The 71,662-nt window shown below is 43.1% G+C and overlaps 3 protein-coding genes across 6 annotated transcripts; 1 reads left to right on the forward strand and 2 right to left on the reverse strand.

The window, feature by feature from the left end:
• Window positions 1-6,065: 6,065 nt before the first annotated feature.
• Window positions 6,066-7,495, reverse strand: wu:fb55g09 (uncharacterized). Its single transcript, XM_020484027.2, has one exon. It carries the CDS (start codon window positions 7,057-7,059, stop codon window positions 6,361-6,363), a length of 699 nt encoding a protein of 232 aa, XP_020339616.1. The 5' UTR covers window positions 7,060-7,495; the 3' UTR covers window positions 6,066-6,360.
• A 2,574-nt stretch (window positions 7,496-10,069) lies between these two features.
• Window positions 10,070-45,968, forward strand: nisch (nischarin). Of its 4 annotated transcripts, XM_031825821.1 has the most exons (21): window positions 10,072-10,471; window positions 11,516-11,599; window positions 11,784-11,966; window positions 12,594-12,642; window positions 12,928-13,091; window positions 13,222-13,317; window positions 14,818-14,913; window positions 14,999-15,151; window positions 15,541-15,609; window positions 15,988-16,173; window positions 16,470-16,598; window positions 20,909-21,025; window positions 22,012-22,132; window positions 24,376-24,500; window positions 29,017-29,087; window positions 29,701-31,254; window positions 31,477-31,660; window positions 35,754-35,904; window positions 38,782-38,910; window positions 39,835-39,996; window positions 40,629-45,968. In XM_031825821.1, exons 1-21 carry the CDS (start codon window positions 10,391-10,393, stop codon window positions 41,714-41,716), a joined length of 4,992 nt encoding a protein of 1,663 aa, XP_031681681.1. In that variant the 5' UTR covers window positions 10,072-10,390; the 3' UTR covers window positions 41,717-45,968. The 4 variants fall into 4 exon arrangements, with proteins under 4 accessions (XP_031681682.1, XP_031681683.1, XP_031681684.1 ...); XM_031825822.1 differs by lacking the exons at window positions 29,017-29,087; window positions 29,701-31,254; window positions 31,477-31,660; ... (2 more) ...; window positions 39,835-39,996; window positions 40,629-45,968 and having other exon boundaries at window positions 10,070-10,471; window positions 22,012-22,140; window positions 24,376-24,486; XM_031825823.1 differs by lacking the exons at window positions 22,012-22,132; window positions 29,017-29,087; window positions 29,701-31,254; ... (3 more) ...; window positions 39,835-39,996; window positions 40,629-45,968 and having other exon boundaries at window positions 10,071-10,471; window positions 24,376-24,486.
• A 12,641-nt stretch (window positions 45,969-58,609) lies between these two features.
• Window positions 58,610-70,192, reverse strand: LOC116374248 (uncharacterized). Its single transcript, XM_031825825.1, has 2 exons — window positions 69,939-70,192; window positions 58,610-61,665 (listed from the first exon to the last, which is right to left on the reverse strand). The coding sequence occupies exon 2, from the start codon at window positions 61,605-61,607 to the stop codon at window positions 60,666-60,668; it is 942 nt and encodes a 313-aa protein (XP_031681685.1). The 5' UTR covers window positions 61,608-61,665; window positions 69,939-70,192; the 3' UTR covers window positions 58,610-60,665.
• Window positions 70,193-71,662: the final 1,470 nt, after the last annotated feature.

The following is a 71,662-nucleotide window of genomic DNA, read 5'->3' on the forward strand; positions in this document are numbered from 1 at the left end:
CCTCTCCTGTTCCACTCCCTCCATGCCTCTTCCCTCTCCTGTTCCCCTCCCTCCATGCCTCTTCCCTCTCTGTTCCCCTCCCTCCCTCCATGCCTCTCCCTCCTGTTCCCTCCCTCCCTCCATGCCTCTTCCCTCTCCGTTCCCCTCCTCCCTCCATGCCTCTTCCTTCCCGTTCCTCCCTCCCTCCATGCCTCTTCCCTCTCCCGTTCCCCTCCCTCCCTCCATGCTCTTCCCTCTCTGTTCCCCTCCCTCCATGCCTCTTCCCTCTCCTGTTCCCCTCCCTCCATGCCTCTTCCCTCTCATGTTCCCCTTCCCTCCATGCCTCTTCCCTCTCCTGTTCCCCTCCCTCCCTCCCTCCATGCCTCTTCCCTCTCCTGTTCCCCTCCCTCCCTCCATGCCTCTTCCCTCTCCTGTTCCCCTCCCTCCCTCCATGCCTCCTTCCCCTCTCCTGTTCCCCTCCCTCCCTCCATGCCTCTTCCCTCTCCTGTTACCCTCCCTCCCTCCATGCCTCTTCCCTCTCCTGTTCCCCTCCCTCCATGCCTCTTCCCTCTCCTGTTCCCCTCCCTCCATGCCTCTTCCCTCCCTGTTCCCCTCCCTCCATGCCTCTTCCCTCTCCTGTTCCCCTCCCTCCCTCCATGCCTCTTCCCTCTCCTGTTCCCCTCCCTCCCTCCATGCCTCTTCCCTCTCCTGTTCCCCTCCATGCCTCTTCCCTCTCCTGTTTCCCCTCCCTCCCTCCATGCCTCTTCCCTCTCCTGTTCCCCCTCCATGCCTCTTCCCTCTCCTGTTCCCCCCCCCCTCCCTCCATGTTGCTGCTTGCCTCCATGTTATCACAAAGAGAAGTTAGCTCTTTTAGCTAACAGTTAGCTAACATTAGTTATATTAAGGTAAAGTACACTATTTAAGGAGAAGTTAGCTCTTTAGTCATATTGAGGTAAAGTACACTATTTAAGGAGAAGTTAGCTAGTTAGTTAGCAAGTATTGTGTGCTGGCCAGCGGGACGATTAGTTGTAACTGTACAATATTTGTTACATTGTACTTACTAGAATAGTTATAGTGTATTAAGGACTTATGTGAAGGGTATACTAAAACTAAATAACACAACATTTCCCCATGGAAACGGTTATCAGTTTATCTCTTAGTGTCACATGACAATAGGCCATACAGGAACTCATATGGTAACTTGATCATCAGAGACTTTTGTGAGAAAAACGAGTCAGGTCATTATGCAACAGATGGAGCCGTTGAATTGGTGAGCCTGAAATGCTGCCCTGGTTGTTTTTATCCTGGATTGTCAATATGGCTGCTTCTCTCTCTCTATCTCTCTCTCTCTCTCTCTATTCATTGAATTGATTTATAAGGTATAAACGACACGTACAGCCAATAAAATGTTATGTAGCTCTCTCTCTCTCTCTCTCTGTCTCTCTCTCTCTCTGTCTCTCTCTCTGTCTCTCTCTCTCTGTCTCTCTCTCTCTGTCTCTCTCTCTCTCTCTCTCTCTCTCTCTGTCTCTGTCTCTCTCTCTCTCTCTCTCTCTCTCTCACACTCTCTCTCTCTCTCACACTCTCTCTCTCTCTGTCTCTCTGTCTCTCTCTCTCTCTCTCTGTCTCTCTCTCTCTCTCTCTCTCTGTCTCTCTCTCTCTCTCTCTGTCTCTCTCTCTCTCACACTCTCTCTCTCTCTGTCTCTCTGTCTCTCTCTCTCTCTCTCTCTCTCTCTGTCTCTCTCTCTCTCTCTGTCTCTCTCTCTCTCTCTCTCTGTCTCTCTCTCTCTCACATTCTCTGCCAAGAAGAAACCTGTTTGTAGTTCTCCTGGAATTTGGCAGTGGCTTGAAATGGAAAATATATTCATTGAATTGATTTATAAGGTATAAACGACACGTACAGCCAATAAAATGTTATGTAGCTACTTGAATATGGAATATACTCTGAGTGCACAAAACATTAGGAACACCTGATCTTTTCATGACATCGACTGACCAGGGTGAAAGCTATGATCCCTTATTGATGTCACTTGTTAAATCCACAAGGTATTCCTAATATTTTGTACACTCAGTGTATTATTTCACGTGTACATCTTTCTGGTAAAGATGATCGACTTAAAAAGCTAAAGCCAACTGAATCCCCCTGACCGTGAGGTCGGCTAAATGACTGAAATAGAGCTAAAGCCAACTGAATCCCCCTGACCGTGAGGTCGACTAAATGACTGAAATAGAGCTAAAGCCAACTGAATCCCCCTGACCGTGAGGTCGGCTAAATGACTGAAATAGAAAGAAATGAACCAGTCTAATCATATCACTTGGAAAAGCAAGTGAATTAAGGATATCCTCATTGCAAACAAACATGAACGGTACATGTGTCAACAACCTATATTTAATTTGGAGACCTTGTGTGTGTGGTGTGTGTGTAATGTGTAATGTGTGTGTGTGGTGTGGTGTGTGTGTGTGTAATGTGAGTGTGGTGTGTGTGTGTGTAATGTGTGTGTAACAGTAGGTTATCAAGCTATTAAGCCAGTCAGAGTAAAGGGAACCACCTCCCTGTGTAATGTGTGTGTGTGTGTGTGTGTAATGTGTGTGTGTGTGTAACGTGTAATATGTGTGTGTGTGTGTGTGTGTGTAATGTGTGTGTGTGTGTGTGTGTGTGTAATGTGTGTGTGTGTGTAACGTGTAATATGTGTGTGTGTGTGTGTGTGTGTGTGTGTGTGTGTGTGTGTGTAATGTGTGTGTGTGTGTGTGTGGTGTGTGTGTGTAATGTGTGTGTAATGTGTGTGTAACAGTGAAGCCAGTCAGAGTGAAGGTAACCACCTCCCTGTGCAGATACAGATAAGCCTTCCCTGCTCACCTACTCCAGCTTTCAGGGTTACTAGTCTGAGTCCCAAATTCCACCCTATGCTCTATATAGTGCACTACTACCACAGAGCCCTGGTCAAAAGTAGTGCACTATAAAGGGAATAGGGTGCCATGTGTCTGAGTCCCAAATTCCACCCTATACTCTATATAGTGCACTACTACCACAGAGCCCTGGTCAAAAGTAGTGCACTATAAAGGGAATAGGGTGCCATTTGGGACGCCGACTATGAACACAATACATCTTTCAGTTCAGTTGGCTAAAACTGTAAACTCAGCCCTTCATGTGTCTCACAAAAACATCCTCCAGGCGGAGGGTTGGAGTGAGCCCCCACTCCACGCTATCCCCTCTACTCAATTCAATTCAAGGGGCTGTTTTGGCATGGGAAACATATGTTAACATTGCCAAAGCAAGCGAAATAGATAATAAACAATAAAAAATGAACAGTAAACATTTACACTCACATAAGTTCCAAAAGAATAAAGACATTTCAAATGTCATATTATGTCTATATACGGTGTTGTAACGTAGTAAATATAGTTAATAAAATACAAAATAGGAAATAAATAAACATACTCTCCGCTCTCCTCCTCCTCCCCCCTCTACTTCTCTCTACGTCCTCTCCTCCTCCCCCCCTCTACTTCTCTCTACGTCCTCTCCTCCTCCTCCCCCCTCTACTTCTCTCTACGTCCTCTCCTCCTCCCCCCTCTACTTCTCTCTACGTCCTCTCCTCCTCCTCCCCCCTCTACTTCTCTCTACGTCCTCTCCTCCTCCCCCCTCTACTTCTCTCTATGTCCTCTCCTCCTCCTCCCCCCTCTACTTCTCTCTACGTCCTCTCCTCCTCCTCTCCTAGGCTCTTCTCTCACCTCCCCCTCCTCCTGCCCCCCCCCTCTCTACTCATTCAATTCAAAGGGCTTTATTGGCATGGGAAACATGTGTTTACATTGCCAAAGCAAAGTGAAATAGGTCACAAATCTTGCTGCTCTGATGGCACACTGGTATTTCATCCAATAGATATGGGAGTTTATCAAAATTGGATTTGTTTTTTCAAATGATTTGTGGGTCTGTGTAATCTGAGGGAAATGTGTTTCTAATATGGCCATACATACTCTCAATCTCCTCCACCCACACCTCATTCTCCCACATACTCCCTCTCTCCTCTCACTTATACTCCTCCCTCCTTTTCTCTCCTCTCTCCTCTTTCCTCCTCCCTCCTTCCTCCCCTCTCCCTCTCCGTCCTAATACTCCAGGCCAGCTCCAGGGCCAGGCAGGGAGACCAGAACAATGCTCCTTTCAGCCGTCTCTTTACTAAGTCTAGCCCACTGAGGTTCACTGGGCCTGAATACATTTATAACTTAGCTACAATAGTAGAGCCAGTGCCGTGTCTGTATCACTGCAGTCAGTGGAGTAGATAATAACTTTAACTCAGGAACGAGGTTACATTCCTGGAACACCTCACTCTAAAAACAGCTAGGAGGCTAACGTTAGCTAGGCTAGGGGTTAGGGCTCCCGAGTGGCGCAGCGGTCTAAGGCACTGCATCTCAGTGCTAGAGGCATCACTACCGACCTTGGTTTGATTCCAGGCTGTATCACAACCTGGCGGCGCACAATTGGCCCAGCGTCTTCCAGGCTAGGGTAGGCCGTCATTTTAAATAAGAATTTATTTTTAACTGACTTGCCTAGTTAAATAAAGGTTAAATAAATAAAAAATTACGTTTAGGAGTTTAAAGGGTTAAGGTTAGGGGAAAGGTTAGCTAACATGCTAAGTAGTTGAAAAGTTGCTAATTAGCTCAAATGCTAACGTTGTCCATGATGAGTTTCAAACTCGCCGAACCATGAAAAACAGCCCGAGACCATTATTCCTCCTCCACCAAACTTTACAGTTGGCACTATTGCATTCAGGCACGCAGCATTCTCCCGGCATTCGCCAAACCCAGATTCGCCACACCCAGATTCGCCCAGATGGTGAAGCATGATTCATCACCAGAGAGCGCGTTTCCACTGCTACAGAGTCTAATGGCGGCGATCTTTACACCACTCCAGCCGACGCTTGGCATTGCGCATGATGACCTTAGGCTTGTGTGCGGCTGCTCGGTCATGTAAACCCATTTCATGAAGCTCCCGATGAACAGTTCTTGTGCTGACGTTGCTTCCAGAGGCAGTTTGGAATTTGGTAGCGAGTGTTGCAACCAAGGACAGACGATTTTTCCGGCCTGCGTGCTTCAGCACTCGCTGGTCCCGTTCTGTGAGCTTGTGTTGCCTACCACTTTACGGCTGAGCCGTTGTTGCTCCTAGACGTTTAGCTGCTCCTAGACAATAGCTGCACTTACAGTTGACCGGGACAGCTCTTGTAGGGCAGAAATTGTACGACCTGACTTGTTGGAAAGGTGGCATCTTATGTTGAAAGTCACTGAGCTATTGGCTATTCTACTGCCAATGTTTGTCTATGGAGATTGCATGGCGGTGTGCTCGATTTAATACACCTGTCAGCAACGGGTGTGGCTGATATAGCCGAATCCACTAATTTGAAGGGTTGTCCACGTACTTTTGTAGTGCATTTACCAACCTCTGTGGTTCTCATACTATGTGGTTAGTTCTACCAACACATAGATTTATATTTACCAACCTCTGTGGTTCTCATACTATGTGGTTAGTTCTACCAACACATAGACTTATATTTACCAACCTCTTGTGGTTAGTTCTACCAACACATAGACTTATATTTACCAACCTCTGTGGTTCTATTTGTTACCGTTCCTCTCTATCTCGAGTGCTTATTACAGTGTACTGGATTTGAACAATGTAGTCGTCACACACACAAGAGAACCATGACAAACACATTAAATATAGTACTCAGCTATGATGATATATTTATGAGAGTGATCCGATTCCAGTATCATGTTGTTCTATACAGTCTGTCAGCAATAATCTGTCCTCTACATTTCAATGGCTTCCGCCCACCCACCTTCTTTGTTGCTGCATTTACATTCTAGAACACATCAATCCTGTTTTCTTTTAATGTAGTGATTAAATAATCCTTACCATCCTCACAAAATAGTTCGGTTCTAACCTAAAATGGTAGCCTACTTACATACTGACATATATTCTTCTGCTGGAAATAAATGTAAAAAAATATATTTCGAAAATAAATATTATCCTAACGATACTGTTGCTTATTTGACTATACAACAGTGTAATTATCAAAACAAAAGTAGATTGAAACAGATTTTTAATAAGAAGCAGTTATTTATTGTTCGAAGCGTTTTTCAATAATGCAATGACAGCATCAAGCAATGGTGTAGAATAATCCAACGAGCACGGATGTGATTGGTTCGTGGGTCTCACTCCTACCCATTTAACCACTCCCCCAACACAGCATTTGTCAATAACACCATAAACAGACAGTATCAGAAAACAATCATATATTGTAACAGTAACCAATATCTGTTGAAATTGAGGTATGTTTTCTCTCCTACATCTAATGTAAACAGAAATACATTACATTTAGATACCAGGTCCTTTTACATGTCTATCGGTGGTTCGGTCCCACTGAATGTGTCACAAAAGTCATTGAAGTCTTTCTGCATGAAATCTTCACTCTGCATCACGTCGTTATCTGACGGGAAATACTGCATACTGTTACTCTCCTGCTCCTCTTGGTACAAATCCCCGAAATTGAAGAATGGGAACTGCTGGCACTTGGCCAGTTGTCGAGGGAAGAACCGTGCTGCCGTTGTTGTGAGATCTGGACTGTCGAGGAGAGCGCCCCTTGCGTTCTCTAGCACGCCTAGATACGAGTCCATGTCTGTGAAATCAGTTTCGCAGTCAGACCCACTGTCTGTGCCGATGGAGTCCGAACGCATATGCATCATCTGGTATTTTTCGTGCATCAGGAATTGGTTGGTGTTCCTCGGAGCTCTCATTCCTGGCGCTCTGTTGCCTTTGATGTTGACAGGACGCAGTGACGTCATCGTACGAGGTGGTCGGTTCTGTTTGTAGAACTGGCTGGGGTGGTGAGGATGATGATGTCCATGCACCCTTCCTCTCTTCCCCCGATACCCTTGCTGTCTCCTCCCGTTCTTGGACCAACTAAGCTTGCTGTTGTCCCCTCTCCTTGCCTGCTGCCCATCCTTCTGTTGGTCTTTGCAGGCAGGTCGGTCACTGTAGACCCGCCACTGGCACATCATGGCCTTCCCATACATCTCTTCTTCGAAAAGCATTAGAAACGCAGCTTAAGTGCTTTCTCTGAGCTTTACATTCTCTTTTCCGCTGCTGTCAGCGGCTAGGTAACAAAGAAATTGTAATTTCTCTGTATGAGGTTTCGTATACTTTCGTGGCTCACCACACGAAAACCCCTAAAAGTCTACCTTTTTACAATCTTCTTCGTTTTTTTCTTGACCACTGGCTTTAGAGAGTACATAGCCTGGTAGCTTGACCTGCTCGGGGCTACAGCTGCGCTATCTAGCCTGTCACACCCCTTTTCTCTCGTCAAATAGTACACTTTTTTTTTTAAATATATACAAATACGACTATAGAAGATAAACAAATAAGTTTCGAGTTTCAGGTGTATTTCTTGCTTATTTTTAATTGATAGCTAACTAGTGACCCTGTTGTTCTTGTTGTCTATCTCTTTTTCATCTGAAGTGACAGTTGCAAATGGTACTGGAAAATGCGCTTGAGCGGTTTATATAGAAATGGAACATTCGACTGTTGGCTGAACACGCGGGGGTGTTCCACATTTCACTGTCCAAAACATTAAATACATCTAACAAATAGATATCCAGAAACCTGTGTATTTCTGAAAATGTATTTATTTTATGTGTAAATAGCAAACAACAATCAAAACGACTAGCTAATCTAGCTGGAATTATGTAAACCTTTCAGACGGTAATAGACTAGTCCAATTATTTTTGTGACGTTTAGGGTGCATCGTTACATTGGACTTAATCCCGTTGCTCACGTACTGCACGAAGAAGTTTGGTGTTGACACCAGTCTAGCCAGTTTACAGAATAAAGAAACCCTCGATCCACTCACTGACTGTTACATTTTCTTCTGTCAAATGGACACTGATATAGTCTTATAGGCTCGTAACTTGCCCAGTTAAAGGTTAAATAAAATCACAATAAATAATAGCAGAGCAATTGTTCTGGAAACAACAGGCATACCCACCAAAACACAAAAAGTGCAAACACACTAAATGTGAATTGTAGCCTATGTTTCTCAAATATTGTTGTTTACAATACCAATATTGCTAGTGATATTCATAAAAACATTGACATAAAAACAATATTTGTTCCACTTTTTTATAGAGATATTTTCACAGACCCCGGATTCAATATCCCTGTAAACTATGGGTCTATGCCATAGAGAATGATACAGAAGCATCTCTATATATTTCCTATTATGGTGTCTGTGAGAGCATGGGCAGCGCCATTGAGGCATTCTCCATTTTGAAGTAGTCAATTTTCTTCTTGACGATTGGCTGATCCCTCTAAATGACCCGGTTGGACATGACTCCAACAGGGTCACCAGGAGGGATCAGCCAATGATGTTGGAAGTTGCCCACATTAAAATGGTGGAAGCCCTCAAAGGCGCTGCCCATGCTAATACAGCCTTTTGGCCACTAGAGGCCTCTATCATTCTCTATGGGCTATATAGCGTACACAAACAAACTGAAAACATGCATCATAAGATAAGGCACCACCCTCCCCACGTTCGCTTGAGGGGCTCAGTGAAAAACAAATAGCCCTGTAAATCAGATCTAATTCAATCGTATTTGTCACATGCGCGGAATATAACTGGTGTTGACTTTTTCGTGAAATGCTTGCTTAAGCCCTTCCCAACAATGCAGTTTAGAAATAAAAGAATAAGAAGAGAAGTAAAATAAAAAATACACAAGAGTGGAGCTTATATACAGGGAGTACCAATACCAGATCAATGTGGAGCTATATACAGGGAGTACCAATACCAGATCAATGTGGAGCTATATACAGGGAGTACCAATACCAGATCAATGTGGAGCTATATACAGGGAGTACCAATACCAGATCAATGTGGAGCTATATACAGGGAGTACCAATACCAGATCAATGTGGAGCTATATACAGGGAGTACCAGTACCAGATCAATGTGGAGCTATATACAGGGAGTACCAATACCAGATCAATGTGGAGCTATATACAGGGAGTACCAATACCAGATCAATGTGGAGCTATATACAGGGAGTACCAGTACCAGATCAATGTGGAGCTATATACAGGGAGTACCAATACCAGATCAATGTGGAGCTATATACAGGGAGTACCAATACCAGATCAATGTGGAGCTATATACAGGGAGTACCAGTACCAGATCAATGTGGAGCTATATACAGGGAGTACCAGTACCAGATCAATGTGGAGCTATATACAGGGAGTACCAGATCAATGTGGAGCTATATACAGGGAGTACCAGTACCAGATCAATGTGGAGCTATATACAGGGAGTACCAGTACCAGATCAATGTGGAGCTATATACAGGGAGTACCAATACCAGATCAATGTGGAGCTATATACAGGGAGTACCAATACCAGATCAATGTGGAGCTATATACAGGGAGTACCAATACCAGATCAATGTGGAGCTATATACAGGGAGTACCAATACCAGATCAATGTGGAGCTATATACAGGGAGTACCAGTACCAGATCAATGTGGAGCTATATACAGGGAGTACCAGTACCAGATCAATGTGGAGCTATATACAGGGAGTACCAATACCAGATCAATGTGGAGCTATATACAGGGAGTACCAATACCAGATCAATGTGGAGCTATATACAGGGAGTACCAGTACCAGATCAATGTGGAGCTATATACAGGGAGTACCAGTACCAGATCAATGTGGAGCTATATACAGGGAGTACCAATACCAGATCAATGTGCAGAGGTTTAGGTATTTGACCTAGATATGTACATGAAGGCAGGGTAGGCATCGGTATAGATAATAATGAGCGTAAAATAAAGAAACCACATGGACAGACAGCTATTAATCAATTATCTCCGATTAATCAGAGATAATGTAGTGCACCGTGTCAGCATTTTGTCATGCGGTGTCTATCATCAAGTTAAATTATTATATAAAACGCTTGTCCATTTTAGTGATTACTGTCACTGGTCGAGAGTCTTGACGACCCACAGACAAGAGTTATTTTTAGATTCAGATAAACCTATTGCTGGATAAATAGGTTAATCTATTCTTTACGCAGCATTGGGCTGAGTACTAAAATCATGTACTGGTACCAAGACAGCCAGTCAGGTCAAAGATTTAGAAGTAGGCTATTAGGGAAAGGACAACGCCTCTAGATCTGTTTAGCGAACGGTCTCTCCTTTTTGGCTTTGAATAGTTTTCCGGGATTTAACCAGACCGCAGCTGTCTGTCACAACAAAGATGGAGGAGAACGCTAGCTAGATAGCACTGTACATCCACCGAGGACCTTAAAGCTAAAACAACATTGGACCAGTTTCTCTACTGATTATATATATATTTTTTGATATCGTGATTTTCAAGATGGATACTGCCGTATTTCCCGAGGATGTCGTTGTAAAAAAGGTTTCCATCGTTGGATCGGAGCTCGTAGAGAATTACACTGTACGTTCATGTAGCTAGCTATTAGCAATCTAGCTATTAGCAATCTTGTTATTAGAAATCTAGTTAGCGTTATCAATCTATTAGCAATCTAGTTAGCCAGTTATCAATCTAGTTATTATTAATCTAGTTAGCTAGGTATTAGCAATCTATTTAGCTAGGTATTAGCAATCTAGTTAGCTAGGTATTAGCAATCTAGTTAGCTAGGTATTAGCAATCTAGTTAGCTAGCTAGTAAGTACGTATAGCTTCCTGTTTTAATGTCACGTAGAAGCAATCATATAACTCAAGCAAATCACTAACATATCTAGCTAAATTAATCCCAAGATTTTATAACTGCACGCGTGCTACAGTTTAAAATCATGATGCTAATTGACATGTATGTGTACATATTAAATGACAAATCCTTTTCAATCTACGTGACGTCTCTCGAAGCTAGCTAGCTAACTAGCTATAGCTACCAAGCTAATTGAGGTTTTTATCGTGAAACACAGCAATATTTTCATACAGACAGTCAACTAATTAACTACGAAATGTTCTTAGTAAGCTGTTAAGCTGCTAGTTAACGGTGTTGTCATGATGGATCCTGAGATGTGCGTCAAATAATTTAGCTTTTTCGCTAGGTATCACAAAGCTCACTCTAGCTAGCTACACTGTCAGTCAATCAGGACAACTGACTGTCACTGATACATTCCTCTCTGTTTACTGTGCTAGTTTCTGGGGCCTATAGTGTGTATATATATATATATATATATATATAGTATCGTGGTAAAGAAAGCTCAATCAATTCCTTATGATTCATGCTGTGTTTAACTGATGACAGGTCCCATTCATTGATATTCACATCACAAGTTAGCTAATAATAGTCGTTATTGTTCTCCTCTCAGTAATTTGTTGGGTAATATTCGATACACAGAGAAAACAGACCACTGTGATTGACCCTGTGTCTATCTAAGGTGATACGAATTAAATTTTCACGTCTCGTCTAGGAGAGAGAAGAAGAAAAACCATGACCATATTCTATTATTAATATTCATTTATTCTCCAGGTGTACGTCATTGAGGTGAAAGTAAGGGATCACAGATGGACCATAAAGCATCGCTACAGTGATTTCCATGACTTGCATGAGAAAGTGAGTGACTTGAAAAATTTGCAATGTTGTGAACCATTGACACATTGTAAAATATATGACACTGTCTGCCATGTAACAGTTATGTAATAACTGTCATATTCTGCTAGTTCAGTTTACACAACTGATACTGTTTATTGTGACCTTTTTTTAAATTGTGAGATTCATACAAATATTTTAACCCAAGCTGACAGCTGAGAAGAAGATAGAGAAACATTTACTGCCGCCTAAGAAGATGATCGGTAAAAACTCCAAAAGCCTGGTAGAGAAACGTCAGAAGGAACTGGAAGTCTACCTACAAACACTGCTGGTCAGATTCCCTACAGCTGCCCCTAAAGTCCTCTCCTACTTTCTGCACTTCCACCAATATGTAAGGAGACACACACACATATGTTGGTCTTGTAATATGTCCGATTTGTTTTTCACTTGTGTGTGTGCACTTTGATCCACGGTGGAGATGCACAGGTCAGATCAGGTGTGTGTAATCTCATGAGCTATTCATATCTGTAGTGGTGGTTAAATATTATCAAGGGTTTTGAATCTTGTCACAGCAGAACATCAGGCAGGAAACAGCTTCGCTGTTGTCAGAGTTTAATGATCATGTCCTGAATTGATAAAGCAATTTAAGTAGGCTATTTAGTTATTCAGCTGTTTTGCAGGTCAGTGAGTTAGTGTTCATGTCTTAGTGCTATCCATCATTGATCATCTGTTTTAACTATCATTATTACAACAACAAAACAACAAATCATTTGAGAGCGCATGATGACAGGACACGTCTGTCACGGCTATCAAATTGACCAGTACCACAAGTCTTGTGGTAGTAACAAATTAAATCAGCATTTGTTACTACCACAATACTTGTGGTACTTGTCAATTTGATAGCCGTGACAGACGTGACCAGAATTAATGACAATAACATAGACTAGAAGAGAAGTTTCTTTCTTCTTCGCTAAGGAATGTCTCACTTGTAATGTTTGTCTTTTGTCCATGTCTTCAGGAAATGAATGGAATCACAGCCGCTCTGGCAGAGGAGTTGTTCCACAAGGGTTTGTTAATTGGTTCATCAGCTACCAATAGACTCATTATGTAGAAAAGAATAACAATAGTACAATTTACACATCCAGTAATAGAAAACAACATAATAAATGTATTATTTTCAGAAGTGGCTTTCAGACAAGACTGTTGTACGATAATACATGATACAAGCAGTAGTAAAAATGTTGATGTAATAATCTGCAATCTTTTTTTTGTATTCTACTGGCTGCGCTACCCTTGACTTACTGCACTACAAATGTCTGAACAGGAACAATAAAGATATTGATTGATTGCAGGAGAGCAGTTGCTGGTGGCTGGTGAGGTGTTCACATTGTGTCCCCTCCAGCTGTATGCCATCACTCAGCAGCTGAAGCTGGCCAAGCCTACCTGCTCTAATGGTGATGCCAAGGCAGACCTGGGACACATCCTGGACTTCACCTGCAGACTCAAATACCTCAAGGTGAACTCTCTCTCTCTCTCTCTCTCGACATCTCTGAATCTGTAGCTAATATGATTTGATCTATGTACAGGCGCCCTTAAAAACCCACTAGTGTTTAGCCATGTCTTGTTTGTCTCTACTGTTCTCCCAGATCACAGGCACCAGAGGAGAGGTGGGGACCAGTAACATCCAGGAAGACAGCCTCACGTTTGACCTTTCAGTCTTTAAAGCTCTCCTACAGATAGAGGTATGTACTAGCAATAGGTGATAGTCCAAGGGCCAATGGGTGATAGTCCAAGGGCCAATGGGTGATAGTCCAAGGGCCAATGGGTGATAGTCCAAGGGCCAATGGGTGACAGTCCAAGGGCCCATGACCCAGAAAACGAAACTGCAACATTTCAACAACATTATGTAGATAATGTAATGAAAAATAACTTTCTCATTCAAAACTTGGAAAAGTTTGCACATTAACTTTTTATCTTTAGTTATGCTATTTAGCATCAAGTCTAAACCATGTGCAGTGGTTTTCTCAGTTAATAGAAGACGTTTTGGCAGCTGTATTTAATCTTATTACTTTTGCCTGCTAGCCAAACTAAAGACAGAACAATGTTTGCTAGCTAACACAGCTCTCAAAACATTCAAGGTCCCGACAGATACATAAAGCTCTGTTCTGGCATCTGAGAAAAATGAACAGCTTCTTATCTCATATTATTTCAGGATTCCTTCGGTTCGTACCTTTTTGATTTATAATATTTAATTCATGTGCAACTTTGATTGTTATTATTTGACCCTATTGGTCATCTATGAACATTTGAACATCTTGGCCATATTCTGTTCTAATCTCCTGTTGGTCATCTATGAACATTTGAACATCTTGGCCATATTCTGTTCTAATCTCCTGTTGGTCATTTATGAACATTTTAACATCTTGGCCATATTCTGTTCTAATCTCCTGTTGGTCATTTATGAACATTTGAACATCTTGGCCATGTTCTGTTATAATCTCCACCCGGCACAGCCAGAAGAGGACTGTCCACCCCACATAGCCTGGTTCCTCTCTAGGTTTCTTCCTAGGTTTTGGCCTTTCTAGGGAGTTTTTCCTAGCCACCGTGCTTCTACACCTGCATTGCTTGCTGTTTGGGGTTTTAGGCTGGGATTCTGTACAGCACTTTGTGATATCAGCTGATGTACGAAGGGCTATATAAATACATTTGATTTAATTTATTAGTTGTAGATCACACATTCTTCCACTTAATATCATTATCTACAAAATGATGTCAACAATTTGCAATTCCTTTTTCCTGGGTCATGAAACAGCATTTCTGAAGCCTTTTTTGGTGGGTTAGCCTGATCTCAGATCTGTGCTTCTTATTGACATTATTAGCAAGACAACAGATCTGTGACCAGGCTAGGTAATGTTAAGATAGTATGTTATTAATCCCCAAGAGGAGAAGTTTGATTGCACCAGCCAATACATCCATTACCCATAAATAGACCATGAGACACAACAAGGACACACAGATACTTAAAGCAGCATACCATCAGCTGATATAGAACTAAATTATTAACTCAATTATTGGTGATAAATATTCTGTTTTGGTAATACTTATCAACAGTTTTATTAATACTTAGTAATAAACATTATTCTAACGTGTTACCGTTTAGTCATGTTAGCATAAAGTCCTATTGGTAATTAAACCGTCACTTGTTCCCCTGATTTTTTTATTTTTAAATCATTTTCTTCCAGATAAGTGACTGTAACTCGGCCCAGATCATGGGACTGCCTTCTCTGAAACCCTGTCTGGTCACGCTGAATGTCCACCACTCTGCAGCATCCATGATGGTAGCACGTCCACTTTACTCATAGTTGATTTGTGTGTGTGTGGCTGGTAGGTAAATCTGTATTGATTCCTACCTTCGTTGTGTAGGATGTGCTGGTTCCGGAGGCATGCGTGTCCCCTCAGTGGGTCGCAGAGGGAACACTTACAGACCGGCCCGTCGCCACCATCATCCCTACCTGGAAGACTCTCACCACCCTGGACATGAGCCACAACCACATAGTCTGCATAGACAACTCAGTGGTGAGAGACCCTACACTCATATCAATAATAATAATAATAATAATAACGAATGTCTGTTATTCGGCAAGGTAGCCTAGTGGTTAGAGCGTTGGACTAGTAACCGGAAGGTTGAAAGTTCAAACCCCCGAGCTGACAAGGTACAAATCTGTCGTTCTGCCCCTGAACAAGGCAGTTAACCCACTGTTCCTAGGCCGTCATTGAAAATAAGAATTTGTTCTTAACTGACTTGCCTAGTTAAATAAAGGTAAATAAAATTAATGGGATTGTGTTATTCATGTTTGTTTTTGTGTTATTAATGGAATTATACTGTACGTCTATGTTTGGCCATAATACAATTGACTATATGTGTAATTCTGGTAACTTTTTATTTATTTTGTCCTATTTTTCAGAAATTGATACCAAAAGTCGAATTCTTAGATCTTAGTTCCAACGAGCTCTCTATGGTGGAAAACCTTCAGGTATGTTCAGACTAGAGATGTTCATAGAGCTGTAGAGCTCCGGTACAGAGATAGAACGTATTGTCAAGACAACATTCAAAACAAAAGAGCCCCATATCTTAGTGGTTGTGGTGGTGTTGTTTGTATGGCTTCATTTAATGTAAATATTTGAATGTTCCCCTAATAAAACATGTAACATGTTATTAATAATGTGTTTAAAAATTTAAAAAATAGAGGGGAAAAAAGTAGCTAATCATGTTACAGGATTAACCTGTCACTGTATTTGACTTAATGATGTTTTGGCTAGTTGAGGCCATTTCTAGAGAAAAGTACAAGAGTACCCAAGACCATAATATGACGTCCATTTTGTTTTCATGTTGTTTTTTGCTTGTGTTTCAGCACCTGTACAATCTGATCCACCTGGACCTTTCTTACAACATTCTGACAGTGTTAGAAGGGGCCCACACCAAACTGGGTAACATCAAGACCCTCAACCTGGCAGGCAACCAGCTCGACAGCCTCGCAGGCCTCACTAAACTATACTCTCTGGTTAACCTGGACCTCAGCTCCAACAAACTGGGACAGGTAGGGTAATCTTACCACTCTGCAGCATCCAATCAATAAATCAATTAATCAATCGGGCCTCGCTGAACTATTTTCTCTAGTCAACCTGGACCTTGGCTTCAACAAGCTGGGACAGGTCGCTAGTATTCTAATTGTTTAAAAAAAATCAAATGTTTTTACATCAGTTGTCACTAAGCTAGTAGTAGCTGGCCTAAAACTACTTTTACTACAGTGAAGTTACTAGCTACAGTAACTGCGGTGGTATATAATATACATATAAAGCTGACTAAAGTGCTGAATTTCCTCTGTCCTCTCAGCTTGAGGAGATCAGGTACATAGGAATGCTGCCCTGCCTGGAGAGGCTGGTCCTGTCTAACAACCCCATGTGTATCATCCCTGACTACAGAACCAAGGTGCTGGCTCAGTTCTGGGACCGCGCCTCAGAGGTATGGACACACACACACACACACACACACACCACATACAGTAGGACAGACAGACTGACTTCTTAGTGGGGGAGGCAACCTAGTAGTAGCCTTAGTAGGAGTAGCCTTAGTAGTAGTATCAGCAGCAGCAGAAGTAGTAGTAGTATTAGCCTTAGTAGTAGCAGAAGTAGTATTAGCCTTAGTAGTAGTAGTAGTAGTAGTAGTAGCAGCAGCACAAGTAGTAGTATTAGCCTTAGTAGTAGTAGTAGTAGTAGTAGTAGTAGTAGTAGCAGCAGCAGCAGAAGTAGTAGTAGTATTAGCCTTAGTAGTAGTAGTAGTAGTAGTAGCAGCAGCAGAAGTAGTAGTAGTAGTATTAGCCTTAGTAGTAGTAGTAGTAGTAGCAGCAGCAGCAGAAGTAGTAGTAGTATTAGCCTTAGTAGTGGTAGTAGTAGCAGCAGTAGCAGCAGCATCATCAGCAGCAGAAGCAGTATTAGCCATACTAGCAGCAGCAGTAGTAACAGTAGCAGCAGTATTAGTTATACTAGCAGCAGCAGTAATATTAACCATAGTAGCAGCAGCAGCAGTAGTAGTAGTAGCAGCAGCAGCAGTAGTAGTTTTAGCCATAGTAGCAGCAGTAGTAGTATTAGCCATAGTAGCAGCAGTAGTAGTATTAGCCATAGTAGCAGCAGTAATAGTATTAGCCATAGTAGCAGCAGTAATAGTATTAGCAGTAGTAGTATTAGCCATAGTAGCAGCAGTAGTAGTATTAGCCATAGTAGCAGCAGTAGTAGTATTAGCCATAGTAGCAGCAGTAGTAGTATTAGCCATAGTAGCAGCAGTAGTAGTATTAGCCATAGTAGCAGCAGTAGTAGTATTAGCCATAGTAGCAGCAGTAGTAGTATTAGCCATAGTAGCAGCAGTAGTAGTATTAGCCATAGTAGCAGCAGTAGTAGTATTAGCCATAGTAGCAGTAGTAGTATTAGCCATAGTAGCAGTAGTAGTATTAGCCATAGTAGCAGCAGTAGTAGTGTTAGCCATAGTAGCAGCAGTAGTAGTGTTAGCCATAGTAGCAGCAGTAGTAGTGTTAGCCATAGTAGCAGCAGTAGTAGTGTTAGCCATAGTAGCAGCAGTAGTAGTGTTAGCCATAGTAGCAGCAGTAGTAGTATTAGCCATAGTAGCAGCAGTAGAAGCAGTAGTAGCAGTATTAGCCACAGTAGCAGCAGTAGAAGCAGCAGTAGTAGTATTAGCCTTAGTAGTAGTAGCAGCAGTAGCAGCATCATCAGCAGCAGAAGTAGTAGTAGTATTAGCTGTAGAAGTAGCAGCATCATCAGAAGTAGTATTAGCCATACTAGCAGCAGCAGTGGTAACAGTAGCAGCAGTAGTAGTATTAGCCATAGTAGCAGTAGTAGTAGTATTAGCCATAGCAGTAGTAGTATTAGCCATAGCAGTAGTAGTATTAGCCATAGCAGTAGTAGTATTAGCCATAGCAGTAGTAGTATTAGCCATAGCAGTAGTAGTATTAGCCATAGCAGTAGTAGTATTAGCCATAGCAGTAGTAGTATTAGCCATAGCAGCAGTAGTATTAGCCATAGTAGCAGCAGTAGTCATAGTAGTAGCAGCTGTAGGGGTAGTAGTAGTAGCAGCAGTAGTAGTATTAGCCGTAGTAGCAGCAATATTAGTATTAGCCGTAGTAGCAGCAATAGTAGTATTAGCCGTAGTAGTAGTATTAGCCGTAGTAGCAGCAGTAGTCGTAGTAGCAGCAGTAGTAGTATTAGCCGTAGTAGCAGCAGTATTAGTATTAGCCGTAGTAGCAGCAGTAGTAGTGTTAGCCGTAGTAGCAGCAGTAGTAGTGTTAGCCGTAGTAGCAGCAGTAGTAGTATTAGCCGTAGTAGCAGCAGTAGTAGTATTAGCCGTAGTAGCAGCAGTAGTAGTATTAGCCGTAGTAGCAGCAGTAGTAGTATTAGCCGTAGTAGCAGCAGTAGTAGTATTAGCCGTAGTAGCAGCAGTAGTAGTATTAGCCGTAGTAGCAGCAGTAGTAGTATTAGCCGTAGTAGCAGCAGTAGTAGTATTAGCCGTAGTAGCAGCAGTAGTAGTATTAGCCGTAGTAGCAGCAGTAGTAGTATTAGCCGTAGTAGCAGCAGTAGTAGTAGCAGTAGTAGTATTAGCTGTAGTAGCAGCAGTAGTAGTATTAGCCGTAGTAGCAGCAGTAGTAGTATTAGCCGTAGTAGCAGCAGTAGTAGTATTAGCCGTAGTAGCAGCAGTAGTAGTGTTAGCCGTAGTAGCAGCAGTAGTAGTATTAGCCGTAGTAGTGTTAGCAGCAGTAGTAGTATTAGCCGTAGTAGTGTTAGCCGTAGTAGCAGCAGTAGTAGTGTTAGCCGTAGTAGCAGCAGTAGTAGTATTAGCCGTAGTAGCAGCAGTAGTAGTATTAGCCATAGTAGTGTTAGCCGTAGTAGTATTAGCCGTAGTAGTGTTAGCCGTAGTAGCAGCAGTAGTAGTGTTAGCCGTAGTAGCAGCAGTAGTAGTATTAGCCGTAGTAGCAGCAATAGTAGTATTAGCCGTAGTAGCAGTAGTAGTATTAGCCGTAGTAGCAGCAGTAGTCGTAGTAGCAGCAGTAGCAGTATTAGCCGTAGTAGCAGCAGTAGTAGTATTAGCCGTAGTAGCAGCAGTAGTAGTATCAGCAGTAGTAGTATTAGCCGTAGTAGCAGCAGTAGTAGTGTTAGCCATAGTAGCAGCAGTAGTAGTATTAGCCATAGTAGTAGTAGTATTAGCCATAGTAGCAGCAGTAGTAGTATTAGCCATAGTAGCAGCAGTAGTAGTATTAGCCGTAGTATTAGCCGTAGTAGCAGCAATAGTAGTATTAGCCGTAGTAGCAGTAGTAGTATTAGCCGTAGTAGCAGCAGTAGTCGTAGTAGCAGCAGTAGTAGTATTAGCCGTAGTAGCAGCAGTAGTAGTATTAGCCATAGTAGCAGCAGTAGTAGTATTAGCCATAGTAGCAGCAGTAGTAGTATTAGCCATAGTAGCAGCATCAGCAGCAGCAGAAGTAGTATTAGCCATAGTAGCAGCAGTAGTAGTGTTAGCCATAGTAGCAGTAGTAGTATTAGCCATAGTAGCAGCAGTAGTAGTATTAGCCATAGTAGCAGCAGTAGTAGTATTAGCCATAGTAGCAGCAGTAGTAGTATTAGCCATAGTAGTAGCAGTAGTAGTATTAGCCATAGTAGTAGCAGTAGTAGTATTAGCCATAGTAGTAGCAGTAGTAGTATTAGCCATAGCAGTAGTAGTATTAGCCATAGTAGTAGTAGTATTCGCCATAGTAGTAGCAGTAGTAGTATTAGCCATAGTAGCAGTAGTAGTATTAGCCATAGTAGCAGCAGTAGTAGTATTAGCCATAGTAGCAGCAGTAGTAGTATTAGCCATAGTAGCAGCAGTATTAGCCATAGTAGTAGCAGCAGTATTAGCCATAGTAGTAGCAGTAGTAGTATTAGCCATAGTAGCAGCATTAGCCGTAGTAGCAGCAGTAGTAGCAACAACAGTAGTAGTAGCAGTAGTAGCAACAACAGTAGTAGCAACAACAGTAGTAGCAGCAGTAGTAGTATTAGCCGTAGTAGCAGCAGTAGTAGCAGCAGTAGTAGCAACAACAGTAGTAGCAACAACAGTAGTAGCAACAACAGTAGTAGCAGCAGTAGTAGTATTAGCCGTAGTAGCAGCAGTAGTAGCAACAACAGTAGTAGCAGTAGTAGCAACAACAGTAGTAGTAGCAGCAGTAGTAGTATTAGCCGTAGTAGCAACAACAGTAGTAGTAGTAGTAGCAGCAGTTGTAGCAACAACAGTAGCAGCAACAACAGAAGTAGCAGCAACAACAGTAGTAGTAGTAGTAGTAGTAGCAGCAACAGTAGTAGTAGCAACAACAGTAGTAGCAGCAGCAGAAGTAGCAGCAGCAGAAGTAGCAGCAGCAGAAGTAGCAGCAGCAGAAGTAGCAGCAGTAGTAGTAGTAGCAGAAGTAGTAGTAGCAGCAGTAGTAGCAGAAGTAGTAGTAGTAGCAGCAGTAGTAGCAGCAGTAGTAGCAACAACAGTAGTAGCAGCAGAATTAGTAGCAACAACAGTAGTAGTAGTAGTAGCAACAGCAGTAGTAGCAACAACAGTAGTAGTAGTAGTAGCAACAACAGTAGTAGTAGTAGTAGTAGCAGCAGAAGTAGTAGTAGAAGCAGCAACAGTAGTAGCAGTGGTGGTAGTAGTAGGTTGTAACTCTAGTAACTGTAGTGGTAGGTTGGTAACTGTAGTGGTAGGTTGGTAACTACCCACTGATTGTTGATGTGGTTGTCCTTGTCTAACAGGTATGCTTGGACAGCACTGCGCCGACAGAGAAAGAGCTGGACACTGTGGAGGTGTTGAAAGCTATTCAGAAAGCCAAAGAATCTAAAGACCGAATGGCCAACAGCCATGAAAAGAAGGTAAGGTGCCATAACCAAGGGCAGAGTAATGATTTGTGGTAACTTTGTCTAGTGTTCTGAGCCTGTTGATCTCTGTGAACAGGAGCATCTTACAACTGGTTATTGCAGTATTACTGTTATCTTTGAGGGGTTATTACAGCATTACTGTTATCTTGGGGGGGGGGGGGGGATTACAGTATTACTGATATCTTGGGGGGGGGGGGGGATTACAGTATTACTGATATCTTGGGGGGGGGGGGTTATTACAGTATTACTGTTATCTGGGGGGGGGGGGTATTACACTATTACTGATATCTTTGAGGGGTTATTACAGTATTACTGATATCTTTGAGGGGTTATTACAGTATTACTGATATCTTGGGGGGGGGGGGGGGATTACAGTATTACTGATATCTTTGGGGGGTTATTACAGTATTACTGATATCTTGGGGGGGGGGGGGTATTACAGTATTACTGATATCTTTGAGGGGTTATTACAGCATTACTGATATCTTTGAGGGGTTATTACAGCATTACTGATATCTTGGGGGGGGGGATTACAGTATTACTGATATCTTGGGGGGGGGGTTATTACAGCATTACTGATATCTTGGGGGGGGGGGGATTACAGTATTACTGATATCTTTGGGGGGTTATTACAGTATTACTGATATCGTTGGGGGGGGGGGGGGGGGGGGGGGGGGGGGGGTTATTACAGTATTACTGATATCTTTGGGGGGGGGGGTTATTACAGTATTACTGATATCGTTGGGGGGGGGGGGGTTCTTTCCCCCAAAAATAAATGCTAATATCCTTTTCCTTGCTAACTGTAAAGAGGTCTATCTAAAATGAACCATTAACTATAGTATTGAATGCAGCTAGCCTGAGTCCCAGATCTGTTTGTGCTGTCTTGCCTGTAACAATGGCATAGGAGGTGGCAAATATATATAGAATATTCCTCTATATTATATGTTGACTAAAGCGAAGCCTGCTGGTGTGTTTGTCAGATCAGTGAGGACTCCAGGCTGTCTGGTGGTGGATCTTCCATCTCCCCCTCTGTCGCTGCCGCCTCTTCCTCCTCTTCCTCTCTCCTCTCCTCAGCCCTAGCCCCAGCCTGCTCCAGCCAAGGTAATCATGTATGTATCAGGCTGCTGGGTGGGGCCTGCTCTGCTCCTATACGCTCTAGCTCTCTCAACACTACTCTCTCGCTCTCTCTTGCTCGCTCTCTCTTGCTCGCTCTCTCTTGCTCTCTCTCTCTCTCTCTCTCTCTCTCTCTCTCTCTCTCTCAGCAGCTCTATACCAGTCACTATGTTAAAGGTAGACTCAGCGAAATGACATCATCACGAGCAGCACTGATGATATTGCGAAGAGCGAGATGCACGACTTCGTTCTCACACAGTCACACATAGTATCTGCGCATGTGCACAGGTTTGGTTCATGCTGTTACAGCGTGGTAGCAACAGGACCAAAACAGTGGAGAAGTTGAGCCTCGTGCTTCAACGCTCTTAAACAGAGTGTACACTACACGATTTTGGCCCAGATTTTTAGCTTTCTCAGACTAGTTTTTGAGATGGGAGACAAAAGCCCCATGTCCTTGCCTACTCAGGGCACGCGGTCACCGACGATCGTTTTATGTATTTAATTATTTATTTCACCTTTATTTAACCAGGTAGGCCAGTTGAGAACACCTTTATTTAACCAGGTAGGCTAGTTGAGAACACCTTTATTTAACCAGGTAGGCTAGTTGAGAACAAGTTCTCATTTTCAACTGCGACCTGGCCAAGATAAAGCAAAGCTGTGTGAACAGACAACAACACAGAGTTACACATGGAGTAAACAATAAACAAGTCAATAACATAGTAGAAAACAAAGGGGGAGTCTATATACATTGTGTGCAAAAGGCATGAGGAGGTAGGCGAATAATTACAATTTAACAGATTAACACTGGAGTGATAAATGATCAGATGGTCATGTACAGGTAGAGATACTGGTGTGCAAAAGAGCAGAAAAGTAAATAAATAAAAACAGTATGAGGATGAGGTAGGTAAAAATGGGTGGGCTACTTACCGATGGACTATGTACAGCTGCAGCGATCGGTTAGCTGCTCAGATAGCTGATGTTTAAAGTTGGTGAGGGAGATAAAAGTCTCCAACTTCAGAGATTTTTGCAATTCGTTCCAGTCACAGGCAGCAGAGAACTGGAAGGAAAGGTGGCCAAATGAGGTGTTGGCTTTAGGGATGATCAGTGAGATACACCTGCTGGAGCGCGTGCTACGGGTGGGTGTTGCCATCGTGACCAGTGAACTGAGATAAGGCGGAGCTTTACCTAGCATGGACTTGTAGATGACCTGGAGCCAGTGAGTCTGGCCAGCCGACTAGAGCATACAGGTCGCAGTGGTGGGTGGTATAAGGTGCTTTAGTAAAAAAACGGATGGCACTGTGATAAACTGCATCCAGTTTGCTGAGTAGAGTATTGGAAGCTATTTTGCAGATGACATCGCCAAAGTCGAGGATCGGTAGGATAGTCAGTTTTACTAGGGTAAGTTTGGCGGCGTGAGTGAAGGAGGCTTTGTTTTGTGAAATAGGAAGCCGATTCTAGATTTGATTTTGGATTGGAGATGTTTGATATGAGTCTGGAAGGAGAGTTTACAGTCTAGCCAGACACCTAGGTACTTATAGATGTCCACATATTCAAGGTCGGAACCATCCAGGGTGGTGATGCTGGTCAGGCGTGTGGGTGCAGGCAGTGAACGGTTGAAAAGCATGCATTTGGTTTTACTAGCGTTTAAGAGCAGTTGGAGGCCACGGAAGGAGTGTTGTATGGCATTGAAGCTCGTTTGGAGGTTAGATAGCACAGTGTCCAAGGAAGGGCCAGAAGTATACAGAATGGTGTCTGCATAGAGGTGGATCAGGGAATCGTTTAATGTGGGCGGGTCAGTGACGCAATCTTAGGGCTAACGATCTCGTATTTGAGCAGTCCCAGACGTCACACCCTGAGACAGCTCTTACTAATACACCACTACTCCCCCCTTAGAGAGACACAGCTCTTCCTAATACATCACTACTCCCCCCTGAGAGACACAGCCCTTACTAATACATCACTACTCCCCCCTGAGACACACAGCTCTTACTAATACACCACTACTCCCCCCGAGACACACAGCTCTTACTAATACATCACTACTCCCCCCTGAGACACACAGCTCTTACTAATACATCACTACTCCCCCCTGAGACACACAGTAATGTTGTAACTCTTACCACTGTGATATACAGTGTGCTTTAACCGTGACGTAAGCTCACACTAAACACACTTTGACGCGTAGCAGTATACATTTCAGATCACTATTTAAATGTTTTTGTTTGTTCCAGAATTGATATGTAAAGAAGAAGGCTTTGTTACCCCTACAATATTGACTCCTGTGGATTTTATTGCACTTGATACCCAGCGATGCTATGATGATGTAAACACACTGCCTTGTGAGGAACAACTACAGGTGAGTTTTTTTTTCTTCATCTGATTGCACACAACAACAAAAAAACACATTTTTATTATGACGTTTTCACGATTTATTTAGTAATATGGAAACTGCTGCAAGAAAAATAATGTTTAGTTTCTTTGTGAACGTACCGTTTAAAAAAAATTATAATAGTGATTCTTAAAACATAAAGTAATATAAAATTCATTACATACTGTATGTAAAATTGTCCAAAAAAACTACCTGAACTCAGGGGTAGACGTAACATAGTAAACGAAAATGTGGAGTACTGAAATTAGTATGATATGTTACATTTGGTATGGTATGTATACATTTGTGGATGTCCATTATCCATTTGGTATGATACCAATTACAATTCAAATGATGTAACAAATGATCATTCGTATGATATGTTACGAATTGCAATTCGTGCAATAAGTTACGAATTTGCAATATGTATATTTGACAAATTCCATTTTTAACTAGGTTGCTAGTTGGCTAACGTTAGTTAGCTGGCTAATGTTAGCTATCTAAGGAATTAAGGTTAACGCTATGGGAAGGGTTAGCTAACATGCTAACATGCCAAGTAGTTGCAAAGTTACTAAAATACTAAAGTTGTCTGTGATGAGATTCATGACACGCAACCTTAGGGTCGCTTGCCGTTCACGTTATACACTTACCCATCCAACCCGACCACCCTCCTTTCCTTTTCATCTTGAGGAAACTTCGGCTCACAATTTAAAAGTTGTGACATACGCTGGTATAGCGTGCGGTATGCCGTGGTGTGGAATGGTGCTTTACAGTTCTTGCTTTTAATGCTCGTTTTAACCACCAGAGGGCACCATTAAACACATTTACTCAATTTAGTGATATGGGCTTTTGAAGCCGAGCATGCAATTGTGAATGAACTTCATGATTTCAAATTTAATTATATATTTCATTGTAGTCCTATAGGAAGGAGATCAGTCAAGCTGAGTCCCAATATGGGCAGAATATCGTATGAAATATTTGGATGGTTTAAATGCCGACATTTGGTTGTGTATCAGATTTGGGGAATTGTTCAAGTTTAATTCCGAAAGTATTCAGACCCCTTCCCTTTTTCCACATTTTGTTACGTTGCAGCCTTATTCAAAAAATGTATTAAATAAACACACATACACATCTGTCTATATGCAATACACCAAAATGACAAAGCAAAAGCAGGTTTTTAAAAATGTTTGCTGATTTATACAAAATCAAAAAATGGATACCTTATTCACATAACTATTCAGACCTTTTGCTATGAGACTTCAAATTCAGCTCCGGTGCATCCTGTTTCTATGGATCATCCTTGAGATGTTTCTAGAACTTGATTGGCGTCCACCTGTGGGTAGGGCTGTTGCGGTGACCGTATTACCCCCACACCGGTAGTCACGAGTCATGAAGGCAGTCAAATGCCACATGACCGTTTAGTCACAGTAATTAGGCTCCTCCAAGTTCTGATGCTGCTGATGGTCATTAGTAACCTACCAAACTTGTTAACTACCTGGTACTCAGCACTATTGTCCCTCTAATCTCTCTGACATCAATGCAAATGTATCGAAAATCTAATCAAACACTTCATGAGAGCCCATGAGCTCATGTTGCACAACATTTCTGTAGGCTATGCAATTGCAGGGGGAAAACAGAGTGATGGCCTCTAATAAAAAAGAGGAGGATTCCATCAGCTTCCTATAGACTAGGCCTACAATATTTATTTCTCAACTTTCCTAATATTAAACACTTGTCTTCTCTTTATAACAGGAGTATAGTCTACCTGGCATAAAAATGAACCACGGATTAAGCGTCCTCCATTCTCTATTTTCTCTTAATGGTACATTTGCGCTTATAGCCTACTACCATGTGCGCATTGCTGCGATAATAGTGTGAAGAAATAGCCTCATAGTTTATCAACATTTTAAGCCAAACGTTCTGATCTGTTGCCACATTGCGTAAAACTGTTTTTTTTGATGCTAGTGGTTTTATTAATTTGGGATCTATCGCATCCCACAACTGTCCCAGAATATGTTTGGAATATGTATTTCTCTCATAGAATAGGTAAACTTTTGTACTATGGGGGATAGTAGATTGACATAGGCTAGTGCTTTTGCTGTTCGTTAGACTTACTCATCTTGTTGGCTGACAAAGTAAATGTGGACATTTTTTCCAATATCTTCAATATGCACCTCGGAACTGAAATGAATACACGGAAGGAATACACGGAAGGAAACACGGAAGGAATGCACGCAGTTGCGTCCCCTGATGTGTCTGTCTTCACTTGTAACCTGTGAGAAAGACCCGATCATGCTTTGGGTTGCGCAGCACACTCAGGGAGAAGGGCAAAACACCAACACTCCGGGCCGCGAAAGGCATGGATTTTCTTAGGGTGCTTCACGGCTACAAAGGGATGCCGCCGTGAAATTCGAGGCATTATCAAGTGTCAAATTGTGAGACTATTGTCGTGTGTACATCCTGTGCAAAAAAAAAGTAAGCAGAGCTCATGCCTTTCAAGCTACTTTTTTCAAATCATCATTAGTCTCATCATGCTGGCCACCCAGCCAAACTGAGCAATCGGGGGCGAAGGGCCTTGGTCAGAGAGGTGACCAAAAACCCAGATTGTCACTCTGATAGAGCTCCAGAGTTCCTCTGTGGAGATGGTTGTCCTTCTGGAAGGTTCTCCCATCTCTGCAGCGCTCCAGCAATCAGGCCTTTATGGAGTGGCCAGGTGGAAGCCACTCCTCAGGAAAAAGGCACATGACAGCCCGCTTGGAATTTGCCAAAAGGCAAATTTGCCAAAAGGCAAAAAACTGGATAGCAGACAACTTTACACATTAAAAAAGGTTGTTAGCTTCACACTTACATTCTACCACTGAGCAACCAACTTCAAATTCACAGGGACAGAGGACTCTCAGACCATGAGAAACAAGATTCTCTGGTCTGATGAAACCAAGATTGACCTGAATGCCAAATGTCACATCTGGAGAAAACCTGGCACCATCTCTACGGTGAAGCATGGTGGTGGTGGCAGCATCATGCTATGGGGATGTTTTTCAGCAGCAGGGACTGGGAAACTAGCCAGGATTGAGGGAAAGGTGCAAAGTACAGAGAGATCCTTGATGAAAACCTGCTCCAGTGTGCTCAGGACCTCCGACTGGGACGAAGGCTCATCTATATATCTTATGTTGGCTGTAGGCTTTCATTAGGGCAAGGCTCTTTTCAAAGCGATTTGAGTTGACAATGTGCTGCATTTCGTGGAAATATCGGCTACAGTCCAGTCAAATGCCATTGTATTGGTCACATACACATGGTTAGCAGATGTTAATGCGAGTGTAGCGAAATGCTTGTGTTTCTAGTTCCGACAGTGCAGTAATATCTAACAAGTAATCTAACAATTCCCCAACAACTACCTAATACACACAATGTAAGGGGATGGAATAAGAATATGTACATATAAATATATGGATGAGTGATGGCCGGACGGCATAGGCAAGATGCAGTAGATGGTATAGAGTACAGTATATACAGTGGGGAGAACAAGTATTTGTATATTTCTCGGTTTCAGCTTTGATGCACTTGTACTAACCTCACCTTCTGGATGGTAGCGGGGTGAACAGGCAGTGGCTCGGGTGGTTGTTGTCCTTGATGATCTTTTTGGCATTTCTACGACATCGAGTGTTGTAGGTGTCCTGGAGGGCAGGTAATGTGTCCCCGGTGGGTGATGCGTTGTGCAGACCTCACTACCCTCTGGAGAGCCTTGTGTTGCAGTTGCCGTACCAGGATGCTCTCAATTGTGCATCTGTAAAACTATGTGAGGGTTTTAGGTGACAAGCCACATTTCTTCCGCCTCCTGAGGTTGAAGAGGTGCTGCTGAGCCTTCTTCACAACGCTGTCTGTGTTTTCATTTCAGTTTGTCTGTGATGTGTACGCCAAGGAACTTTTAAAACTTTCCACCTTCTCCACTGCTGTCACAGTAGTAATACAGTCCAGTGACATCTTTTGACTGAAACAAAACAAAAAAAATAAGTGTATTTCTTTCCCTCAGGTGTGAGCTGTTGGGTGCCTGGGACAGAGGAAGAGCAATTCTTAAGCTTATTGTTCTAATATCAATCACCATCTTCTTCGTCATCAGTCATGTGCACAATTATCTGTTTCTATCGGGTTTCCATCAGCCGTTCATTCAGTGAGGAGAGACGCACATTAGTGCCCTGGGTACTAACACTTACACCTTAACCCAAAAGAATAATGAGCGTTTTTACCCCCCACCCCCCCCCTCCCCCCTTTGCGGTGACACAATATCTCGTACTGTACCGTCATTTACGTGTGTAACCATCTGTCGTATGTAACCACATCAAAACGTAACCTAATAGTGTCCCGGCTGTACCTCTTTAAAAAAAAGAAACTTTGTAGTCTATAAGACTGGGAGGACCCAGGCACTCTACATGATATTACATTGTCTTTGTGGGTTGCATGTTCAGTGGAGCAACATCTTAAATGTTACGTTTTGTAATTGTTCCAGGTTACCAGCCACCAACCTGATGATTCTAGTTCTTTTGAACGCTCCAGTACCCAACAGAACCAGAACAGTAGGTACGTTGTGAAGCACGCAGCTTGTAAACATCATTTACGCTTGACACGGAAATAAACAATTTCAATCATTCTTTCACCCACCCACCCATTAATTCATTAATTTGTTTAATCATTCATTCATTCATTCATTCATTCATTCTTTCACCCACCCACTCATTCATTCATTCAATCATTCTTTCACTCATTCATTCATTCATTCATTCTAGATGTGTTGTTTCTGTACTGTTTGTCTCCATGTCTTCACTAATGTGACATGTAGTTAAAATGGAGGCCGGTGACATGTAGTTAAAATGGAGGCCAGGTTTATACACTAACCTGTCAGGAGGAGGCGCTAGATCCCTCCAGAAATAACGGTAGACAGTTGAGGAACGTCAACCCTGTGACATGAGGTATCCACCACAGTCATATTACTGTGTCAGTGCTGTTTTTAGTAGAAATGAATCACTTTTTAAAAATGTATTTATGATTTATACACAGCATTCCAGTCTAAACCATATATATTCCCCTCTTTCACCTTCTGCTGTTATTGTTCTACTACAGTTTTATGAGTTATTCTAGATGTTGATGATGATGAAGATGAAGATGAAGATCTAACCAGATGTGTATTTCCCAGCTGCTGCTGCTGTGTGGAGGACAGAGAGGAGCGATACACATGGAGCAGCACTAACCTGAGGACCCCTGTGCTCCCCCTCCACCTCCCCTCCACCTCCTCCTGTCCGTCCTTCACCTCTCTGCTGTCTGCCCACATCACCAGAGCCCTGGGAGAGGAGAACAGGAGGTCCAGCAGACTCCGAGATGTCCCCAGCCAGGAAGAGACTGATCTGGGCAGCCCCAGCCCCAGTCCCTCCTCTGGAGATGGATACTTTGAGATGGGTCTGGGGGAGGGAAAGGAGAGGGAGGGAGAGGAGGAGGGGTCCCTGACTGACCCGGTAGAGGGAGAGAACCAGGCCCCAGAGACGGAGGTGTTACGTGTGACCAAAGTCATGTGGTGCCACTGCATCAGGGTTGATGATGTGGTGGAGCAGAGGTCGGTGTGTGTGGTGCTAACAAACAGTCTACTGGGGCTGTTCCACTGTCCTCGTCACCCCTCCACAGCCCCAACCCATCAACCCCAGAGCCAGCCTCACGACCTTGGCTCAGTCACAGTCCAGACCCAGGGCCTAACCCTACAAACTCTAGTAGATAACCTGGAGCCGGACCTCGTCCTTCCCTACGACCAGCTAGACTCTCTCCTCTTCTACATCCCAGACACTTGCCTTTCCCTGAGGGTGAGGTCCTCTGATGTCCACTGGTACCTCTTCTCAGACCCCGAGGGTTTAAAAGAGACCCACTCCCTGCTCTGCTCCCTGGCCCAGCTCCCCTCCTCCCCGTCAGGAGGACCCTCCACCCCACAGCAGCTCCTCCACCTGCTCTTCACCTCCTGGGAGATGGAAGAGAACCAGAGCTGTGTGAAAGGAGGTTATGCAGCACATCTAGTGGAGACTGCCATGTTGTCGTCCCAGACCAGCCAGCGGACAACCTCTTCAACAAACCCAACTCTCACGCCAACGAAGACCTCTACTAACCCAGATACCTTCACCCTCCAAACTCTAACCAATCCCCTTCTCTCTGACATCCTGTCCCACGTAGTTACAGGAGGGGACAGAGACTCCTCCTGCTGTGTCCCCTGTGTCCTGTTCTTGACCCAGCGCCATCTCTGTGTGCTGAAGGTGGACTTCAAAGCTCTGGCCCGGGGAACCACCGGAGATGAACCGTCAGACGACCACAACCAGAGGCTCCGCTCCTGCTCCAGGCTCAGCCGCATCCCCCTGGCCTCCGTGCTGCCCCACCCAAGGCCGAGTGCCCTGTATGGGGCTGGTGCTGGGTCTATCCCTGCCTACTCTCCCAGCTGCCCCTTGCACCACCACTCCCCCAGAGACAGCCGTGTCCTGGAGCTCCTAGTGGGACAGGAGAGGGTCACAGCGGTGTTCCCGTTGCCTCACGACATGCTCCGTTTCCAGAAACAGTTCACCCTGCTGCGCTCCAGCCTCAGGGACATCAAGACTGTGGCTTTCCTGCAGGGTGGGAACGAACATAGCCACAGTGACGGGGACAGTCCCAGGACGATAAACATACACACGCCCACTCCCAATGAGACCAAGAGCACAGACAGACTGCAGGTTAACAGGTAGATACACAAGGACGGGCTGTCCGATATTTATTTTTTTATTTTTTTATTTTTTTTATTTTTTGAATTTTTATTTATTTAAAAAATTTGACAAATTGAAATGTAGCTACATTTAAATGTTTAGTGAATATAAAAATGTATTCTATAGCTAACAGTTAGCTATCAAGATCGAGGTTCTTCCATTTTTCATGACATATTGTTTCTCTCTCTCTCTCCATCTAGCCCTCGAGGTGCTCAGCGTCCTCGGCCATCCCTGTCCCTGTCCTACCCAACAGACATCCTGGTGGAGAAGCTGACTGGAGACAATCAGGTCCCATCCCACCTGTCCCTGTCCCCAGCCCTGTCCCTCGTCTCTGGGCTTAGGGGACACCAGCTGCTGGGGTTCTTCCACACAAACATTGCAGAGGTAGAGGGAGAGAGACACACACACACACACAGACGCAGGTGCAAAAAATTGGTTGCCGGAGAATGTGATTTAAATTTACCAGATGTTTTATAAATGTACCAGACCCATATGTGTTGGGTGCATATCCTATTACGGCGTCCACCCACGGTGCTCAGAATGACATATCACATTTAGATTAGTTATGGTAAATCATATTAACAGAAAAGGATTTAGCCTGTAAAGCTCTTATACTTTTATTGAAAAGCAAAACATTGTCCGTTGTGTCTTCATCCCTACTACAAATAATTTAGTTTTTTTAAAACTAAATATTCAGGCTAGAAGAACAAGTAATAAAACACAACTTCAAAATATATTATTTTTAGCATCTAATTTGGAAACGATCTCTCCTATTGGCTTATTTGTTTGAGCTGTGCATGAAAGAGGGGTGTCTATGTGTGCCGAACCGCGCATCTGGAGCGAGTGACTGTTAACGAGCCTCGCTGACTGTGTGATGGGTCGTAAAAATCATCAACTGTCCTCAGAACTGGATGATGTATTAAAGGGCAATTCTGTCACTTTTCAACCTCTATATCTTCCTAATTCTTTGAGGTTGAAAAGTGACAGAATTGCCCTTTAATACATAATTGGTGCGGAAGACCAAACCAGTGTCTGTATACAGTGCATGCGGACAGTATTCAGACCCCTTGACTTTTTCCACATTTTGTTACATTACAGCTTTATTCTAAAATTGATTAAATTAAAACATTTTCTTCATCAATCTACACACAATACAATTATTTTTTGCAAATGTATAAAAAAATAACAAACAGAAATTGATTATTTACATAAGTATTCAGACCCTTTGCTATGAGACTAAATTGAGCTCAAGTGCATCCTGTTTCCATTGATCATCCTTGAGATGTTTCTACAACTTCATTGGAATCCACCTGTGGTAAATTCAATTGATTGGACATGATTTGGAAAACACACACCTGTATTTTATAAGGTCCCACAGTTCACAGTGCATGTCAGAGCAAAAACCAAGCCATGAGGTCGAAGGAATTGTCCGTAGAGCTCCGAGGCAGGATTGTGTCGAGGCACAGATCTGGGGAAGGGTAACAAAAAATGTCTGCAACATTGAAGGTCCCCAAGAACACAGTGGCCTCCATCATTCTTAAATGGAAGAAGTTTGGAATCACCAAGACGTTCTGTCCTTCAAGAGCTGTCCGCTCGGCCAAACTGAGTAATCGGGGGAGCAGGGCCTTGGTCAGGAAGGTCCCCAGGAACCCGACGATCATTCTTAGAGTTCCTCTGTAGAGATGGGAGAACCTTCCAGAAGGACAACCATCTCTGCAGCACTCTACTAGTAAGGCCTTGGTGGAGTGCTGCAGTTCAATCTAATGAAACCAAGATTGAACTCTTTGCCCTGAATGCCAAGCGTCACATCTGGAGGAAACCTGGCACCATCCCTACGATGAAGCATGGTGGTGGTAGCATCATGCTGTGAGGATGTTTTTCAGCTGCAGGGACTGGGAGACTAGTCAGGATCGAGGGAAACATGAACCGAGCAAAGTACAGAGAGATCCTTCATGAAAATCTGCTCAGGACCTCAGACTAGGGGCGAAGGTTCACCTTCCAACAGGACAACGACACAAAGTACACAGCCAAGACAATGCAGGAGTGGCTTTGGGACAAGTCTCTATGTCTTTGAGTGGCCCATCCAGAGCCCAGACTTGAACCCGATCGAACATCTCTGGAGAGACCTGAAAATAACTGTGCAGCGACGCTCCCCATCCAACCTGACAGAGCTTGAGATGAATACAGATACAGGTGTACAGAGCTTGTAGTGTCGTACCCAAGAAGACTCAAGGCTATAATCGCTGCCAAAGGTGCTTCAACAAAGTACTGAGTAAAGAGTCTGAATATTTTAATTTATTTTTTATACATTTGAAAAATGTCCAAACTGTTTTTGCTTTGTCATTATGGGGTATTGTGATGTCATTATGGGGTATTGTGATGTCATTATGGGGTATTGTGATGTCATTATGGGGTATTGTGTAGATTGAGGATGAGAAAAAAATAACAATTGCATCCATTTTAGAATACGTCTGTAACGTAACAAAATGTGGAAAAAGTTAAGGGGTCTGAATACTTTCCGAATGTACTGTATGTGAAAACAATTTCTACAATCTGGTTAAAAAGAGAAGAAATGTCCTAAAAATGCTTCTCTGTGACATCACAGGGTACGATTTGAAGTTTCTTTTAAAACATTGACTTTCAAAACCCACGTCTCTGCGAATTTCGTAGTGTTTTACAATCACTGTTTTAAAAAATGTCTTACCTTTTGTCTTAACTTTAGGACATCAAACATGTTATTAATATAATATTTAGGATATACTCTAACTTATTTGAATAATTTTATGATATTTCAATTAGGATTAGTCTAGGCTTTTGTCCATTTGGTTCGCAATGGTAAGGAGGGATTGTTCCTTTTTCAGTAACACATCTATCCAATCAGAGGAGGGATTGTTCCTTTTTCAGTAACACATCTATCCAATCAGAGGAGGGATTGTTCCTTTTTCAGTAACACATCTATCCAATCAGAGGAGGTAGGAAGTTCCTTTGAAGATGGGATGCATCGGCTGGTATTTCCATCATTTAATAAAAAGCATTATTTTTCCATGTGATTTTTTTAGTTCTTTTTTTCCCTCCTGGACAATTTGGTCGGCAACAACAACAAAAAAATCTGCTTTTCATTTAAAAAAAATGGCAGCCAAAAGCCATTAATTTCCAGCTAACTGAAACCTTGACGCCCATTCATCAACAACAATTGACTTCTTACTGCCTGTGATGACTAAAGAGGATGATTTGTGCCTGTGATGTCTGAGATGTTTAAAGGGGATGGCGTGTGCCTGTGATGTCTGAGATATTTAAAGGGTATGGTGTGTGCCTGTGATGTTTTAAAGGGGATGGTGTGTGCCTGTGATGTTTTAAAGGGGATGGTGTGTGCCTGTGATGTTTTAAAGGGGATGGTGTGTGCCTGTGATGTCTATGTGATGTTTAAAGGGGATGGTGTGTGCCTGTGATGTCTATGTGATGTTTAAAGGGGATGGCGTGTGCCTGTGATGTCTATGTGATGTTTAAAGGGGATGGTGTGTGCCTGTGATGTCTATGTGATGTTTAAAGGGGATGGCGTGTGCCTGTGATGTCTGAGATATTTAAAGGGGATGGTGTGTGCCTGTGATGTTTAAAGGGGATGGTGTGTGCCTGTGATGTTTAAAGGGGATGGTGTGTGCCTGTGATGTTTTAAAGGGGGTGCGTGTGCCTGTGATGTCTAAAGGGGATGGTGTGTGCCTGTGATGTCTATGAGATGTTTAAAGGGGGTGCGTGTGCCTGTGATGTCTATGTGATGTTTAAAGGGGATGGCGTGTGCCTGTGATGTCTGAGATATTTAAAGGGGATGGTGTGTGCCTGTGATGTTTAAAGGGGATGGTGTGTGCCTGTGATGTTTAAAGGGGATGGTGTGTGCCTGTGATGTTTAAAGGGGATGGTGTGTGCCTGTGATGTTTTAAAGGGGGTGCGTGTGCCTGTGATGTCTAAAGGGGATGGTGTGTGCCTGTGATGTCTATGAGATGTTTAAAGGGGGTGCGTGTGCCTGTGATGTCTAAAGGGGATGGTGTGTGCCTGTGATGTCTATGTGATGTTTAAAGGGGATGGTGTGTGCCTGTGATGTTTAAAGGGGATGGTGTGTGCCTGTGATGTTTAAAGGGGATGGCGTGTGCCTGTGATGTTTAAAGGGGATGGCAAGTGCCTGTGATGTTTATGAGATGTTTAAAGGGGATGGCGTGTGCCTGTGATGTTTTAAAGGGGGTGCGTGTGCCTGTGATGTTTAAAGGGGATGGTGTGTGCCTGTGATGTTTAAAGGGGATGGTGTGTGCCTGTGATGTTTATGTGATGTTTTAAAGGGGATGGTGTGTGCCTGTGATGTCTATGTGATGTTTTAAAGGGGATGGTGTGTGCCTGTGATGTTTATGTGATGTTTTAAAGGGGATGGTGTGTGCCTGTGATGTCTATGTGATGTTTAAAGGGGATGGTCTGTGTGTGTTTTGACCAGGAAGAGAAGGAAGAGCTGCATCACATCCTGTGGTCATCTGTGGTTTTTTATAAGTCACCTGACGTCGAGGCCACTTCCTGTATCATGCTCTCTACTAAAGCCCTCTACTTCCTGCTGGATGACTCCGCCTCCACGCTCAATGACCAATCACGTAAGACAAACACACACACTGCACGGCAGCTACGCTCAGTGACCAGACACATTAGGAAAAATATCAATCACAGTTGAAAAGAGCTGCATGAGTTTGAGGGAGAGTCTGTCTGTCTGAGTGAGTATGTTTACATGCACACCAGGAACTCTAAATATAACTGATTGTGGTAGTAGGCTGAGTATGGCATTAGTCATGTAAACACCTTAAAATTGTAGTAATGTGTGTTGTCTTTATCCTTCAGTACTGTGGGTCTGTAGTAATGTGTGCTGTCTTTGTCCTGTGGGTCTGTAGTAATGAGTGCTGTCTTTGTCCTTCAGTACTGTGGGTCTGTAGTAATGAGTGCTGTCTTTATACTGTTGGTCTGTGGTAATGTGTGCTGTCTTTATACTGTGGGTCTGTAGTAATGAGTGCTGTCTTTATACTGTGGGTCTGTGGTAATGTGTGCTGTCTTTATCCTGTGGGTCTGTAGTAATGAGTGCTGTCTTTATACTGTTGGTCTGTGGTAATGTGTGCTGTCTTTATACTGTGGGTCTGTAGTAATGAGTGCTGTCTTTATACTGTGGGTCTGTGGTAATGTGTGCTGTCTTTATACTGTTGGTCTGTGGTAATGTTTGCTGTCTTTATACTGTTGGTCTGTAGTAATATGTGCTGTCTTTATCCTGTGGGTCTGTAGTAATGAGTGCTGTCTTTATCCTGTGGGTCTGTAGTAATGAGTGCTGTCTTTATCCTGTGGGTCTGTAGTAATGAGTGCTGTCTTTATCCTTCAGTACTGTGGGTCTGTAGTAATGAGTGCTGTCTTTATACTGTGGGTCTAGTAATGAGTGCTGTCTTTATACTGTGGGTCTGTAGTAATGAGTGCTGTCTTTATACTGTGGGTCTGTAGTAATGAGTGCTGTCTTTATCCTGTGGGTCTGTAGTAATGAGTGCTGTCTTTATCCTTCAGTACTGTGGGTCTGTAGTAATGAGTGCTGTCTTCAGTACTGTGAGTCTGTAGTAATGAGTGCTGTCTTTATACTGTGGGTCTGTAGTAATGAGTGCTGTCTTTATACTGTGGGTCTGTGGTAATGTGTGCTGTCTTTATCCTGTGGGTCTGTAGTAATGAGTGCGGTCTTTATACTGTTGGTCTGTGGTAATGTGTGCTGTCTTTATACTGTGGGTCTGTAGTAATGAGTGCTGTCTTTATACTGTGGGTCTGTGGTAATGTGTGCTGTCTTTATACTGTTGGTCTGTGGTAATGTGTGCTGTCTTTATACTGTTGGTCTGTAGTAATATGTGCTGTCTTTATCCTGTGGGTCTGTAGTAATGAGTGCTGTCTTTATCCTGTGGGTCTGTAGTAATGAGTGCTGTCTTTATCCTGTGGGTCTGTAGTAATGAGTGCTGTCTTTATCCTGTGGGTCTGTAGTAATGAGTGCTGTCTTTATCCTGTGGGTCTGTAGTAATGAGTGCTGTCTTTATCCTGTGGGTCTGTAGTAATGAGTGCTGTCTTTATCCTTCAGTACTGTGGGTCTGTAGTAATGAGTGCTGTCTTTATACTGTGGGTCTGTAGTAATGAGTGCTGTCTTTATCCTTCAGTACTGTGGGTCTGTAGTAATGAGTGCTGTCTTTATCCTGTGGGTCTGTAGTAATGAGTGCTGTCTTTATCCTTCAGTACTGTGGGTCTGTAGTAATGAGTGCTGTCTTTATACTGTGGGTCTGTAGTAATGAGTGCTGTCTTTATCCTGTGGGTCTGTAGTAATGAGTGCTGTCTTTATCCTTCAGTACTGTGGGTCTGTAGTAATGAGTGCTGTCTTTATCCTGTGGGTCTGTAGTAATGAGTGCTGTCTTTATCCTTCAGTACTGTGGGTCTGTAGTAATGAGTGCTGTCTTTATCCTTCAGTACTGTGGGTCTGTAGTAATGAGTGCTGTCTTTATACTGTGGGTCTGTAGTAATGAGTGCTGTCTTTATCCTGTGGGTCTGTAGTAATGAGTGCTGTCTTTATCCTTCAGTACTGTGGGTCTGTAGTAATGAGTGCTGTCTTTATCCTGTGGGTCTGTAGTAATGAGTGCTGTCTTTATCCTTCAGTACTGTGGGTCTGTAGTAATGAGTGCTGTCTTTATCCTTCAGTACTGTGGGTCTGTAGTAATGAGTGCTGTCTTCAGTACTGTGAGTCTGTAGTAATGAGTGCTGTCTTTATACTGTGGGTCTGTAGTAATGAGTGCTGTCTTTATCCTGTGGGTCTGTAGTAATGAGTGCTGTCTTTATCCTTCAGTACTGTGGGTCTGTAGTAATGAGTGCTGTCTTTATACTGTGGGTCTGTAGTAATGAGTGCTGTCTTTATCCTGTGGGTCTGTAGTAATGAGTGCTGTCTTTATCCTTCAGTACTGTGGGTCTGTAGTAATGAGTGCTGTCTTTATCCTGTGGGTCTGTAGTAATGAGTGCTGTCTTTATCCTTCAGTACTGTGGGTCTGTAGTAATGAGTGCTGTCTTTATACTGTGGGTCTGTAGTAATGAGTGCTGTCTTTATCCTGTGGGTCTGTAGTAATGAGTGCTGTCTTTATCCTTCAGTACTGTGGGTCTGTAGTAATGAGTGCTGTCTTTATCCTGTGGGTCTGTAGTAATGAGTGCTGTCTTTATCCTTCAGTACTGTGGGTCTGTAGTAATGAGTGCTGTCTTCAGTACTGTGAGTCTGTAGTAATGAGTGCTGTCTTTATACTGTGGGTCTGTAGTAATGAGTGCTGTCTTTATCCTTCAGTACTGTGGGTCTGTAGTAATGAGTGCTGTCTTCAGTACTGTGAGTCTGTAGTAATGAGTGCTGTCTTTATACTGTGGGTCTGTAGTAATGAGTGCTGTCTTTATCCTGTGGGTCTGTAGTAATGAGTGCTGTCTTTATCCTTCAGTACTGTGGGACTGGAGCCACTGTGACCATCGGGACCCAGAGCTGATCATGTCTTACTGTTTCACCATCAACCTCCACGACCTCCACTCTGTCAACGTGGGCCTGTTCGACCAGTACTTCAGGGTGGTGGGTGAGTAGGGAGAATGAATGGATGACCACAGTGTCACAGAGAAGACTAGGATCAGGATGTTAAAAACAGTTGAACATACTGTGACATGTTGTCTGAATTCATAGAAATCCCAATCCCAGAACTCATAGAAATTCCCAATCCCTATCCCAGAATTCATAGAAAGCCCTATCCCAGAACTCATAGAAAGCCCTATCCCAGAATTCATAGAAATTCCCAATCCCTATCCCAGAATTCATAGAAATCCCTATCCCAGAATTCATAGAAATCCCTATCCCAGAATTCATAGAAAGCCCTATCCCAGAACTCATAGAAAGCCCTATCCCAGAATTCATAGAAAGCCCTATCCCAGAATTCATAGAAATTCCCTATCCCAGAATTCATAGAAATTCCCTATCCCAGAATTCATAGAAATTCCTATCCCAGAACTCATAGAAAGCCCTATCCAAGAACTCATAGAAAGCCCTATCCAAGAATTCATAGAAATTCCCAATCCCTATCCCAGAATTAATGGAAATCCCAATCCAAGATAATTTCACCTGATAATAAATACTGAACAAACATATCAATGCAACAATTTCAAAGATTTTACTGAGTTGCAGTTCATATAAGGAAATCAGACAATTTAAGGCTGGCTGCTGGACTGGGCTGGCTGCTGGACTGGGCTGGCTGCTGGACTGGGCTGGCTGCTGGACTAGGCTGGTGGCTGGACTAGGCTGGTGGCTGGACTGGGCTGGCTGGCTGGTGGACTGGGCTGGCTGGACTAGGCTGGCTGCTGGACTGGACTGGGCTGGCTGGTGGACTGGGCTGGCTGGCTGCTGGACTGGGCTGGTGGCTGGGCTGGTGGCTGGGCCAGCTGCCGGGGACTGGGCCGGCTGCCGGGGACTGGGCTGAATGTAATCTGTGTTGTGTGTTATTTGTCTCCAGGACCGTCAGCGGACCACATCATCTGCTGTCTGACGAGGGACAGTTACGGGACACACCGCTTCCTGCAGCAGCTGATGACGGTCCTCTCTCTACAGGACAAACTACCCTCTCCTGAACCCTCCGAACAAGACTTCTACACACAGTTTGGAAATAAATCTACAGGTATTCATAACATTTTACATCTGTACGTTTTCATCAGTAAAATGCCCTTGTGGAGATGTGAGTGGATTGTCCAGGTTTAAGAAACAGATCTCCACGATAACATGGCTAGAATCTAGGGGGTTCTATTTGGGATTAAGACTAACTTAGTCTTTATTGTCCTACTGTGTTGTCGTACCAAACTAAATGAGTCCTTTTTCTCCTACTGTGTTGTCGTACCAAACTAAATTTGTCATTTTTGTCCTACTGTGTTGTCGTACCAAACTAAATGAGTCCTTTTTGTTGTACTGTGTTGTCGTACCAAACTAAATGAGTCCTGTCTTTTCCCAATGTGTTGACGTACCAAACTAAATGAGTCCTTTTTGTCCTACTGTGTTGTCGTACCAAACTAAATGAGTCCTTTTTGTCCTACTGTGTTGTCGTACCAAACTAAATGAGTCCTTTTTGTCCTACTGTGTTGTCGCACCAAACTAAATTAGTCCTTTTTGTCCTACTGTGTTGACATACCAAACTAAATGAGTCCTTTTTGTCCTACTGTGTTGTCGCACCAAACTAAATTAGTCCTTTTTGTCCTACTGTGTTGTCGTACCAAACTAAATGAGTCCTTTTTGTCCTACTGTGTTGTCTACTCCCAGGTAAGATGGGGAACTATGAACTGGTCCACTCTAGCAGGGTAAAGTTCATCTACCCCAGCGAAGAAGAGATTGGAGACCTGACCTTTATTGTAGCCGAGAGGAAAGGTCCTTCTGGGGCATCCAGCTGTAATATCCTGCTCTACGTACTGGTCTTCCAGGTGCAGACCCAGGGGCTAGGCTTCTCCCAGACCCAGGGGCTAGGCTTCTCCCAGACCCAGGGGCTAGGCTTCTCCCAGACCCAGGGGCTAGGCTTCTCCCAGACCCAGGGGCTAGGCTTCTCCCAGACCCAGGGGCTAGGCTTCTCCCAGACCCAGGGGCTAGGCTTCTCCCAGACCCAGGGGCTAGGCTTCTCCCAGACCCAGGGGCTAGGCTTCTCCCAGACCCAGGGGCTAGGCTTCTCCCAGACCCAGGGGCTAGGCTTCTCCCAGACCCAGGGGCTAGGTTTCTCCCAGGCCCCAGCTGCAGACAGACAGACTTCGACTGGGGGTCTGCAGGGGGATAGAAAGTCTCACCTCCACCCCCAGAGCCCGGTCTCTGCTAGCCAGCCCCGTCTTCACCCCTACCCCCAGGCTCCAGGCCCAGCCCCCTCCACCAGGCCCCATATCCCCCAACAGAGCCTGCCTCCCCAGGCTCCCTCCACCCCCAGGCCTGTCCTCCATCCTAAGACTCTGATCCTAACCAGCACAGACGTTTTCCTGTTGGATGAGGATTATATCAGCTACCCGCTGCCGGACTTTGCCAAGGAGCCCCCTCCCCGAGACAAGTACCAACTGACCGACGCTCGACGAATAAGAGACCTGGATAGAGTCCTCATGGGTTACCAGACGTACCCGCAGGCGCTGACGTTAGTCTTCGACGATGTCCCTGGGCCAGACCTCCTCTGTCAGCTTACCATGGACCACTTTGGAGAAGAGGAGGTGGGAGGAGGAGGAGGGGAGAAGGGGAGGAGATGTGGCAGAACAGAGAGCGAGGTACTGTGGTGTATCTATGTCCCCGGCGCAGACAGCAGGGAGAGGCTGATATGTCTGTTAGCAAGACAGTGGGAAGTGCTGTGTAGTAGGGAGCTGCCTGTAGAACTCACTGGCTAACTAGCTGGTTATTCTGCCTGTAGAAGTCACTGGCTGACTGGCTGGTTCTTCTGCCGGTAGAAGTCACTGGCTGACTGGCTGGTTCTTCTGCCGGTAGAAGTCACTGGTTGGCTGACTGGTTCTTCTGCCTGTAGAACTAACTGGCTGACTGACTGGTTCTTCTGCCTGTAGAACTAACTGGCTGACTGGTTCTTCTGCCTGTAGAACTAACTGGCTGACTGGTTCTTCTGCCAGTAGAACTCACTGGCTGACTGACTGGTTCTTCTGCCAGTAGAACTCACTGGCTGACTGACTGGTTCTTCTGCCGGTAGAAGTCACTGGTTGGCTGACTGGTTCCTCTGCCTGTAGAACTAACTGGCTGACTGACTGGTTCTTCTGCCAGTAGAACTCACTGGCTGACTGACTGGTTCTTCTGCCGGTAGGACTCACTGGCTGACTGACTGGTTCTTCTGCCGGTAGAACTCACTGGCTGGCTGGCTGGTTCTTCTGCCGGTAGAAGTCACTGGTTGGCTGACTGGTTCTTCTGCCGGTAGAAGTCACTGGTTGGCTGACTGGTTCTTCTGCCAGGAGAAGTCACTGGTTGGCTGACTGGTTCTTCTGCCAGTAGAAGTCACTGGTTGGCTGACTGGTTCTTCTGCCTGTAGAAGTCACTGGTTGGCTGACTGGTTCCTCTGCCTGTAGAACTAACTGGTTGGCTGACTGGTTCTTCTGCCAGTAGAACTCACTGGCTGACTGGCTGGTTCTTCTGCCAGTAGAACTCACTGGCTGGTTCTTCTGCCAGTAGAACTAACTGGCTGGTTCTTCTGCCAGTAGAACTCACTGGCTGGTTCTTCTGCCTGTAGAACTAACTGGCTGGTTCCTCTGCCTGTAGAACTAACTGGCTGCCTGACTGGTTCTTCTTCCAGGAGGTTTTAAAGCATGGCTCTACGCTGACCTTTTTTACTAGGAGCATGTGTGCACCTGTTGAAAAATGTTGGCGCACACAAAGTAATTTAGGAGCACAATTAAAAAATATTTGAGATATTAAAGCTAGAATCACACAGCTAAATATTTAGACACATATACGAGTAGAATGGTGGCACTGTTGAGCCCTGAAAAGATGGCGGCTTTCAAACCAATGTTCACAGGCTGACGGATGGACTACGTTACCATAACCTGCCTTCACAGGCTGACGGATGGACTACGTTACCATAACCTGCCTTCACAGGCTGACGGATGGACTACGTTACCATAACCTGCCTTCACAGGCTGACGGATGGACTACGTTACCATAACCCGCCTTCACAGGCCGGTGGATAGACTACGTTACCATAACCCGCCTTCACAGGCTGTCGGATGGACTACGTTACCATAACCCGCCTTCACAGGCTGGTGGATGGACTACGTTACCATAACCCGCCTTCACAGGCTGGTGGATGGACTATGTTACCATAACCCGCCTTCACAGGCTGACGGATGGACTATGTTACCATAACCTGCCTTCACAGGCTGGTGGATGGTCTAACCAAACAAGACACAAGGGACAAACAGGGAATCAAATCCCCCAAAGATTCCTCTTCTTCTCCTCCTTCCCCTCTTCCTCCCCTGTTTCTCCTCTTCTCAAAGAGAAGTTCTGTGATGTTTCTTATCGTTTATAATCCAAATGCATCCTGGGAATTTGTACAGTCCACACAAGTGTGATATTTATTTATCTTTGTACATAGCTCCGCCCCCAACCCATAGCTCCGCCCCCAACCCATAGTCGCTGAAGTACATTTATCATGGAATGATACCAATCTTAAATATTATTATTATTATTATTATTATTTTTTTAAATATGAAAGTGTTATTATTGCTGGCCATTTGTTTGTCTTTTTTCTTTACTCCCCCATGGCACCTTAACGCCTATACACTTATACAAAACATTAGGAACACCGTCCTAATATTGAGTTGCACCCCATTGAGTTGCCCTCAGAACAGCCTCAATTCGTCGGGGCGGGGACTCTACAAGGTATTGAAAGCGTAACACAGGGATGCTGGTCCATGTTGACTCCAGTGCTTCCCACAGTTGTGTCAAGTTGGCTGGATGTCCTTTAGGTGGTGGACCATTCTTGATACACAGCGTTGCAGTTCTTGACACAAACCAGTGCGTCTGGCACCGTACACCATTCAAAAGGCACTTACATAGTCATACCCCTTCACTGATTTCACATTTTGTTATGTTACAGCCTGAACTCCAAATGGATTAAATATAAAACATTTCTCACCCATCTACACACAAGACCCCATAATGACATCACAATACCCCATAATGACATCACAATACCCCATAATGACATCACAATACCCCATAATGACATCACAATACCCCATAATGACATCACAATAACCCATAATGACATCACAATAACCCATAATGACATCACAATAACCCATAATGACATCACAATACCCCATAATGACATCACAATACCCCATAATGACAAAGCTAAAAAATATATGTTTTTAGAATTGTTAGCAAATTGAATAAATATGAAATACAGAAATATCTAATTTACATAAGTATTACATAAGAGTTAATACATGTTAGAATTACCTTTGGGAGCGATTACATCTGAGTCTTTCTGGGTAAATCTCCCAAGAGCTTTCCACACCTGGATTGTGCAACATTTTCCCATTTAATCTTTTCAAATTGGTTGTTGATCATTGCTAGACAACCATTTTCAGGTGTTGCCATACATTTTCAAGTAGATTTAAGTCAAAACAGTATCTCGGTTTCTCAGGAACATTCACTGTCTTCTCGGTAAAGCAACTCCAGTGTATATTTGGCCTTGTGTTTTAGGTTATTGTCCTGCTGAAAGGTAAATTAATCTCCCAGTGTCTGGTGGAAAGCAGACTGAACCATGATTCCTGTAGGATTTCACCTGTACTTAGCTCCATTTCATTTATTTTTTATCCTGAAACTTGCCAGTCCTTAACGATTACAAGCATACCCATAACATGATGCAGTGGTACTCAGTAATGTGTTGTATTGGATTTGTCCCAAACACAACACTTTTGTATTCAGGATAAAAAGTGAATTGCTTTGCCACATTTGTTGCAGTATTACTTTAGTGCCTTGTTGCAAACAGGATGCATGTATATAATATTTTTTATTCTGTACAGGCTTTCTTCTTTTCACTCTGTCATTTAGGTTAGTATTGTGGAGTAACTACAATGTTGTTGATCCATCCTCAATTTCCTCCTATCACAGCATTTAAACTCTGTAACTGTTTTAAAGTCACCATTGGCCTCATGGTGTAATGAATTACTTCACCAGGCTCAAAGGGATATTCAATGTCGACTTTATATATTTTTACCCATCTACCAATAGGGGCCCTTCTTTCTGAGGCATTGGAAAACCTCCCTGGTCTTTATGGTTGAACCTGTTTGAAATTCACTGCTCGACCTTACAGATAATTGAATGTGTGGGGTACAGAGATGAGGTAGTCATTAAAAAATCATGTTAAACACTATTGCACAGAGTGAGTCCATGCAGCTTATTAAGCACATTTAGGCTCCTTACCATACCAAAGTGGTTGAATAATTATTGACTCAAGACATTTCAGCTCTTCATTTTTAATTAATTTGTAAACATTTCTAAAAACATGATCACTTTCACATTATGGGGTATTGTGTGTAGGCCAGTGATGACAATCTAAATGTTATCCATTTTTAAATTCAGGCTGTAACACAACAAAACGTGGGAAAAGTCCAGCAGAGTGAAGACTTTCTGAAAGCACTGTAAATATTTAGTCTTGTATTTTGTCACTCTGAATGGCACACAAACACAATCCATGTCTAAATTGTCTTGAAGCTTAAGAATCCTTATTTAACCCTTGTCTCTTCCCCTTCATCTACACTGATTTAAAGGGAATTTAACAAGTGACATCAATAAGGGACCTTTTCACCTGGGTCATGGGGAAAAAGCAGGTGTTCCTAATGTTTTGTTAACTCAGTGTAGTGCACTACTTTTGACGAGGGGGAAGGTAGTGCACTATAAATGGAATAGGGTGCTATTTGGGATACTGCGGGCCTCAGTCATCAGGAAGGAACATGCACTTTGCCCGGAACAAGAACCATCGTCAGTAGAACACGTTGAAACACAAAGGGTTCTGGGTCAACAGAATGTCCTTGTCTGCCGAACCCTTCGTTCTGGTCTCTGTCTCTCTGGTCTCGCTCTCTCGTTCTCTCTCTCTCTCTCTAAATTAAAAATAATTATTTATAACCTCAACGTCTTGACTATATTTCCTATTCATTTAGCAACTCATTTCATGTATATTTTCATGGAAAACAAGGACATTTCTAAGTGACCCCAAACTTTTGAACGGTAGTGTATATACTGTATTCTAGTCCTGGTTCATCCTGCTGTCCACTTCATATGTACACTACCATTCAAATGTTTGGGGTCACTTATAAATGTCCTTGTGTTTGAAAGAAAAGCACATTTTCTGTACATTAAAATAACATCAAATTGATCAGAAATACAGTGTAGACATTGTTAATGTTGTAAATGACTATTGTAGCTGGAAACGGCTGATTTTGTAATGGAATATCTACATTGGCGTACAGAGGCCCATTATCAGCAACCATCACTCCTGTGTTCCAATGGCACGTTGTGTTAGCTAATCCAAGTTTATCATTTTAAAAGGCTAATTGATCATTAGAAAACCCTTTTGTAATTATGTTAGCACAGCTGAAAACTATTGTTCTGATTAAAGAAGCAATAAAACTGGCCTTCTTTAGACTAGTTGAGTATCTGGAGCATCAGCATTTGTGGGTTCGATTACAGGCACAAAATGGCCCGAAACAAATAACTTTCTTCTGAAACTCATCAGTCTATTCTTGTTCTGAGAATTGAGAGACAAGTACTTGTCTTATATGATCTCCAATGTATCGTCCATGTAAAAAACCTGATTAGGATGAATAATATCCGATAACACCTTTTTAATTCTATGCGCTAAGCATTTTGCACCACAACACAAGTCTGAGTGCCAACTGTAAAGTTAGGTGGAGGTTCAGACTTGGTCCTTTAGTTCCAGTGAAGGGAAATCTTAACTATACAGCATACAATGACATTCCAGACGATTCTGTGCTTCCAACAGTTTGGGGAGGGCCCTTTCCTGTTTCAGCATGACAATGCCCCAGTGCACAAAGCGAGGTCCATACAGAAATGGTTTGTCGAGATCTGTGTGGAAGAACTTGACTGGCCTGACCTCAACTCTATCAAACACCTTTGGCATGAATTGGAATGCTGACTGCGAGCCAGGCCTAAACGCCTGATCTCACTAATGCTCTTGTTGCTGAATGGAAGCAAGTCCCCGCAGCAATGTTCCAACATCTAGTGGAAAGCCTTCCCAGAAGAGTGGAGGCTGGTATAGCAGCAATGTTCCAACATCTAGTGGAAAGCCTTCCCAGAAGAGTGGAGGCTTTTATAGCAGAAAGGGGGGGGGGGACCAACTCCATATTAATGCCCATGATTTTGGAATGAAATATTTTGATGAGCAGGTGTCCACATACTTTTGATCATATAGTGTAGGTTAATTGGCATACTTGATTCAGAGGATCAAAAACATTGTTTGCCTTACTGGCCTGAATGTGAAAGAAAAGTTACATGGTGTAAAAAAAAAAAATCCACATTCTGTTTACAACAATACTGATAAAGTAAACATACTGCAAGACAACATGGCAAAAATATGTGTTTTTGTTGACCTAAATTAAATGCTATGAACATTCAGAAACTGTGTACATTTGAACTCTCTCTCTCTCTCTGTCAAAATGTGCATCAGACAATTCAATTCCTGGATTTACTTGCACGTTATAGAACACTATATTGCAGCTGGTCCCATCAGATAACCTGGCAGACGTAAGCCCTATGCTAATCTCACCAGCTGGTCCCATCAGGTAACATGGCAGACGTTAGCCCTATGCTAATCTCACCAGCTGGTCCCATCAGATAACCTGACACACGTTAGCCCTATGCTAATCTCACCAGTTGATCCCATCAGATAACCTGGCAGACGTTAGCCCTATGCTAATCTCCCCAGCTGGTCCCATCAGATAACCTGGCAGACGTTAGCCCTATGCTAATCTCACCAGCTGGTCCCATCAGATAACCTGGCAGACGTTAGCCCTATGCTAATCTCACCCGCTGGTCCCATCAGATAACATGGCACACGTTAGCACCGGGTCTATAAAGTGTTGTGTCCCAATATGGCATCCTTGACAAGGCTACTAACTAACGTTAGACAACGTTTTAAAAAGGCATATTTTCGCATATGACAAAATCCCACATTTTAGCATGGAATGTAGTGTGATGCTGTAGCAGTTTGCACAAGGGGAAGGGGGCCAAACTGCCAGTACAGAGGTGGAGGAAGCTCATTGATGGTTATAGGAAGCTCGTCGTTGGCTACAGGAAGCGCTTGATTGACTTTATTTTTTTTACCAAAGGCTGTGCTACCAAATATTATGTCTAGGGTGTCAATAATTTTGTCAATGCCATTTCTGTTTATTTTCTGATTTAAATGGATATATTAAGTTATGATTCAAAAACAAACGTTCTGTAATATTAACAGTGAAATAAAGAATTGTGGAGACCAAATACTTTATTCAATTTCAACTTTTTTCTTTTGGGGAAAATTGTGAGTTACTGGAACAAAAGTGGGAGCTTATATTGGGTGCCAATATTTTGGGCCACGACTGTAGACTTGGTGCTCCGGTACCGCTTGCAATGCGGTAGCAGAGAGAACAGTCTATGACTTGGGTGCCTGGAGTCAGACACTGTTTTGGGCCTTCCTCTGACACCGCCTAGTATATAGGTCCTGGATGTCAGGAGGCTTGGCCCCCAGTGATGTACTGGGCCGTACGCACTACCCTCTATAGCGCCTTACGGTCAGATCCCGAGCAGTTTCCATACCAGGCGGCGATGCAACCGGTCAGGATGCTCTCGATGGTGCAGTTGTAGAACTTTTTGACGATCTGGGGACCTATGTCAAAATGTTTTAGTCTCTTTGAGGAGGAAAAGCTGTTGTCGTGCCCTCTTCACGACTGTCTTACTGTGTTTGGACCATGATAGCTCATTGGTGATGTGGACACCAAGGAACTTGAAGCTCTCAACCCGCTCCAGTTCAGCCCTGTCGATGAGAATGGGGCCTGTTCTGTCCTCCTTTCCCTGTAGTCCACTATCAGCTCCTTTGTCTTGCTCACATCGTTGTCGGTGATCAGGCCCACCACTCCATGTGTTGGAGTCATGCTTGGCCACGCAGTCGTGGGTGAACAGGGAGTACAGAAGGGGACTAAGCATGAACCCCTGAGGGGTCCCATTGTGGAGGATCAACGTGGCAGATGTGTTGCTACCTACCCTTACCGGCCCATCAGGAAGTCCAGGATCCAGTTGCAGAGGGAGGTGTTTAGTCCCAGGGTCCTTAGCTTAGTGATGAGGTTTGTGGGTACTATGGTGTTGAACGCTGAGCTGTAGTCAATGAACAGCATTCTCACATAGGTGTTCCTTTTGTCCATCTGGGAAAGGGCGGTGTGGGGTGAAATTGAGATTGCATCCTCTGTGGATCTGTTGGGACGGTATGCGAATTGGAGGGGGTCTAGGGTTTCCGGCATGATGGTGTTGATGTGAGCCACGACCAGCCTTTCAAAGCACTTCATGGCTACCGACGTGAGTGCTACGGGGCGGAGGTCATTTAGCCAGGTTATCTTCACCTCCTTGTGCACGGTGTGAGTGCTAGTCATTTAGCCAGGTTATCTTCACTTCCTTGTGCACGGGGACTTCGGTGGACGATGTGAATGTTACTTTTAGTTTTTTTGAAAAGCACATTTTCTGTCCATTAAAATAACATCAAATTAGGGCCTCAAGGGTGGCGCAGTGGGCTACGGCACTGCATCAAATCAAATCAAATTTTATTTGTCACATACACATGGTTAGCAGATGTTAGTGCGAGTGTAGCGAAATGCTTGTGCTTCTAGTTCCGACAATGCAGTAATAACCAACAAGTAATCTAGCTAACAATTCCAAAACTACTACCCTATAGACACAAGTGTAAGGGGATAAAGAATATGTACATAAAGATATATGAATGAGTGATGGTACAGAGCGGCATAGGCAAGATACAGTAGATGGTATTGAGTGCAGTATATACATATGAGATGAGTATGTAAACAAAGTGGCATAGTTAAAGTGGCTAGTGATACATGTATTACATAAGGATGCAGTAATGATATAGAGTACAGTATATACGTATACATATGAGATGAATAATGTAGGGTATGTAAACATTATATTAGGTAGCATTGTTTAAAGTGGCTAGTGATATATTTTACATCATTTCCCATCAATTCCCATTATTAAAGTGGCTGGAGTTGAGTCAGTGTGTTGGCAACAGCTACTCAATGTTAGTGGTGGCTATTCCCTCTGCTGTTTCCTGAAGTCCACAATCATCTCCTTAGTTTTGTTGACGTTGAGTGTGAGGTTATTTTCCTGACACCACACTCCGAGGGCCCTCACCTCCTCCCTGTAGGCCGTCTCGTCGTTGTTGGTAATCAAGCCTACCACTGTTGTGTCGTCCGCAAACTTGATGATAGAGTTGGGCTTTCCTCTGACACCGCCTGGTGTAGAGGTCCTGGATGGCAGGAAGCTTGGCCCCAGTGATGTACTGGGCCGTTCGCACTACCCTCTGTAGTGCCTTGCGGTCTGAGGCCGAGCAGTTGCCATACCAGGCGGTGATGGAACCGGTCAGGATGCTCTCAATGGTGCAGCTGTAGAACATTTTGAGGATCTGGGGACCCAGATCTTTTTAGTTTCCTGAGGGGAAATAGGCTTTGTCGTGTCCTCTTCACGACTGTCTTGGTGTGCCTGGACCACGATAGTTTGTTGGTGATGTGGACACCAAGGAACTTGCAATTCTCAACCCGCTCTACTACAGCCCCGTCGGTTTTAATGGGGGGCGTTTTTGTGTGTGTATATATATAAAAAAAATATATATATATATATAAATTAAAAAAATTAATAAAATATATATATATATTTATTTTTACACAAAAAATATGGTGGAATAGAAGTGATGCAGACAATTACATTGATGAAAGCAACAAAAAAGCTGATCCACCCTTTTAAAAAAAAGATACTTTGTCACAACTGATTGGCTCAAATGCATTAAGGAATGAAATTCGACAAATTAACAAGGCACACCTGTTAACTGAAATGCATTCCAGGTGACTACCTCATGAAGCTGGTTGAGAGAATGCCAAGAGTGTGCAAAGCTGTCATGGCAACGGGTGGATACATCGAAGAATATAAAATATACAAATATCAATATTTATTTATTTGTGAATAATTTTGCACGCCCAATTTTTCAGTTTTTGATTTGTTAAAAAAGTTTGAAATATCCAATAAATGTCGTTCCACTTCATGATTGTGTCCCACTTGTTGTTGATTCTTCACAAAAAAATACAGTTTTATATCTTTATGTTTGAAGCCTGAAATGTGGCAAAAGGTCGCAAAGTTCAAGGGGGCCGAATACTTTCGCAAGGCACTGTATTTAGATTTGTTTAACACTTCTTTGGTTACTACATGTGTTATTTCATAGTGTTGATGTCTTCACTATTATTCTACAATGTAGAACATAGTACAAATAAAGAAAAACCCTGGAATGAGCAGATTTGTCTGAACTTTTGACTGGTACTGTATTTATATATATATTATAATATTGTTCAGAAATGACCAAGTGGAAAATTAGGTATTTTTTAGTCTTTTGATTCTAAAATGTCTATAGATTTGTCTTCTAGATTCTCTAGTTGACCATTCTCTTTCTCTCGGACTCACCAGAACCAGAGGTTGAACTGGCAGCAGCAGAACCAGCTCAACTACTTTCCAAACACAATGGCTGGGATTCAATCTGTAGAGTACTGCCTGACCATGCGTCTTTTAAAAGGCAAAGTTCCCACGTTTGCGGTGATGGCATTACTGGTAAAGCGCTGCAGATGTCGGGTCAATTGGAAATTACCTTTAATGCATCTGCGACATGCGCAGAGTTTACTGTGAATGTGACCTCTGCAAACATCAGGGGAAACAGCTATTTTTTTTTTTTTTAAAGGCCCATTGTGGTCTGTCCAGTATGCTGCTCTCTATAATGAGCCTTGATTGGTTGTGGCCCAACCATCCATAGAAACACTGATGTTATATGTTAACGGTTGCCATGGCATGTTTCTATGACACTGTGTATTCAAATGTTTATTCTATGCATCCCTTGTACAGAATATGGGTTATTATTGGTATAGTTCTGATACTATAACAGTATTTTTTTTCATAGAAGTTACTTTAAAAAAATGTCTGACTTCATCTCCACCCAATAATATGTTCTTCTAGAAATGTTAAATGACCAGATTAGTCATCTTCTACAATAGTTTTTTTTCCAGCTCAAACAAGTTAATGATATCACACAATTGGCTGTCAACACAAAAGGGCTCTAGCCAATCTGGAGCGTGGAAATTCAGAATAGTGCGATTAAAAAAAATTAAAATACACACATTCGTGGAGACTTCATTCACGGTAAACTTTGCATCGTAAATGACCTTTAATTTTGCTATAGCGCTGTAAATCAGCACCAGTTCCAAGCATAAATATTTATGATCTCATTCGGGGTCTCAACTTACTGTTGAGAGTTAGAATAGTAAAGTACACCAGGTGCAAATTCTAAATTTGCTTGTGCATCAGCAGCTTCTCTTAAGTCAGTCACTCAATTAGCCACGTCAGCTAACAATGTTTAGATTGGTAGTTAGTATAGCCAGCTATTCTAAACTTGTGGTAATCATGGCCGAATACTGTCTGGGCAGAGGCCCTGAACTTCAGATGGACACGCATCGATTTTACTAGTCATTCTCACTCAGATATTTTTATATATTGCATGTCTTTACAAAATGTGTAGAATTGCAGAAGATTAGCTTTAAAAAGTTAAAATCTTTCCACCACATGGCAACATGTGTAGAATTACAGGAAATGAACTTGAGAAATTTGAGAAATTTGTTTTCACCACTGACAAGTTGCACCTTGAGGTGGGGGTCCCCCCCAACCAAATCTCACTTAGGGCCCCCAAAAAGGCTACAGGCCTGGACGAACTTCCACCGATACAGAATGGAGCCCAAAACTCTCCACTGTATCAGGCCGTTGTATGACAATTTGAGTGAATGGCATTGTATATCCTGTGTTCATACTGGGCCTTAGGAAATAGTGTCCGTGTCGGAAATCTGTCTCGTCTACTACCTACTTAAAACTACACACCGTGTACTAGTTGTACTACATACTCAATTTACAACATTTAGTAAAAACAGTTGTAGCAATTAACAAATATCAAGGTGTCATCAAATGTGCAGTTGTGCTTGTTCCCTGCCATTCATTCATTATCAGCTGCAGTCAAACACACATGGGTGTGGACTTTTTAATTTAAAAAAAAAATCTTGCTCAATACAGCGAATTCTGCTAAGAAAAGACTAAATGAGTGAGACATCCTGGCATTTCAAGTATACAGGATTTCCCCAAAAAGGTAACGTTCTTCCAAAAACATACAGGACTCAAGTAGGTACTGGGACTCAGCCAGTTAGACGGTTACCTCTATAGGACCCATTACACTAGGACTACAATGGTTTATTGGGAAACGGTCTGTTTCTTGTTTACTTTATGAATTGGGTGGAACAACTATTTTTAGAATGTCACCTCGGCTTACCTTTGACAGCCACCAACCTCAGAGCACCAACCGATTAGCAAGACGCTCTCATTCTCAGTGACTTCCAGTAGTGAGCGACTACATTTATGATTTTTTTTCTCTCCCCTCGTACCCACAACCCATTGCAAGCGCCATGCTTTACCAACTGAGCCACATGGGATCCTATGAGGAAAAAGATTCTTATTTTTTTTTATACGTATTTTTAGTTGAAAAGTTATTCTCACTAGACTATTTTAGGGGTGTGGGGGGGGGGGATTGGTTTCTTAGCCTGGGTGTCAGTTTGTTTGTGATCTCATGATAACAGCGTAGGTAAAAGCACAAACAAATTTAGTTCAGGCAAGCTGTTTCAGGTTTACCCTCTGAGTTCAGTTAGTACATATATTTTTCTCAACTTCCCTTTACAGCCTCCAACCTCCTCAGAGCACCCCGCTCCACTTCCACAAAGCAGCACACCCACCCCCCCGCTCCACTTCCACAAAGCAGCACCCCCCTCCACTTCCACAAAGCAGCACACCCATCCCCCCCCTCCACTTCCACAAAGCAGCACACCCATCCCCCCCCCCGCTCCACTTCCACAAAGCAGCACACCCATCCCCCCCCCGCTCCACTTCCACAAAGCAGCACACCCATCCCCCCCCCGCTCCACTCCACTTCCACAAAGCAGCACACCCACCCCCCCCGCCCCACTTCCACAAAGCAGCACCCCCCCCCCCCCCCCGCTTCCACAAAGCAGCACACCCACCCCCCCGCCCCACTTCCACAAAGCAGCACACCCATCCCCTCCCCGCCCCACTTCCACAAAGCAGCACACCCATCCCCCCCCCGCCCCACTTCCACAAAGCAGCACACCCATCCCCCCCCCCGCCCCACTTCCACAAAGCAGCACACCCATCCCCCCCCCCCCGCCCACTCCACTTCCACAAAGCAGCACCCCCCCGCTCCACTTACACAAAGCAGCACACCCCCCCGCTCCACTTCCACGAAGCAGCACCTGCCCCACTCCACTTCCACAAAGCAGCACCCCCCCCCCCCGCTCCACTTCCACAAAGCAGCACCCCCCCCCCCCCCGCTCCACTTCCACAAAGCAGCACACCCCCCCCGCTCCACTTCCACAAAGCAGCACACCCCCCGCTCCACTTCCAAAGCAGCACCCCCCCCGCTCCACTTCCACAAAGCAGCACCCCCCGCTCCACTTCCACAGAGCAGCACCCCCCCCGCTCCACTTCCACAAAGCAGCACACACCCCCCGCTCCACAAAGCAGCACACCCCCCCTCGCTCCACTTCCACAAAGCAGCACACCCCCCCTCGCTCCACTTCCACAAAGCAGCACACCCATCCCCCACAGAGCAGAGGGAAGAAAAGGAGAGAGGGGGGGGGGGGGGGGGGGGGCAAGCTGCAGTGTTGGTGGGAGCAGCATGAAAATGGTTTAATACGAATGGATTAAAAATGTATCATCTTTTGTCGACTGACTGCTGGGTTGAAGAAAAATTATAATTAGCATTGAAATTGTAAACCAAAAGACAGATATTTTTGGCATAATCAGATATTTAAATCAGAGGTTAAAAATAAAAGCCTCGAGGCCATTGCAGCAAAATACTGGCAAAAGCATCTAGCAACAGGACAAAGAAATGTGACTGAAATATCTCCCCAAAATCTGTTTGGATTATTAGTGAATTTTAAACTGACCAAATAACGATGTCTCTCTGCTCTCCGGCCTGCCTAACGAACAAGATACACCAATAGACCAAAGGAGATCTCTCTGCTCTCCGGCCTGCCTAACGAACAAGATAAACCAATAGATCAAAGACGATCTCTCTGCTCTCCGGCCTGCCTAACGAACAAGATACACCAATAGACTAAAGACGATCTCTCTGCTCTCCGGCCTGCCTAACGAACAAGATACACCAATAGACCAAAGACGATCTCTCTGCTCTCCGGCCTGCCTAACGAACAAGATACACCAATAGACCAAAGACGATCTCTCTGCTCTCCGGCCTGCCTAACGAACAAGATACACCAATAGACCAAAGACGATCTCTCTGCTCTCCGGCCTGCCTAACGAACAAGATACACCAATAGACCAAAGACGATCTCTCTGCTCTCCGGCCTGCCTAACGAACAAGATACACCAATAGACCAAAGACAATTATTAGACCCATGAAATCCACCATCTTGTTTTTAATGGCAGCATGACGTTTTCACAGTTGTAGGTACTCTATGTGCGGTAGGCTGGGAACAATGGAAGGATGAAAATAACCCAATAGGACTTTATGTACACAGTACAAGAGAAAGGCAAAACCAGGACAGTCAGCTATAAAAAGGGTCTTTAATGTCAAAACAAGTTCTCCAGTCAGCAAGTCACTGCAAAGGTCAGGCTACACTAGATATCAACATCGGACTTCAGCTACAGGATTTTAGTGAGAATGTAAACCCATAGGCCTACAGTAGCCACATTAAACATGATGCACCCAAATGACACCAGGGCACTACCTAGGGAATAGAGCCCCGGTCTAAAGTAGTGCACTACCTAGGGAATAGGGCCCCGGTCTAAAGTAGTGCACTACCTAGGGAATAGGGCCCCGGTCTAAAGTAGTGCACTACCTAGGGACTAGGGGCCCCAGTCTAAAGTAGTGCACTACCTAGGGAATAGGGGCCCCGGTCTAAAGTAGGGCACTACCTAGGGAATAGGGCCCTGGGCTAAAGTAGTGCACTACCTAGGGAATAGGGCCCCGGGCTAAAGTAGTGCACTACCTAGGGAATAGGGCCCCGGGCTAAAGTAGTGCACTACCTAGGGAATAGGGCCCCGGTCTAAAGTAGGGCACTACCTAGGGAATAGGGCCCCGGTCTAAAGTAGGGCACTACCTAGGGAATAGGGCCCCGGTCTAAAGTAGGGCACTACCTAGGGAATAGGGCCCCGGTCTAAAGTAGGGCACTACCTAGGGAATAGGGGCCCCGGTCTAAAGTAGGGCACTACCTAGGGAATAGGGCCCCGGTCTAAAGTAGGGCACTACCTAGGGAATAGGGCCCCGGTCTAAAGTAGGGCACTACCTAGGGAATAGGGTACCGTTTGGGTCACACACCACTGCTAAATTAGAAAATGGAGGATGGCCCGTAAACCACTGCATATCCTTGGCAGTTCCCTCTCAGTAAACACTGCCAATTTCCACCATTTGCCCCCAAGGCCTTAACAGCCTATAGCTCCAGCCTGCCAGGGTCCAGTTAGGCTTGGTTTCACCAGTTGTGTTAGACTGCTAAGTAGACCTAGATCAAAACACAGAAGGCACGGTGGATGTAGTTTTGGGACAAAGCCTAGTTCATTGGTTCCATTGTACTGGGCTAACTAAATAAACACAATTCAATTATTAGATATTTAACTCAAATGTATAGTCTGAAAATAGCCACTACTCACTAAGAGAGAGATTGCCTGTTAAGAAAATACTCTCTGCTTGACCTTTTACTAGAATGTAAAGTTGTAAACTTGTCACGTCTCGACTGCTACCTCTGGGAGGTTGCCTGCGACACTTGCCGCCCTTAAAAGCAGGGCAGTGTAAACAATTGTCTCATTGAGACGTAATAACAGAGCACTGTTTTTGAAACAACTGAAATGTCTAGGCATTTTCCTTACATTAGGAGACTTGTTTTGAGTTACCTGAAATTGACATTGTAGCTTTAAAGGAATCTCAGAACATAGCGTTTTGTTGCAATTAGATTCCCCCCCCCCTCCTCAAATGAGGCATGGTTTGCTCTAAGGTAGGCCCGAAATGCAAATCAAGCTATGGGCTAATGTTGGCTAACATCAGCGAACTAGCTAGTAAGTTCAGATATAGATATTTTGTTTATCTTGCTACCTAGCTCCGTATAACATGAGTAACACTGCATGTTAACATGACTGTTTTTATATTTGTTTAAGGGGTTAAAAGTACATTTTTCTTATTCTGAAGTTACTTGAACAAAACGTTATTAGCTAACATTAACCATCTAGCTTGTGTGCCACTTAAACTAACTTAATGTATAGATGTAAAAAATAAACTATTTAAAAATGTCTGCATTGTGAACTGATGCAATTTTCTTCAAGAGTGTAATATGGTTTTTGTTGCATAAATCAAAAGAGTAATATGGTAGACGCATGAAAAGTGCTTCCTGGACTACTGGGATATTTACAGTACATTTAAGCTACGAAGCAAGAACGTCACCTAAAACCTTCTCTTGGACCGGAATATTCCATTTGCTAATGTATAAATTGAAATGTTTATGTACATTTACATTCTGTCCCGATGCCCCTCTGGACAATTTTCGTCAATCTGAATAAGCTTAAAGTCAAATATTGGTGTCCAGACTACGCCACATCCGTGGGTCTCTCTCATCATATATCTCTCTAGTCACCCCCAAAACCAATTCTTTCTTTGGCCGCCTCTCCTTCCAGTTCTCTGCTGCCAATGACTGGAACGAACTACAAAAATCTCTGAAACTGGAAACACTTATCTCCCTCACTAGCTTTAAGCACCAACTGTCAGAGCAGCTCACAGATTACTGCACCTGTACATAGCCCACCTATAATTTAGCCCAAACAACTACCTCTTTCCCAACTGTATTTAATTTTAATTTATTTATTTTGCTCCTTTGCACCCCATTATTTTTTTATTTCTACTTTGCACATTCTTCCATTGCAAAACTACCATTCCAGTATTTTACTTGCTATATTGTATTTACTTTGCCATCATGGCCTTTTTTGCCTTTACCTCCCTTCTCACCTCATTTGCTCACATTGTATATAGACTTGTTTATACTGCATTATTGACTGTATGTTTGTTTTTACTCCATGTGTAACTCTGTGTCGTTTTATCTGTCGAACTGCTTTGCTTTATCTTGGCCAGGTCGCAATTGTAAATGAGAACTTGTTCTCAACTTGCCTACCTGGTTAAATAAAGGTGTTCTCAACTTGCCTACCTGGTTAAATAAAGGTGTTCTCAACTTGCCTACCTGGTTAAATAAAGGTGTTCTCAACTAGCCTACCTGGTTAAATAAAGGTGTTCTCAACTAGCCTACCTGGTTAAATAAAGGTGTTCTCAACTTGCCTACCTGGTTAAATAAAAGGTAAAATAAATAAATAAAATAAAAATAAAAATTCAAACACCTCCCGGGAAATTAAAATGAGTCCTTAAAGATTTATTAAAACATTTCTGAAAATTATCCAATAAGACTCCAAAAATCAACAAACTGCAAGAAATGGACACATCTGTTAGGATACAAAATAGTTAGTTGAGAACCTGCATAAATTGATCACTATCATGTGACCAGGGGACTCTATCCTAATGTATACCTTACGCAAAATGGCCATTCTGGGTCCTTCGGCAAACATGTGGAGCCCTGCAAACTCAGGTAATGCCATTGTAAGTAACTAAATTGTGTTTTTTGCGTTGCATAAACTAGGCTTTATAAAGAGACAGCCGTGCTCACCTCGTCACTTTATTTCATACCGGTACAATGAAATCAAGATGAATAATAGCGGGGGTGAAAAGACACATTACAGCCATACCAATCTGCTCTTATTAACTTCCCCTTCGGCAATCACAATGACTGGTTGGTCCCTGGCTTGAACACAACCATTCAGTAATATTTATGGTATTTTCCACATATGGCAACAAACGATCCATTTAAAAAGGCCCTGATTTTGGGCTACAACATGACGATTCAAGCAATTTGAACAAAACAAAAAACTCTTCACTTTCCCTTACAATAAACCTGACAAAAATCCTTCAACTTAACCAGTTCCTTAATTAATTAGACTGTAGTTTTGGCCTAAAATTTTTGCAACTTCTGGGATGGTGAAATTGGCAACAAAAAACGATGCACCAATTAAATCCAGAGTTGAGGCGGGATGAAGAGGCAGCTATCCAATCAGAACAGTGAATCGTATCATGTGGCCTAACAGAGCACCAACGACATGTTTGGCACAAAAACAAAACAAAAAAACAGTAAGAGAGGTTAAACCAACATGAAGGGCGAGTCTCAAATTGGACCCTATTCCCTATACTAGTGTAAAGGGAATATGGTGCTGTTTGGGACGTAGCCGATAACAGTCCCTGTGAAGTACCCTTGATTGACTGTGCCACTACAATACAACGTGTCGAACTTCAAATAACCGTTGAAGAAGCGCATCAGAAACCAGTCAACTGAACTAATGAAAGATCACAAAATACTGGCAACTTCTAAACAAAACGGACATGGATTTAGTTTACTACGCATTTTCACCGATTACCAATTAGCACCAATGGGCGGTTTGCACCCGATCTACAACAGAGTCAAAGTTAATATCGGTTTGCTTTTTCAAACGGATGACGTTGGGAAAGTTTGGCAAAATCAAGGTTAAAAAAAATTATAATACAAGAATAGGGTGGTTTCAAATTCTTTACTCAGAGAAAATAAAAAAATCAGTCACTACAAAAAGGGATAGGTTTACTGAAAATAATAAGGCCATTTTAACTCTGCCCTGCAAATGGAATTGTTACAATTTAAGTGCTTACATTCAGCAAACATTTTGAGGCTGTCGAAAGTTCAAACTCCCTAAAAGAGGAAACACAAAAGTAGATTAAAGGGATAATGACTCAGTAGACCAACCACAGGAAGACCTACAAATCAAGCTGTAAAACAATAACCCTAAAAACAAGGTTGCCCATTTACAACAATTTCAGGGGACTAAATTGTTTTAAAAATTGTCATGTACCTAAAAAAATTCTTGCAACAAACCATAAATGTATCCTACAGTGTGACGTGACACTGCTTACCAAGTCTATCAGTCCATCCTCAAGTGTACAAAACAGAAGTGTACAAAACAGAAGTGTACAAAACAGAAGTGTACAAAACAGAAGTGTACAAAACAGAAGTGTACAAAACAGAAGCTGGTTAAAACAAAACAAAAGTACAAATGTACATTCTGACCAGCAATGTCCATGCTTGAGTGTCTGAAATCAGCACCGTGTATAACTTCTAATCGACGTTAGGCCCTTCAGTCTTGTTGACGCGGTAGTCGTGACATCATACCCCCCCCCCCCCCCCCCAGTCTCTGCTCAAGGAACGTACTTTACTGTCGTCAGTCAGATGACGCCATCCTGATGTCTTCAACAGTAAAGAAAGACCTCTGTGGACTTCGCTAAGCCTCGTTGCAAAATGGATCCTAGGCTAGCTAGGCTAAACCAAGAAGTTACTGGAGATATCGTTCACGCTGGTATTCAGCTAGAGTTTCATACAGCGGGCGTATCTGTATCACAGGGGACAGGTTCACCTGCAAGATCCTCTGGGCCTTCCTCCTCAGTTCCTCAACCGTGACGCAATCGTCCACTTTGATCACCTTCCACCTCAAACTGTTCTCGTCCAGCCGACACTCCTCCTGACGGTTCATCATCCACAGAGATTGGTCATCCGTCCAGGACCGTCTGTGGTTTGACACATCAGTCTTGTAGTTGTAAACTCCTCGGCCGTTCTGATAGATCACGGGGGCAGAATCTCCGATAAGGGCTCTGTTCCATTCCGGACAGGAGGCATGGTACCTTTGACCAACCATGGCCACAGCTTTAGGTGTTCTACCCGTGTTCGGCGACGGCAGTAACGGTATTCCTGAAAGTGTTGGAGGTTGAGAGTGAATCTGCATTCTCGCAGTGTGACCTCTCATTAAACCTGTAATGTTCGTTAGTTTCAGATACTGCTGCTGCACCTGGGCAGGATGTATAGTCAGAATCGGAGGTCTGGAAAAGACCGATCTCTTGTGAGATTCTGATGCACTTGCACTACTCCACGATGCGTAATTGTTACACTCCTTTTTTTTCTTTTTCTTCTTACTCTTCCGTCCCCTCTTCTTGCCTGGCCTTGGACCCTTGCTGGCTACGTCCACAGAGCACATGTCTTCCGGGAGGGTTTTCGCTGTACATGACCTGTAACCGTACACATCTTTGCTTCGTAGCACTTTGGGCTTATGGCCCTCTTCCTTAAGTCCTTGCAGAAAGGATACCAGTTCCTCGGTGTCTGAAAGATCTTTCGACATAGGGTTGAGGATCTGTATTGCCTCGAAAAGGACAGTCTGTCCCGCTGAGGCTATTCTGGACCAGGAGTTGACGGCCTTCTCCACAACCGGTTCTGTGTAATTCATGACATCTGCCTTCAGGTGAAACCATTGAGAGCTCCTGAAGTCAGTCTTTCTCTTCACCCTGTTGAGAGAATGAAGAGAGTAGCAGTTTCCAACAAATAAAACAAGACAAATGTTAAAAATAGAATACAAACATTGCATGCTTAGTTACGGTTGTAACGGACGGTAAGGGTCCCCAATGGGATCAATTCTATGGGGGTGGGACTCTGATTTAGACCTCTAAATTCAGATGCATACGTTGCAGCAACGTGGACTGCATCTGCACAAACGTCTTGGCAATAAGCTTGGAGACGTCACATCACAAAAGTCAAAAAGGGTAAAGATTAGCGGAGATGTCAATTTTGGTGTCTGCATTATGTTCGCTTGTTAAGAGTGGTGCAGTAGCTAACTAGCTGTAAATAAGTGAATTGTTTCACCACACAGCCAAGTTAGCACTAAAATGTATTTACAGTTAGTTAGTTAGCAACCACACTTACACTCTTTTGCAAGCTACCATAACATTTGTTTCAATTAGTGTGTTTTCAGAAATGAGGAAGTCTCGTATTATCCAATATATTTGGCTAGGTGAAGACCTGCCGTGTTGCTCAACAGTTATTTTTGATAGAGAGTAGAGGTCGACAGATTAATCGGAATGGTCGATTTCAAGTTTTCATAACAATCGGAAATCTGTATTTTTGGACACCGATTTGGCCAATGTTTATTTATTTTTTAAATTTTATTTACACCTTTATTGAACTAGATTTTCACCTTGTCAGCTCAGGGGAAACAATCTTGCATCCTTACAGTTAACTAGTCCAACGCTATAACAACCTGCCTCTCGTTGCACTCCACGAGGAGACTGACTGCCTGTTACGTGAATGCAGTAAGCCAAGGTAAGTTGCTAGCTAGCATTAAACTTATCTTATAAAAAACAATCAATCATAATCACTAGTTAACTACACATGGTTGATGATATCACTAGTTTTTATCTAGCGTGTCCTGCATTGCATATAATCGATGCGGTGCGTATCGTTGCTCGATAGAGCAGTCTGAGCGATGGTAGGCAGCAGCAGGCTCGTAAGCATTCATTGAAACAGCACTTTCGTGCGTTTTGCCAACAGCTCTTCGTTGTGTGTCAAGCATTGCGCTGTTTATGACTTCAAGCCTATCAACTCCCGAGATGAGGCTGGTGTAACCAAAGTGAAATGGCTAGCTAGTTAGCGGGGTGCGCGCTAAGAGTGACGCGAGTGACGTTTGAAACGCTATGAGACATGAACGCTATGAGACATACCCATTGCTCTGCATGGGTAACGCTGCTTCGAGGGTGGCTGTTGTCGTTGTGTTCCTGGTTCGAGCCCAGGTAGGAGCGAGGAGAGGGACGGAAGCCATACTGTTACACTGGCAATACTAAAGTGCCTATATCTAATAGTCAATGGTTAATGAAATACAAATAGAGAGAAATAGTCCTATAATAACTACAACCTAAAACTTCTTCCCTTGGAATATTGAAGACTCCTGTTAAAAGGAACCACCAGCTGTCATATGTTCTCATGTTCTGAGCAAGGAACTTAAACGCTCGCTTTCTTACATGGCACATATTGCACTTTAACGTTCTTCTCCAACACTGTGTTTTTGCATTATTTAAACCAAATTGAAAATGTTTCATTATTTATTTGAGGCTAAATTGATTTTATTTATGTATTATATTAAGTTAAAATAAGTGTTCATTCAGTATTGTTGTAATTGTCATTATTACAAATAAAATACTTTTAAATTATTATTGTTGTTTTTCCCATTGAAAGCCTATCCACCATACAAAGACTTAGGACCCAGTTCACGATCTCTATGGCTTCCTCTACATGTGACCAATCTTTAGGCATTGTTTCAGGCTTTTACTCTGAAAAATAAGGGAGCTACAGCACTTTCAATCAGTGGCCAGTGGAAATTTCCATTCATCAGCCATGCGTCTGATCGGGAACGCGCCTTTCTTGTTTCTCCTTTCCTATTGACGAAGCTTTTGTCCGGTTGAAATATTATTGATTATTTGACAAAAACAACCGGAGGTTTGATTTTAAACATCGTTTGGCATGTTTCTACTAACTTTTATTGTACTTTAAAACCTTTCCTCTGGAACGCGCCTTCTGCATTCGCGATTACTGGACAAAACACGCAAACAAAAAATAGGTTTTTGATCATAAAGAGGGACATTATCGAACAAAACATTTATTGTCTAACATGGGGCCTGGGAGTGCCACCAGATGAAAATCAAAGGTAAGTGATTCATTTTAATGCTATTTCTGACATCTCCCATTGCGAAAGGTGTCACAAATGGCTGTATGGGTTTCTGTGGCTAGGAGCTGACGTAACATAATCGCAAAGTGTGCTTTCGCCGTAAAGCATTTTTGAATTCTGACTCAGCGGTTGCATTAATGAGAAGTTTATCTATAATTCCATGCTTAACACTTGTATTGATTATTAATGTTTATGTTATTTGATGTGGCTCTCTGCACTTTCACCGGATGTTTGTTTGAGACAATGCATTTCTGAACATAACGCGCCAATGTAAACAGATTTTTGGATATAAATATGAACTTCATCGAACAAAACATACATGTATTGTGTAACATGAAGTCCTATGAGTGCCATCTGATGAAGATCAAAGGTTAGTTATTAATTTTATCTATTTCTGCCTTCTGTGACTCCTCTCTTTGGCTGGAAAAATGGCTGTGTTTTTCTGTGACTAGGTACTGACCTAACAATTGTTGTGTGCTTTCGCAGTAAAGCCTTTTTGAAATTGGACACTGTGGTTGGATTTACAAGAAGTGTATCTTTAAAATCGTGGATAATACTTAAGGAATTTTAATTATGGGATTTCTGTTGTTTTGAATTTGGCGCCATGCAATTTCGCTGGCTGTTGTCGAGGTGGGACGCTAGTGTCCCACTTGTACCAGAGAGGTTAAGAACAAATTCTTATTTTCAATGACGGCCTAGGAACAGTGGGTTAACTGCCTTGTTCAGGGGCAGAACGACAGATTTTTACCTCGTCAGCTCAGGGATTTGAACTTGCAACCTCTCGGTTACTAGTCCAACGCTGCTGCCAGGTAGCCTAGTGGTGGTTGTGACTGTAAAAACACCTTCTTCCCATGTGCTTTTTCTCTGAGCAAAAATTCTGACATTGTATTTTTTTTCCTGATATGGGTGCGAACACATTCAAGCAGCACTGGCAAGTGTAAAAATATTTGCCAAGGGCATACGTGACTCGTTTCAGGAAACTATGCGTATGTCGCGCGTGACTACTTCACAGGAGCGCCATTTGTTTTTCAAAATGCATTTTTTGTTGTTGCAGAAATGCCTTCTGGAACATGTGAATTTTCATGTGCCTTAATAACAAACGTGTATGCCATCTGTAAATACGAATACAATAGTTCAATTATGAGCCTAGTTGGTTAAGCATTGGAAAAAGCGAGAGCAACCTTCCCGCTAGCAATGATTGGCTGAGATAATGAATGTGCTGGACATGCCCGACAGATGAGTTCGGATTGGCAGACCAATCCTGCTCCTGTGAAGTAGTCATGCGCGACATACGCATGTCTACGTATGAGCTGGTCAGTAATAAATAAATAAAAATCCCTTTTCCTCCCCAATTTCGTGGTATCTAATTGGTGGTTAATCTTGTCCCATCGCTGCAACTCCTGTACGGACTTGGGAGAAGCGAAGGCAGAGAGCAGTGCGTCTTCCGAAACACAACCCAGCCAAGCTTCTTGACACAATGCCCGCTGCTTCAATGTGTCGGAGGAAACACTGTACACCAGGCGACCGCGTCAGCGTGCATGCGCCGGGCCAATTGTGCGCCGCACCATGGGTCTCCCAGTCGTGGCAGAGCCTGGACTCGAACCAGGATCTCTAGTGGCACAGCTAGCACTGCGATGCAGTGTCTTAGACCACTGCGCCACTCGGGAGGCCCTGTGAAGTTAATCCTTTCGAGCTATTTTGAACTAAATCACGTAGTAGAAATGCACAAGTGTTGCTCTCCACTTTCTGGAGGACCGAGTTTTGAAATCAATAGAGCTAGAGTGTGAAGCTAAGGAGATGGAGAAAATTCTTTGCTTTGAAAAGACAACACATATATATGTATAAAATAGCTGTCTCCGGATAACATCTTCAAACTAAGGGCAACCACAGCATCCGTGACAGAGAGGGAGAAGCGTTCATCCATGTATATGGTTAAGAGAGTCTAGTTAGAAATATGTAATATCTGAAAATGTAGCGAACTGTCAGAAAGTCATTTTCATTTCAAGTTAAAGTGTACTGTTAGCTAGCTAACATTAGCTGGCTGGCTAGCTAATGTTACGTGTATGACTGTGTACGACTGTAGTAATATTATTCGTAACTCAGAGCCATTTGCATTGCTAGTTCAATTCTAATGTTAGCTAGCTAACATCGAACCTGGTTGGTTAGCTACCTACAGATGCATGTAAAGTAGTAACATGAGTTGGTATTATGGTTCATTGTTTAGCTGCTAGCTACATGTCTAAACAAAAGACTCCACTATGCAAGTAACCAGGTCAATAGAATGTTTGATGCCACTGCAACAACTGTCGACAGACGTATCTGGTAAATCTACTCTGATTTCAGAGCCCTCTCGCCTGAGTGTGCCAGAGCGCAGAAAAAGGGATACGTTTATGAACGCTCAACATCTGTTGAATATGGCCGGTGTCAGTAAACGTTGGCAAAAAAAGCTTAATTAAATTGTGACCAGCAGCACATTCACCAACACTCTGGATAACATAAAAAACAGCCTAACCAGCTCAGCTAGAGCGAGTAAAATGGTCAGAGAGAGCTGTTCTCTCATTTGTGTCTGGAAGTAGCTAGCAAGCTAGCCAATGTTAGCCAGTTAGGTTACAAGTTCATCATATTACTCCAGTGCTAGCCTCCCTACATTGGCTTCCTGTCAAAGCAAAGGCTGATTTCAAGGTTTTACTGCTAACCTACAAAGCATTACATGGGCTTGCTCCTACCTATCTCTCTGATTTGGTCCTGCCGTACATACCTACACGTACGCTACGGTCACAAGAAGCAGGCCTCCTAATTGTCCCTAGAATTTCTAAGCAAACAGCTGGAGGCAGGGCTTTCTCCTATAGAGCTCCGTTTTTATGGAATGGTCTGCCTACCCATGTCAGAGACGCAAACTCTGTCTCAACCTTTAAGTCTTTACTGAAGACTCATCTCTTCAGTGGGTCATATGATTGAGTGTAGTCTGGCCCAGGAGTGGGAAGGTGAACAGAAAGGCTCTGGAGCAACGAACCGCCCTTGCTGTCTTTGCCTGGCCAGTTCCCCTCTTTCCACTGGGATTCTCCGCCTCTAACCCTATTACAGGGGCTGAGTCACTGGCTTACTGGGGCTCTCTCATACCGTCCCTGGGAGGGGTGCGTCACCTGAGTGGGTTGAGTCACTGATGTGATCATCCTGTCTGGGTTGGCGCCCCCCCCCCTTGGGTTGTGCCGTGGCGGATATCTTTGTGGGCTATACTCAGCCTTGTCTCAGGATGGTAAATTGGTGGTTGAAGATATCCCTCTAGTGGTGTGGGGGCTGTGCTTCGGCAAAGTGGGTGGGGTTATATCCTTCCTGTTTGGCCCTGTCTGGGGGTGTCTTCGGATGGGGCCACAGTGTCTCCTGACCCCTCCTGTCTCAGCCTCCAGTATTTATGCTGCAGTAGTTTATGTGTCGGGGGGCTGGGGTCAGTTTGTTATATCTGGAGTACTTCTCCTGTCCTATTCGGTGTCCTGTGTGAATTTAAGTGTGCTCCCTCTAATTCTTTCTTTCTCTCGGAGGACCTGAGCCCTAGGACCATGCCTCACCTGACATGATGACTCCTTGCTGTCCCCAGTCCACCTGACCGTGCTGCTGCTCCAGTTAACTGTTCTGCCTTATTATTATTGGACCATGCTGGTCATTTATGAACATTTCAACATCTTGGCCATGTTCTGTTATAATCTCCACCCGGCACAGCCAGAAGAGGACTGGCCAACCCACATAGCCTGGTTCCTCTCTAGGTTTCTTCCTAGGTTTTGGCCTTTCTAGGGAGTTTTTCCTAGCCACCGTGCTTCTACACCTGCATTGCTTGCTGTTTGGGGTTTTTGGCTGGGTTTCTGTACAGCACTTTGAGATATCAGCTGATGTACGAAGGGCTATATAAAGAAATGCAGTCGGCGTGCCCTGTGACAGTCGAACAGTGAGAATTAGAAATGTTGTAGTATAACTAGGTAGTTTCCATGGAAAGTAAAGCCCAATTTATTCAAAATGTACTTACGCAAGATTGCAATTAGCTTAATAAAATTGTGATCCTACGTGTCGAGTTACAATTTGTGGGGCTGCACACTATAGCTACCCAGGATAGCCATTTTGTGTAGCTAACAAACTTTTGTACATCTCTCTGTTCCATACCTCAAGGTCAACTGTAATATGAATACTATTGTAACGCTCAATTTCTTCCCTTTCCAGCCAAATCAATGACGAGACCTTCAGGCTGCCAGTCTCTGCATGATTGAAGGCGGGGCAATGGAGCTCTGCCGTTTTTTTTTTCTCTCAAAATGGCGGGCAGGGAAGCGAAAGCTACTGAGCGATAGTGAAAGGGGGGTGGATATATGTTGTGTGGGGAAACGGATTTTTCACCCAATTTGTCCAACTTATCACCTCTAAAATGTTAATAAAACACTAACACTAAAGAATGTATATAATATCTCATTACATACCTATTTGAAGGTTTGTTTCTAACTTTAAAAGGGTTTTTAGGGCGGTGCTAAATTTCTCAGTTAACTGCGGCTGTCGCGGCTTTTGAGAGTCGTGATGGCTCGCAGTGATGACGCAAAGAAAATTAACAATTGATTGAATTAACTATTGATGAACTCACAAGTAATTAACTTTACACTTACCATTGATCATTTCTTGTCTTAAATTATTATTATTTTTAAAAATTTTAAATCGGCGCCTGTTGGAAATTCTTTACGGCACAGAATGAGTTGCATAACATGTGATGTACGTTACGTCGTCACACTTTAACGTACAGCGTCAGAGGGCTGTAATGTCAATACCATTGTAAAGCACAATTTCTCCCCTTTCCAACAAAATCAATTACATGACCTAAACGCTGCCCGTTTCTGCATAATTCAAGCAGGCAATGAGACCCGTCGGGCCATTTTTTTTTTTAATTGTGGGTGGGCGAAGCGAAACTAATGCGTGATAATGAGAAGGAGAGATGTCGTTTTTTCCCCCCATGCGATCTGTCCAACTTATCGCCTCTAAGATGTAAATCAAACACTATAAAGAGTTTATATAACGTGTCATCACATACCTATTAAAGAGTTTATATAATGTGTGATTACATACCTATTTGAAAGTTTGTGTCGAATTTGAATCGGGTTTTTAGGGCGGTGCTAAAGTGATCTTAGAAGTAAACAGGGGCTTTGAGAATGATGACGAAAAAAATGACTAGGCATCCCCCCCCTTTTTAAAGGATGATAGAAGTGCTACACCTGGTGGAGAGATTGTAAGAAAGAAATAGTTGCTTTATGTGTGCTGTACCTAACGACATGACACGTCAAGATGTAACGGAGGGTAGGTTTTTTCAGCTTTTCTCCAATACTATAGAGCCATTACCATGTCGATCAACCCTTGAATAGAAACCTTGTTCACACCCCCGATTTTGACGTCAACACAGTCCCATTAGTTTTCTTTGTAGCCTCGTTTGAATGTTGCGGTTGCGCACATTTGTATGGAATGGGGTGAGTTTACATTAATGACCCAAACACTGGTAGTGCCCCTTGTGGTAGGGAGGAACAAATTCAGAGAGCCAATAATTTCTTCTCAATATATATATATTTTTTTTCACCCAAAAATGTATTATTCCGAATTTCTCATGTCAGGTGCCTTTTCCCCCTTTTCTTGAGTGGGTATAAACATTTTTGTTAAGTCCCATATCAAAGCTAGATAGTGTGGTTGTAGATTCAATTGAAATATGACCAAATAATCTTATTAAGAAAACAAAGGGGATTACATTGAGTTAAAAAACAATGAAAACCACATTTATTTTCAAATAAAACCTCAGTAATACGACGTAAAATTCGACTTCACACAAAGCTAGCTAGCGTCTTCAACCGGGCCACTATACCATACTTCTCCCCCAGTTAGCCAGCCACAGTTTGCTATGCTATTTATGGTGTTTCCTTACGCTTTCTCTGCGTTCAACAAGAAGTTGAAATGTTTTGAGGGAAATGTCATTAGTTGAAGCACGACAACGACCGTAGAAATACAAAACATCAACAAACAAAAAAAGAAAACAAAAAAATGAAACCTTACCTTCCTACGGTCCTAAGCAAGCATCAGTCGGTGTAGTTACAACTGAAGTGTAGATTAAAATGGCTGCAACAACAGTGGTGCGAATTGACAGTCGGTTACAAGAGGCGGGGCTTTAGATGGGGGGAAAAAAGGAACCTGGATGGAATGAAAGCCCATATAAGGAAGAAGGGGCGTTTTGTGAACGTTCCATTCAAACCGTTTTTTTGAGTTCGGTTCGGTGCCCATTTAGTCTTGATTTGAGTTCCCATTCTAGTATCATTTTTTTTCTCCGCGTTTCCCCTCCCTAACTAAGCCATCGTTCACTCACCCTCACGGATTTGAAAGCGTTCGATAGGCGCACAATGGACGCCAGAAAGAAAAAAAAATTCAATTGCACTTGTTTCATTGGATATGCGGATAAGTGGGTGCGCAAGAAAGGTTTTTAGTACTTGCATCTTGAACATGTAGTATATTTGATATTAAATATGTACACAAATGATATATTCGGCAACTCTTGTTTCAATGCAATTTAATGGCAATTCTGATATATGGATTTATTGGGGTAATCTTTACATCAAAGGGATATAAATAAATTCACTAAGAGGCAACATAGCAATGGATTTTCCATGTCGTGTAGGTTGAGGAAGTTATGCAATTCAGGGGACAAGGTTTTTTTTTTGTGTGTGTTTTTGTTGTTGTTGACATAATACATCTGTGAATATATTTGCCGTATTGCATACAATGTATATCTAATGATACACATCATGAACGGTATTTTCACTAATGAGGCGTGCATAGCTTGACGTTAGCATCTTTTTATGGTTATTTTTTTTTTATAGTGAATTTCATGTCATAAAGGCTCTGGCACTTTTGAAAGATGGACTCTTGTACAATGCAGATTCACACGAAAATGTATTGGCATAAACATTTCTTTAAAAAATGTTTTACCAGTTCCATTTGAGGACAAAAATGCTGACAGTTGTGGCACACAGGTTACAAAAAAAGTCTGTGGAGACATCTTCAATGTTCCGATCCAACGGCACTTTGGTTTATGAACTGATATACAGTGCCAGTCAAAAGATTGGACACACATCGACTCATTCAAGGGTTTTTCTTTATTTTTACTATGTTCTACATTGTAGAATAATAGTGAAGACATCAACACTATGAAATAACACACATGGAATCATGTAGTAACCAAAAAAAAGTGTTAAACGAATCAAAAATATTTTATATTTGAGATTCTTCAAAGTAGCCACCCTTTGCCTTGATGACAGCTTTGCACACTCTTGGCATTCTCTCAACCAGCTTTATGAGGTAGTCACCTGGAATGCATTTCAATTAACAGGTGTGCCTCGTTAAAAGTACATTTGTGGAATTTCTTTCCTTCTTAATGCGTTTGAGCCAATCAGTTGTGTTTTGACAAGGTAGGGATGGTATACCATATTATGGTATGAACAGCTCAAAAAAGCAAAGAGAAACAACAGTCCATCATTACTTTAAGACGTGAGGGTCAGTCAATTCGGAAAATGTCAAGAACTTTTAAAGTTTCTTCAAATGCAGTCGCAAAACAGACGTGGAAGCTGATAGTCAGGTTTTTCGATCCACAATCCAGACTACAATAAATGGCTTCCTAAAGAAAATCAAATCCAAACCTGGCCAAAAGAGCACTCTTCCTTGGCTAAATGGAGAAATCTGGAAATTGATGAAAGAACGAGATTATGCTCTAAAAATAGCCCTAAAAT

The sequence above is a fragment of the Oncorhynchus kisutch genome, linkage group LG5 (genome assembly GCF_002021735.2).
Source record: "Oncorhynchus kisutch isolate 150728-3 linkage group LG5, Okis_V2, whole genome shotgun sequence".
Lineage (NCBI taxonomy): Eukaryota > Metazoa > Chordata > Actinopteri > Salmoniformes > Salmonidae > Oncorhynchus > Oncorhynchus kisutch.

What these genes read in the sequence shown, in the direction of transcription:
- wu:fb55g09 (XM_020484027.2), bottom strand. Translation starts at nt 7,059, where the DNA reads ATGCTTTTCGAAGAAGAGATGTATGGGAAGGCCATGATGTGCCAGTGG.
- nisch (XM_031825821.1), top strand. Translation starts at nt 10,391, where the DNA reads ATGGATACTGCCGTATTTCCCGAGGATGTCGTTGTAAAAAAGGTTTCC. An exon ending in AGCTCGTAGAGAATTACACT is followed by an intron (nt 10,472 to 11,515) that starts GTACGTTCATGT and finishes TTTATTCTCCAG; the next exon opens with GTGTACGTCATTGAGGTGAA. An exon ending in AAGCTCTCCTACAGATAGAG is followed by an intron (nt 13,318 to 14,817) that starts GTATGTACTAGC and finishes ATTTTCTTCCAG; the next exon opens with ATAAGTGACTGTAACTCGGC.
- LOC116374248 (XM_031825825.1), bottom strand. Translation starts at nt 61,607, where the DNA reads ATGAATTACACAGAACCGGTTGTGGAGAAGGCCGTCAACTCCTGGTCC.